A 72,089-nucleotide genomic window follows, 5' to 3' on the forward strand; every position below is an offset into this window, starting at 1 on the left:
TGGAGGCTGATTTTTTTATAGAACTAGAATGATGCCGACTTTATAGTAATTTTTCACAGAATTTTGTATGGAGCACAGTGGTGTGCTCAAATTATTTATCTGAGCAACATATTGTTTTTCCATATTCTAGAAGGAATCTTTGGGGGAATCCTCAACATTCCTGAGGGTCCAGAATTTGACAGTGTCAAAAATGGGAAAAGTTTATAGTCATTTAACATGATTTTGTGCCATAAATTCAATAGTGTTGTTTGTTTTAGCAACTGAGCTTTGCATTTTTCAGCCATCCCCGAAAGTGGAGGTATATGATATAGTTATTGCGTGATTTCCTTCTAATCTGTTGAGCTTATGTTTCTAGTTTTTGAGATCCCTCATGACCATTATGTTGAGGGATACTTGCGTGCCACGTCATGTGAGAATTGATTAGCTTGTCATGCTGATGGAACACCCATTTCGGTGACAGTTCCTATAGGGGGAACATCTCGTGCAGAGACATGCCACTCTAGTTGAGGGAATTTATCCTTGCAATTAAAAATAATTTATTATTTACTCATCATCATCTTGCAACATTTAATGAAGTAGCCTCCCTACTCTTGACACCAAGGCTTGGAGACGTAACACACATTGGTGAACTCCATAATTAATGTGTGTGTGTGCTTGATTTGATGGATATCATTATGTTTTCATCTTCTTTATAATATGCACATGTGGTTTTTCATACTCTTTTAGATGAAATTCTGTTAACGTCACAAAATTAAAAGATCTTGGTTAATCTGGTATCTGAAGAGATCTGGATCAATTACACTAGTGTCATACTTTAGGGAGGTTGTTATTTTGTCATTGCATTAGGGGGGTCATGATGTTGTTCTGTAACAAGTGTTAAATGTTGTCTCGTTTATTTTTTTCAGTGTGTGATGATGCGTAAGCCTTTTGTTGGTTTCACTTCTATCTCACTAGTCCCACACTTAGCCAAATTATGGAAATCTTCACGCTCAACCAACTCGACCTCACTCGACCTCCTTGAACTGCACATTGTGCAGTAGAAAGTCACGCATTGATCCATTTCCTCCTAGAACTGTGAAATGCATAGTTCCTGCCTCCAAGGACTTCATATTGCACAATTACAGTGCTTAAGGATAGTCTCTTGACAGACACAACTACACAATATTTCCCTCTAAGAAGTTTCCTTTGATGGATTGTGGAGTGGAAAGAAAGAAAAATTCGTCTTGTCTTCCTTAGCTACATAACTATGAAATCTACAACTCCTCTCTCTTTGCTGAACCATGTAGTACATAGTATTAAGGCTAAATCCTACCTCATTGAGCTCCACAACTATGCAGTATTCTTGCCTAGGCCTCTCGAAATGCGTATAGAAAAATATCAAGCTTTAACCCCTCACACTTGGCCTCTTTAACTATGCATTCCTCAAACCCTAAGTCTTTCTCTTAATACAACACTTAGTTCTAGTTCAATCAATAGTTTTTGTGAAAAAGTCTAGTTTAGGATGTTTATGGACTAATTGTGTCTTGTCATGAGTGGGTTTTAGTGGCAAGGATTGTATATTATCATGATTGGATGATGACCAAAGAGGAGGATAAGGAGACAATGGTAGAAGACACTTATGAAGCTATAAGAACATATTAATCCTTGAACAAAAGATGAAGGGAGACTAGATTGTGACAAAAGATAAAATATCAAGGTTGTTGTGAAGACTCCTCATATTAAAGCCTTATGGAGGAGGAAAAGAAAGAACATGAACCATGATCAATTCCATGTAATAAGTGTCAAGTCCTGTCTTGTCAAGGTGGCACTTCAAGTTTTCATATGAGTCATCATTTGGCACATCATTTTTGGATGCAATTATATAATTTTCTGTAATGTGAGAAATGTAATCTAAAAGTGGAATTCCAAGAGTCACCTATAGAATGTGGAAATTCATGTGGAATACCAAGAGTCTTATGAGAATTTAAAAAGGTAAAATGGAAGTTCAAGAGTCATGAGAGGAGTCCACGAGTCATCTCAATTGTCATATGTACACCCTCTTAGCTCAAGCAAAGGACTTTTTAGCTTGGCTTATCCAACTAGGCATTAGAGAGGAAGATAGTTCTTTTGGAGAGCAATTGGTTGCTCTAACGCTCCACTATTGGAGCTAGTGATGTTCATTGTATCTATGTATCTTGGAAATTTCACTTAATATTTGAAGCTAGTAAAGCCGAAACATTTTCATGCATATATCATAAATGTTGTAAAATTATTCCTTGAATGTTTGCGATGTACGTCGTCGTATTTTTGTACTAAATAAATTTAACTATTTCGATGGATTTGGTGCATATCTTATTAAATGTGTGTTGTAATTGTTTTGATGATCATTGCTTCTATGTGAACTATTTCTCTAGTTGTCTAACAATTCTTTCTTACATTGGCTCATGTGTCTTTATTAAATTACTACTACTACTCTTATCTTAAAGAGTCACTTTCTTTTCCCTTTTAGTTAAAGAACCTTGATACATTCTACAATTCAATATTTCACAAGGCATACTCATTTGTTCACTTAACACTACATGTGCATTTCTCTCTCGTGAAACCCACTAGAGCCAAGAAAAATATTTAATAATAATGGAAGTCGAACCTTAATTCTAGAACGGATCCTACAACAAATGGTGCGAAGTCTAATTGGAAATTTTCATCGGGGAGACCCCCCTGCTCGTTGGTAGGTTCTAGAACCATCAACATTCTGTCTCTAGAAGGATGGTAGCCACCATTTTTTGGATGATAACTCATCTTATCCTAACCATTCACCTATCGTGTAATGTAGTAATATTTTGGCTTCCACCCGAACTCCTATTCCTAAAGTAGGAGGGTCTTCTCAACCTCACTCTAGAATTAATTTATGAGGCTACTAATGACTAACTGTAGGAATTTGTTTCCATTACCCATATGTTTGAAAAAGCTATTGGCTTACTTCTCATCACTCATAGTCTCCCTCATCACCCTAGAAGCAAAGAAAGAACTTGTACTAGTATGTCGGTTACATCGGTGGAAGATATGGTTTTTTCCACTCTTGAGGGGAAACAATTCAGTAATTGGGACTTCCACCTATTAACGAAGGGCCCAAGGAATATTTTATTCTTTCCAATAAAGAGAAACTGAGATTTTATTTTCATTACAACGAAGACTTGAATGGTGAATAAGAAGGTTCATTAGATTCAGAAAAGGAGGAAGAAACGAAAGATAGATACATTATTGATCGGGACTTGGATTGGATGGCCCAAGGGCCACTCGCTCTCTTGGATAATCTTCATAGAATACCTAAAGACCTAGAGGAGTAATTATCAAAGTTTTATCTTGACAACAAGACTGAGGTTGAGGATCATATTGATGATTTATACATGCATTTACGAATGTCAGAGGTACGATATGTTGATTTTTCTTGTAGGATATTTAATTTCACTTTAGAAGGTAGAGAAGTAGTATGGTACCATAGTTTGCTTTTTAATTCAATCAATGGTTAGAAGGATTTAAAAAAAATGCTTTTGGAAAAAATTTTCGATGATAAAAATCCAGTTACGTTGTTAAAAGAACTTGGTAATAATAAGATGGGGGAAAAGGAGAAAGATAAATAATTTAATGAAAAAATAAACTGTATATTGAATAATTTCCCCAAAAAAATGCAGTCTCATGATTTTATCACTATAGATTATTACACAGATACCTTGGCTGCTAATATTTATGTTTTCGTTAGAATAGTTGCAAAGGAGACACTAGCATTGAAATTTGTAGAAGAAATTGTTGTAGAGAAAGACTTGTTGGAATGGATCAATTATTTGATTGGGATTGATGTCAACCTAGTAAAATTGGTGTTGTGATTAGGCATGATGTTGTGATGTAGTGTGGATGGTTGGCATTGATGTCAACTTGGGAATCTATTGTAGATGATTATGTTTGATGTGGTTACGTTGCTTGGTTTGTTAGTTGTAGGGTTTTTACCTTGGTATTGGCATTACATGTATTTGTATTACTATGGTATCATTACCTTGGTATTGATTTGTGTATGGTCTAGGTTGACACTTGGTATTGGCATGATGGTATTAGTATTACCATGGTATTTACATGTGGTATTGACTTGGATATTACCATGGTATAGGGGTCCATGGTATTTCCATAACCATGGTATTTATCTATGGTATTGAATTGCAAATTACCATGGTACAAGGGTTCGTGGTATTGGCATAACAATGGTATTTACTTTTGGTATTGACTTAGAGATTACCATGGTATACGGTTCCATGGTATTGGAATAACCATGGTATTGACTTGTGGTATTTCACTAGAGTTTACCATGGTATGGGTGTCCTTGGTATCGATTTAACCATGGTATTTACCCGTGGTACTGATTTCGAGATTACCATGGTATTCACCCATGGTATTTCTTTGGGTATTGTTGAGGATATTTTGGTTTATATCTTTTTCAGAAGTATGATTATTATTATTTATTAATGGATGGTAGTGTGAGCTTGGAGAGTGTGAGTAAGTTGAGAGTGCCTTGTGCGTACTATGTAGGAATATATGCAAAATATTAGTAGATCATAGTGATAGAAGATGGTAACAGAATTATGTTTCAGCCAAATACCTTATGAAGTAATATGGTAAAAGAGTAGAAAGGATTGTAGATAATTTTCTTCATGCTTCCTTATCATGTTTTGATCATATTATATTTTATGTTTGTTGCATGTATTTATAATGGATTCTTGCAGTGATTGAGTGGGTGAGTTATGCATATTTGTTTTGGTGAGATTATTATAATGTTTTGAGCCTATATTGATAGAGGTTGTTTTGTTCTTATAGTTGAACAATTGAGATTGAATTCAGTTTGAAATATTGTGAAATGTGGTTCAGTAGAAGAGTGTAATGAGTGCTCTAGAAAATTCGGTATCTAGGACATATTTCTTCATAAGTCTAATGGGTGTTGTGCAAGGCTTACTGATAAGATGGGTGTTTGTGGAGTCATAGACGAGGATAATAGTTCTTTCTCATAGTAGCCATATATATATTCTATGTAATTGAATTGCTTGACAATTAATATAATTATTTGAGCAACACAACAACAACAAGGGGATTTTTTGACCCAAGGGGAGGGTTTTCCACCAGAAAAAAAGTGTCTTCTTGTGAATGATTCTTTAATTATTTCACAAGGGTTCTGATATGATTTGTTATATGTTTTAATATACTAATGGGTAAATAAATATTGTGTTGTAGTAATTGAAAATAAATTTTAAACTTAATAAACAATGTCACTTTTGATTCAGCCCCCTCTTAGTAGCGAATACATTTCCAACAATACTTGCATGCTATTGGAGCCATTAATGATGTTGAGTATTCTAAGGACTCTAAGGAGACTGGTAAGAATGCTCAAGCCGTTTCCAAAGCTAAATAGAAAGATTCACTTGATATGGAAGGTTTGGCCAAGTCTTTGAAGACACTCACCAATGATGTATCAGAACTCAAGAGGAGGTAAAGCAAGGTATCTACCAGTAACAAGCCTTTCAAGATGTTTCTCTTGAAAATTAATAACCACTCTCAACCAAAAAATTGTGCCCTTTTGTTTGAGATTTATCAATTGGCAAAAAAAGTGTTACTTTTTGTATCCTCATAATGTGCTATCATTTCATCCGTAAAAATTGCCCAAGTGACAATTTGTTTACGTGAGAAAAGCCATTGATACCATACAAACCGATTTGGTTCCAAATATAAATTTGCAATGCATACCTTTTGTGTGTTTTGCACATTATGGAGATCGAAATATTGCTCCATCTATAGTATCCATGTTACGGGATCCTTGCCATCAAACTTCCTCATATCGATGTTTGGAACATGGTGGGTCTTCGATCCAACATTAGAGTCTATGAAATCATGATTAACATTTATTTTGTTCTCATCATGAGTTTCCCTTACTACCCTTTCACCATTAGTAAGAATTTCTTGTAGTAACTTTGTCAAATCTGTCTTCAAATCTTCCATCATAAATTGCACGCCATCCATCTTAACTTCCATGTTATTCATCTTAGCTTCCATGTCATTCATCTTAGCTTATACACCTTTCTTTAAACCATCCATATTATGTCGTACATCTGATATTCTACGTCTTTCCTTAAACCATCCATCTGAGCTTCTGTTACTTTTTGTGAGAGTGGACTTTGTTGCACTTGGTCTTGTAATTGTATATATCATGTTGCATCTCTTCCTCTTCTTCATGAGTCATGTTAGATCTTTCACGTTGCTTACTAGGTGTTTCCATTTTATTTCTTCAGGGCATCAATTAATGATAGTAATGCTTCACTATTCCCTTTGAATTCCTTCAAAATAATTTTTCAAACCAAACTTATGCAAAAATTAAAAAAAAAATACACACCTTTTTTTCACTTTGTGGGAGCTCGATATTGAATCTGCTTTATCTTTGTAATTTCAGATCTCCAATATCTGAAATTTCTTCCAGAGGTTTCCCTTTGAGTCCTCTTTCTAACACCGCAAGTCTGATCAAGATTGGATTCTCCTAGGAAGAGTTATGTCAAATCTCCCACGATGACCTCATTATGGACTAGTTCAATAGAGCGAACTTGTACAAAAGACCATGTGTCATTGTTTCGACCTTAGGATCTGAAACTAATACACAAATAACTACATGCTTTCCTCCTTCTATAAATTCTTATGAAATTTAAATATGATGCTTAGAAAAATAGTTATGACGATTTTCCCCAGGTCACTTGTTTGAGATATAATTCAGGACCCTGCAAAAACCCTAATTTTCTTGGATCATATATCTGAAAATATAGTGAGAAAAAATTGGAAATTCAGACTCAAGGTTTAAAGAAATTTCTGCTCAAATGGGTTTTGTTTTAGATTCTAAAACATTGCAGACAAAATGTAATATCGAAAATTCCACAATGGCCTATTTGGAGCAGCGAAACCCTAGAATCCAAAGCTCTGATACCAAATGTTATGAAACTCACTTACAAAAAGATAGAAAAGATAGATCAATGACTTAGAAATCAGCCTCTTCAAGGGGACAACCTCCTTTACATTACAAAAATGAACAATTCTTGGATGATACGAATGACAAAACCTCCTTTATATATATATATATATATATAGGAGTCTAAAGGGTCACAATATAACCAAAGCCGACCTAACAATAATAATATAAGAGCACAAAAATAACAATAGTGGGCTTCTATGGGGCACAATAATAACAATATGGGGACAATAGGGGCACAACAATAACAATAAGGGCTACAATAACAATAGTAATGTGGGAATCACTAGTATTATAGGGACCTAACATAATTCAGCTCAGAATTTAGAAAAGAAGTCAGTTAGCACTCCACCTCACAAGCACACTTCCACCAGTAATGAGATAAATTCCACTAATCCTGAAGTTTCAAACAAATTTACACTACATGATTCATTGACACAACCTATTCAGATTGAAAATGTTGATAACAACATTGTTGAAGACATAAAAATCACTTGTGTTAACATCTCACTCTTTGAGCTTGCAAAGATAATGGGTTAGTGAGAACTGATTTTCCAATCAATCTCACCAAACTCATCAAAAGGTAACGAATTTTTTGCTTCTCAGGTAATGTCCAATAACTCTCGCAATTTAATCAAATCTATAGTAAATTCTATTAATTTAAATACTAATGCTCTCTATCCCCCAATTTTATTAACATTTTAAATATTTGATTATAATGTCCATAAATTTTTAGTTGATTCTCATGCATCTATGAATGCCATGCCATTGTATGTTGCTAAGAAAATTAATGCTAAATGGGATAAAATTGATGCATGGATCATATATTTGGAAAAATCGTTGGTCCAAGGCATTGGTGAAGTTAACAAAGTAATCATTCATTTTTCATCAGCGCATAAACTTTGTGACTGTGTATAATCCCGATGCATATGTGTTACTTTTGAGTAGATAATGGTCCCATAAGCTCCAAAGGTATTTCTCGACTGACTGGACACATTTATGACTTCCATATAAGGGTATAAATAACCAAATTTGAGTAGAAAGTGATCCATATATGAAACATATTGTGACACCACTTAAGGTTCATAATGAGATGGTAGGATTTGTAGTTGTTATTTTTAGAAATTATTTATGTAATTAGATCAAAAATGTTATCTTCCATGACCTTCACCTATCCCACCAGACACACAATTGGAACTATTTCCATGAAATCCAACTCTGAAAATGACTTATGTGCAGTAGATGCAAACAATGTTAGTGTAGGACATAGATCTAGTGTTGCTAATATTTGGACTTTGTATTTTGATGGTTCCAAGGCATGCAAGGAATATATAGTTGGTTTCATTTTAATAGGCCCATGACAAGAAAATATATATTGTCTCTTGCCTCTTGGAATTTGAGTGCACTAATAAAGTTACCAAATATGAAGCACTAATTCTAGGTTTAAAGAAAGATATCAACATGAAATTTGCAGTGTTATGTTGTGGCCACCAACAACCCCCCTCCTTATTTAGTATTAGCAATAACACTAGGTAAGTGGGGACCCTTAGTAAAAAATTCAAAAAATCAATTAAGGCTCATGTATTTTTACTCCTTAAGAAACATCACATCGCGCAAAGAATGATAGGACATTTCCTTATGAGTAAAAATGATAAACCCCGAGATTGCGACGCGAACTCCATCGCATCTCATGCATTAATAAAAACTCACATTGGAAAACCTTAAAAAATCACCGATATGCGATATCGCATATCGCATATCACAAAATTGCATGAAAAACACATAACGATTTAACGATTATAGCGATCTGCGATACTGCGATCCGCGATCTTGCGATAGCGTGATCAAGCAACATTTTGATAGCACAACACGATGAAATTGCGGTAATACGATACAACGAAATGCGACACTGTGATGTAGATCACAGAAACATTCCATCGCACATTTTCCTGGCTCAATATTCATGAAAATGTTTCCATAAACCAAGAACTGGATACGCGCTTTAATGATAATTAATGAATTATACGCCAGTTGTTAATGAAAGATGGTTTTGTGTTGTTCGAAGAGCCAGTTTATGTCAGGTGGCATGTTTTTGCATATCCATAGCATTTAAAGCTTTCCTATCGATTTTTATTATCATTACACTCTCCTCACTTGTGAACTGCAGGAACGAAAAATAAAAAGTTACACAAAGCAATGTGCAGGAAGCCATGAGGAAAAAGGGTAAAAATCCAATGTTCAAAGACAGAGAAAAGATGCCCACATGCAACAAAGCCGCAGATTCACATAACGCTGTTGAGCCATCCATTACAGATCTTTCATTTACAACCATGGTTGAATGAGTATTGAACGGTGCTGATATCAACAGGCAGTTTAACGCTCAAGGTCAAGAGCTCACGAAAGCATTATTTTTACAAATTTTGAAGCCTTATATCCGGTAAAGCAAAAGGCACTAAAGGAGAAAAATGCATCAGAGAAGCCTGGATCAAAGAATGGAGGCAATTTCCGATGCACAATTAGTGCATCGCTGAGAAAATTGCTCAAAAAGCAAAGCCTCTAATTTCTCAGTCACTTGTAAGCCTGAAAAATGCAAGAAAGCAATGGTAAAGAACAAACTGGAAACATAATGCTAAAGAAAAGACAGAAGCGATTCAAGGGTTAACCAAGTTGAACTTGGATTATTATTGAGCATACGCGGTGAAGCCACATAGTCAGAAGATGACTCTCGAGTATATCATTGATTTTGCTGAAAAGATGGTGCCAGCTCTTACCATTTCTATTTGTTTGGCTCAACCAAAAGCGGAAGACAGTCAGCCGACTCTACCCAGGCAAATACTGAATGCTTGCAACATTAAGGAGAAAATGCAGAAATAGTTAGATATTAGATTTAATTTTTAGAAATAGTTTTGCTTAGAAAAAGGGTGGTCATTTAAATCGTATCCTGAATCTGTGTAATTAAGTTATTTAGTTAGTAGTATTTAAACCCTTCTCATGCATTTAGAGAAGGGTCCAGAAATTTATCAAAAACTTGTCCTCAGAACATGCACTTTTGCACCCTCAGAGGAGGTTTTGGTGAATGAATGGATCAAGATTTGTTGATGTTTGCATTTGATATCTGCTATTGATTTTGCACTTCTGTATTCTTAGTGGATGTTAGAGCAAGGGGAGATAAATCATTGTCGCTTGAAGCTTATGAGTAGGACTAGTCATAAATGGTACTTTTATCTCTTGACCATTTCTGCTTATGTATTAAGGTGATATATAGTGTTTAGTTGTTTATGTATTATTGCATGAATGCCTGAGTTATCATTTGGCACTTTTGTACAGTCATAGCTATTTATTTATGCTTAATGTATGAATAGCTCATTATGTGATATGTTTTTCACAACTGTTTCGTCTAAATTTTTATGCGAAGTGGGTCATATTTATTGATTTCCTTTCTTATAATTGCTGAATGATCTTTATTACCAGTTGTTATTTGAAATCTCTTTAGATTTCATAATAGAAGAATTACATCCTGGGTTAGTATAGACTTAGATGTGTTATTTATTAGAATACAATAGCATAGAATTAGATTAAAGTTTGAATTAGTCTATCTTAAATAGGAACTGTTAGATCAACAACATCAAATTGTACACACACACACTCATAGATTGGGAAACTAGTCCCATTATCCCCAGTTGGACCCGCTATACCAAACGGGTAAGGAGCTGCCAACCAAGGTCAGGACGGGGCGGGTATCCCCCTTGTTGTCGACCTGATTTTCGGGGCTTCAACATATCTGGATCTAGAAGGAGGGCTTGAACTATGAATGGAAAGTAAATCCAAATCTGAATACCATTCTGAGAGTAAATTGCCCTCACCATCTCCCCCGACTTCTCCATTACACTTAAATCTAGAGTTAGAAGTCGCTCGAGTATCAACCGCTGCTACACACCCTGACATTTCAAAACAATCTACCGTTGATCTTCTTGAAGTTGAATCTCTGATTCACAAACTTTAGGGATTTTCCATTTCTCCTCAAAGGTCTGATAAATCTCAAGGCAGCGTGACTTCACAGTACAATCCTGCTCATCCCCTGACCAAGCTAAAGAGTGAAAAGTTTGGCGTTCAGCCAACTGAATTACCTCTTCCCACCAGGAAAAGAGTGAGGAAATCACCTAAAGAGTCGGACAGTGAGACTCTTTTGTCAACATTGTCCATCTCAACTTCTTCACCGTGAAGTCAACCATCCACGCCACCACTCCAGATCATCATCCATCCGTCCACTGGAACTCCCACAACTCCTCTTAAATCATCTACAATCATAGTATCCTCATCCTCCCAGCCGCAGGGATCATCTTCTGCACTTTCCTTTGTTAGCAGTTCAACAATGGACCAGTCTCCATGGAATAACCCTGGGGCAGTCTTAGTGCCTACACCCTTGAGTCAAATACCGGCCCATCCTGAGAAATGGTTGCCTAAATTTAATCCCGAGGCAAGCATGCTAGCAGAAGAGCACATAAACAACTTCATGCTATCCATTAATCTCAATGGGGTTACTAATGAAGATGCTGTTGTTTGGCTTTTCCTTATACTCTGCAAGGAACAGCCGGGTCATGGTATTTTTCATTACCCTCCGGATCCATCACTAGTTGGGACATCTTCCAGGAGCAATTCCTAACCAAGTTTGGTGATGACAGGTCTACGAAAACGTTAATCAATGACCTATCCAACCTTAGAGCCGAAACTAGAGAGCCTATCAAGGATTTCAATTTACGTTTCAATAAAATTTTCAACAAAATTCCTACTGCTTCCTAGCCCAGCGAAGAAGTACAATGTGAGTGGTATATCACCGCTCTACCATCGAACATAGCAATCTTCATGGACAGGGCCAATAAAACAACCTTAGCCGATAACATGAAAGAAGCAATAGCAGTAGAGAAACGAATAATAGCTCTAGAAAAGAAATCCGCGATAGAGGAACGTAAATCCAAAAAAGTCACCTTCAAGGAAGACTCCAAGAAGAAACAAGCAAAAGATCCATTCGATTTGGAAGGATTGCAGAAAGTTCTAAAGACCATGTCCAATGACATGGTCGACATAAAAAAGCAAGTAGCAGAAACTTCTTCAAAAAATCCCTAGAGAGCTTTTAAAAGAGGTCCTTCAACGGATTCAAAGCCACCCAATGCTATTTCAAATGCTGAATCCGAGGAAGAGAAAGAGGAAATCGCCACTGAAGGGCAGACTGATGAAGAAGTTGTGGAATTACAAGGAATGTGGGATTTCATCCTCCCACAAGAAGAAGATCAAGAAGTATTTCCAGTTAACAAACGAAGCAAAAATCAGCTTGATCCTCCCCAAACTATCCCTAAGCCGAAGAGCGCAAGCTCTACAATAAAGGATAAAGTCGCAACAAAGAAAACGACATCTAAAGCGACTCAAACCAGCCCAGTCCAAACAGATGAAACAAATCCATCTAAAACACTAATTGTGTCGGATGAAATGGAGTAAAATATTATAGAAGACATGAAGAAGACTAGGGCTAACATCACCCTTTACGAACTGAGCAAGTTAAAGCATCAACAGAAGATAATGATGAAAGAATTACATGCTGTGCTAGTTGCACCTTTGCCTGCCGCTGTACTTTCTCAAGCTTCCCATAACATGGGAAGACCTCCAACTAACACGATCAATAAGATTGATCCGAACGACATCGCTCCAATTGGGGGAAGATCAAGATCTCACACTCCCCCGTTTCTCCTTAATTATGAAATCTTCAATAAAAATGTGCACAATTGTTTGGTAGATTCTTGTGCTTCATCGAATATTTTACCCAAATCCATATGTGCCAAGTTAAACGTTCAACCACAGAAATCCACTGTGCGCATAATTCAGCTAGATCAATCTCAAGACGAAGTGATTGGCGAACAAAATCAAGTAACCATAAGGTTGTCATCCAACCCAAAGGTATGTAAATTTATTGAAATTTTAGTTGCTGACATTCCTGAATTATATGGCTTAATCCTTAGCAGGGATTGGTCAGAAAAACTTCATGGATACTTCGCAACTGACTGGTCACACATGTGGCTACCCTACAACGGTAAACTGAATCAAATAAAAGTTGAACGAGAGATACATCAGAAGTACACAGTAATGGAGCTAGAGGTGGAAAATGAACCAGTAGCATATACCAATAGCATGATTGGCAATTACTCGGTAGATTCTTTCCTTGGAAACTTCAATGCTCATGCGTCACTCTATTTAGAACACTATGTTTTGTCCCGAGTCGAAAATTTTTCTCGAACTGATAGTTCGAAATGTATCAATTTTTTAGATAAACCTGTGAATAAATCTTTGTTTTGGAAATTATTTTTTGATGGTTCTAGATCTAACCAAGGAGCAGGATCAGGATGCGTTTTGATTAGTCCAGAAGGAGATAAAATCATGCTCACATGCAGACTTGAATTTGATTGCACCAACAATACAGTAGAATATGAGGCTTTGGTCCAAGGCTTGTACAAAGCAATCGAGTTAGACGTCAAGTATCTTCAAGTTTTTGGAGACTCTGAGATTGTGGTTAAACAGGTACGTAACACTATATATTTCTTATCAGATCATTTAAAACATTATCAATCCTTAGTTCAAGATTTGACTGAGCATTTCATAGCATTTAATATCTCTTCAATCCCCAGACTCCAAAACGCAAGTGCAGACCTTTTGGCTAACGTAGCTTCTAAGCTTCCTTCAGAAGATTTTAGTCCAGATAGATTCTCAATAGAATTAATATTTAGACCATGCATTCCTGATAACATCACAAATTGGAGAGTATTCAATGACGATCCCAATATTGTAAATTTCCTCACATCTCAAGGATCCTACTCCAATCAAATAATTGATGAAGACCAACATGATCAACAATTGCAACAAGATAGCACTAATAATGCTATACCTAAGTCGATGGTCAAGTTAGAAGACTTGTACGATTTGAAAGATCGGTTTAAGAGGTATACCAATTCAAAACTCCAAAGTTCAACCTCGAACTATGAATTAGTAAACCTAGGAACTGATGCCAAACCACAAAACATTAATCTAGGTCTCGGCCTAACCCCTGAAGAAAAACTTGTGTATATTCGTCTTTTGAGACAATATAAAAATGTTTTTGCCTGGAATTATGATGAGTTGAAAAAATACGACACTTCCATCATCCAACATACTATTCCCATGATCGATAATGAAAAACCTGTCCAACAAAAGCTAAGAAAGCTCCACCCCAATTTAGAAAACCAGATAAAAACTAAGCTCAATAAGTTATTGAAAGCCAGAATAATCTTTCCCGTCAGACATTCTAAATGGGTCTCCAATATGGTACCTGTTAGAAAGAAAAACGGAGATATTGGGATCTGCATTGACTTTCAAAACCTTAACAAAACCTGTCAAAAAAGATAATTTTCCTTTACCACCTATGGAACAGATACTGCAGGCAGTGGCGGGCTGAGAATTAATGTCTTTCTTGGATGGATTTTCAAGATACAATCAAGTGTTGGTACATCTTGACGATGAATTGAAAACCACATTTAGAACTAAATGGGGCACGTATGCATATCGAAAGATGCCATTTGGTTTGATTAATGCTGGTGCCACATTTCAGATAGCCATGGACATCGCATTCAAAGGTTTAGTCAATAAATCTGTAGTAATTTATTTGGATGATATAACAGTGTATTCGAAGAAGCGAAGTGACCATCTCAAAGACTTGAAACAATTCTTTCAACGGTGTTTAAGGTATGGAATTTCACTTAACCCAAAGAAATTTTTTTTCTCATTAAGTGAAGTGAAACTTCTAGGATTCATAGTGTCAAAATCCGTATTCACATCGATTCCGACAGAATCAAAGAAATTTCTGAAATATCCCTACCTCACAACAAAAAAGCCATGCAATCTTTCCTTGGTCAGATCAACTTTGTAAAGAGATTCGTTCCAGATTTTTCACGAATTGTGTCACCTTTGTAAACCATGATTAAAAAGAACTCAAATTTTAAATGGGGCCAAGATGAACATGAAGCATTCAACCTGATCAAACAAGCTATTATTAATGCTCCATCTTTAGCAACTTTGAATTTTTCAGAGCCTTTTATTTTATACACATTTTCCTCATATAAGTCATATGCTGCGATACTAACTCAAGCAAATCAAGAAAAATCAGAAGCCCCAGTTGCGTTTTTTAGTTCAAATTTACAAGGTGCTGAAATAAATTATTCAGACATGGAGAAACAGGCTTATGCTGTTTTCAAAGCGGTCAAATACTTCAAACCTTTCTTACTTAAAACCCATACTAAGATTATAGTACTGTTTCCAGCAGTAAGGAACCTTCTAGTACAAAAGGATGTGGCTGATAAAAGGGCCAATTGGGTTACTTCCTTACAGGAATATGATATTGAGATTAAACTAGAAAACATTGTAAGAGGTCAAGGCTTCTGCAAAATGCTGGCTGGAGCATCGCAAATTTCTGAAATTCCATCTGAAGAGGTACAAATGTGCGAGGTAAGCCTAAACTATGCAGAGTCATTATACGCTAATATCATTTATTATCTTAAGAATGGGTATGCTCCTTCACACCTCGATCATACTAAGAAAAAGGCTCTAAGGTTGAAAGCCAAACAATATCAGCTCATAAATGATATTCTCTTTAGAATAAATTATGATTCTGTTCTCCTTAGGTGTCTTGAGAAATCTGAAGCTGAAAAAGTTTTGCAGGAACTCCACGATGGGCCAGCAGGCAGACACTATGCTGGAGATGCTACTGCACATAAAATCTTAGGCGCAGGATATTACTGGCCCATGTTATTTAAAGACTCGCACAGTTACGTGAGGAGATGTCAAGTCTGCCAAACTACTGCTGGAAGACAAAAGAAGCCATCCTTGCCACTACAACCAGTAAACATCGAGCAACCTTTCAGTCAGTGGGGATTGGACATAATAGGTGAGATCATTCCTCACTCTTCTAAGCAGCATAGATACATCCTCACAGCAATAGATTATTTTACTAAGTGGGTAGAAGCAGTTCCACTCAAGACGACTAATGCTGAAAATATCATTGAGTTCATAGATCAATTTATAATCACTAGGTTTAGATTTCCATCCGCTTTAATGTTTGATAATGCATCATACTTTTCTGGAAATGCAATGACTGAATTCGCACTTAAAAGAGGATTCAAACTTAAATATTCGGCCAATTACTACCCACAAGGCAATGGGTTAGCTGAGTCAACAAATAAAAACCTAATCAGGATTATTAAAAGAATAGTTGACCAAAATCATAAAAATTGGCACAAGGCTTTGATATATGCTTTATGAGCAGACCGAATAATGCAAAAAGCTTATATCGGCACTTCTCCCTTTAATTTAGTTTATGGGAAAGAAGTGGTTCTTCCGAATCACTTAGCAATTCCCTCTTTGTCTTTAGTTCAATATGTTGATGAAGTACCCACTTCCTCCTTACAGCTGAGAAAAATGGAAATAATTAAATTAGAAGAACAATGAGAACGGGCTAGGAAAACGCATGCTCATCATCAAGCACTAGTAAAATCCTCTTTTGATTCAAGCATAATGACCAGAAAAGATTTTCAGATGGGAGATTTAGTTTTAAAGTGGGACAAGGCTCATGAAGAAAAAGGGGAAACATACAAAATTTCAAAGAATGTGGCTTGGTCCTTTTCAAATTGTAGAAGTCATGGGTCCATCAACGTTTGTGTTATAGGATTTAGCAGGTAAGAGGGATCCTTTGCCTGTTAATGGACAAATTCTCAAGAAATATTTTCCATAGAAGATTATTCTTCTATTTTTGTAGAGTAGTTGTTTTTTTTTCATAATAAAACCAGTTGTGAGTGGTTAAATTAGGCATTTACGAAAAAGACACCAATTCTCTTTCATATTTTGAACTTTTCGCTTGTATAAATAGCAAATCTTTTGGAAGACTAATCTTTATTATTGATAGATACAATTAAAGACTCTAGCCTAGATATGATACTAGTTTCAACTTTAAAAATTTTGATGAAAACAACCTTTAGTGAAGAAATTGTTTTATCTCAGTACAATGAAAGGTATCAATAACAAAATAAAGATTCTCTGTAGAACAACTGTTTCCAAAAACTCTATTATTGTCGTCCAGAGCTATCTTAAGGAAACAATGACTTCCTCCCTGCTAAGGAAATCACAACTTTCAGAGGAACAACCCAAGGATACACTTTATCTCGAATAATAAGAGGTCTCATCACGAGCCGGCTTATCATAATCACAGATATTATAACTTGCTGACTTTGCCAATACTGTACACCACAACAGGGCAATGACTCAAGATTGTTGCAATCAAAAGACAAGGGGTCTCATCACGAACTAACTTGTTCAGCAAAGTTATAAATCAAGTGAATGATTGTGTCATAATTTGGCTACCAAACCAAGACATTGTTCTTTAAGAATAAAAAAGAAAAAATCAAAGCAATAAGTGTGGATATGGATTTTTCTTTGAAAGTTGTAGGCTGCCTTAAGTAGGATACAGGATCATTGTTGGGTAACAAGTAACCCTGTCGAGGCTATAAACGCCTGCTGGCAGTAGAGGCTCTACCTACGATAAATGAGCATATTTAAAACTGGTTTACAAAGGAGACTTTGTTTTATCTTTACAAGACCAAGTAATGACTTATGTAAATACAAGGACTAGCCTGAGGAAGCAAATAATCAAAGTGGAAAATGGTTGAAACAAAATATCATTGACAGTTTAGAGCATAATGTACTTTATCTTTCCATAATAAAGTTTAATTTTCTAAAAAAAATTCTGTTTTGGAAGTTTAGAAAATTCAATAGAAAAACAGAGATAATTGGTTCTTCCAAGTGAATCGCCAATTGTTGTGGCCACCAACAACCCCCCTCCTTATTTAGTATTAGCAATAACACTAGGTAAGTGGGGACCCTTAGTAAAAAATTCAAAAAATCAATTAAGGCTCATGTATTTTTACTCCTTAAGAAACATCGCATCGCGCAAAGAATGATAGGACATTTCCTTATGAGTAAAAATGATAAACTACGAGATTGCGACGCGAACTCCATCGCATCGCATGCATTAATAAAAACTCACATTGGAAAACCTTAAAAAATCACCGATATGCGATATCGCATATCGCATATCACAAAATTGCATGAAAAACACATAATGATTTAACGATTATAGCGATCTGCAATACTGCGATCCGTGATCTTGCGATAGCGCGATCAAGCAACCTTGGGATAGCACAACACGATGAAATTGCGGTAATGCAATACAGTGAAATGCGACACTGCGATGTAGATCGCAGAAACATTCCATCGCAAATTTTCCTGGCTCAATATTCAAGAAACGTTTTCCATAAACCAAGAACTGGATATGCGCTTTAATGATTATTAATGAATTATACGCCAGTTGTTAATGAAAGATGGTTTTGTGTTGTTCGAAGAGCCAGTTTACGTCAGGTGGCATGTTTTTTCATATCCGTAGCATTTAAAGCTTTCCTGTCGATTTTTATTACCATTACTCTCCTCACTTGTGAACTGCAGGAACGAAAAGCAAAAATTTACACAAAGCAATGTGCAGGAAGCCATGAGGAAAAAGGGTAAAACTCCAATGTTCAAAGATAGAGAAAAGACGCCCGCATGCAATAGAGCCACAGATTCACAGAATGCTGCTGAGCCATCCATTACAGATCTTTCATTTACATCCATGGTTGAATGAGTATTGAATGGTGCTAATATCAACAGGCAGTTTAACGCTCAAGGTCAAGAGCTCACGAAAGAATTATTTTTACAAACTTTGAAGCTTTATACATGGTAAAGCAAAAGGCGCCAAAGGAGAAAAATGAATTAGAGAAGCCCGGATCAAAGAACAGAGGTAGTTTCCAATGCGCGATTAGCGCTTAGCGCTAATCACTGAGAAAATTTCTCAAAAATCAAGGTCTCTAACTGCTTAGTCACTTGTAAGCCCAAAAAATGCAAGAAAGCAATGGTAAAGAACAAACTGGAAACATAAAGCTAAAGAAAAGGCAGAAGCGATTCAAGGGTTAACCAAGTTGAACTTGGATTATTACTGAGCATACGCGGTGAAGCCACATAGTCAGAAGATGACTCTCGAGTATATCATCAATTTTGCTGAAAATATGGTGCCAGCTCTTACCATTTCTATTTTCTTAGCTCAACCAAAAGCGGAAGACAGTCAGCCGACTCTACCCAGGCAAATACTGAATGCTTGCAACATTAAGGAGCAAATGCAGAAATAGTTAGATATTAGATTTAATTTTTAGAAATAGTTTTTCTTAGAAAAAGGGCGGTCATTTAAACCGTATCCTGAATTTGTGTAATTAAGTTATTTAGTTAGTAGTATTTAAACCCTCCTCATGAATTTAGAGAAGGGTCCAGAAATTTATCAAAAACTTGTCCTCAGAACATGCACTTTTGGACCCTCAGAGGAGGTTTTGGTGAATGAATGGATCAAGATTTGTTGATGTTTGCATTTGATATCTGCTACTGATGTTGCACTTCTGTACACTTAGTGGATGTTAGAGCAAGGAGAGATAAATCATTGTCGCTTGAAGCTTATGAGTAGGACTAGTCATAAATGGTACTTTTATCTCTTGACCATTTCTGCTTATGTGTTAAGGTGATATACAGTTTTTAGTTGTTTATGTATTATTGCATGAATGCCTGAGTTATCATTTGGCACTTTTGTACGATGATAGCTATTTATTTATGCTTAATGTATGAATAGCTCATTATGCGATATGTTTTTCACAACTGTTTCGTCTAACGTTTTATGCGAAGTGGTTCATCTTTATTGATTTCCTTTCTTATAATCGATGAATGATCTTTATTACCAGTTGTTATTTGAAATCTCTTTAGATCGCATAATAGAAGAATTACATACTGGGTTAGTATAGACTTAGATGTGCTGCTTATTAGAATACAATAGCATAGAATTAGATTAAAGTTTGAATTAGAATATCTTAAATAGGAACTGTTAGATCAACAACATCAAATTCTACACACACACACTCATAGATTGGGAAACTGGTCCCATTATCCCCAGTCGGACCCACTATACCAAACGGATAAGGAGCTGCCAACCAAGGTCCGGACCGGGCGGGTATCCCCCTTGTCATCGACCCGATTTTCGGGGCTTCAACATGCTAAAAGAAATTAGCGACTCTGACATTATCACATGGCAAGTACGAAATAAAGTACACTGTGTGTCACCTAATCTTAGAAATTATCTACAAGAGGTATGCCATTTAATTTAAGAATTCCAATCTTTTAATATTATTTTTGGTCCTCGAATTTGTAATGTCATTGTTGATGCATTAACAAATGTTGCTAATAGGTTGTCACTTTTAAAGGACATATTTTTAATTGAACTCATTTATAAGCCATTTATGGCAGATAATATTACTAGTTTTCATTTTTTCAAGCATGACCAATGGATACTCGATTTAATGGTGAATGTTGATGTATTCAAAGATGCACAGATCAATGAAAATGAGCATGAAAAGGTATTGCAAGGTTCAAATCAAGCAAGTAATGGAAACCCCATGCCCAAGGGTGTGGTATCATTAGAGAAGTTAGATGAATTTCAAAATTTGTTTAAGGCATTAGTTAATTCAAAGAATCATAGCTCTGCACTCTCACATGAACAAGTCAATCTCAAAACAAAGAAGATACAACGTTTTTAAATATCAGTACTTATTGTATGCCTCAAGAGAGGCAAGTGTTTATCTAACTTTTCAAATAGTATCAATATGTCTTCACGTGGATGTATGAAAATTTGAAAACTTACGATATGTGAATAATCAAACATATGATTCCTATTAAGGAAGGGGTCAAACCTTTTCAACGGAACCTAAAATAAGTTCACCCTATGCTTGAGACCCTCAATTAGAACTAGTTAAGAAAGTTGTTGGATTCTCATATCATATTTCAAGTTTGTCATTCAACATGGGTCTCAAATCTAGTTCTCGTGAGGAAGAAGTCTATGTAAATTTGCCTATGCATGGATTTTCGCAATTTGAAGTGAGCCTTCGGAAAGGATAATTACGCTATGCCATCAATGGAATGGATTCTGCAAATAGTATTAGGGTTAGAAATGTTTTGGTTGCTGGACAATTTTTCTGGATATAAGGAGATTCTGGTGATGGAACTCGATAGACATAAGACTACCATTAGAAAAAAAAATGGGGTACCTTTTATTTTAAAAGAATTCATTTTGGGCTCATCAATGTAGGAGATACCTTCCAACATGTGATGGACATCACTTTTTGTAGTTTGACTGGTCAAAATGTTTTGGTTTACTTAGACGACATGGAATTGGGTGTTTTTCAGTTGTGGCAACTGATTTAGTGTGAGAACGAAAAGGGAAAACATAGAAGCTAAGGATAGATTATAGGATAAGTATCAATATTTTATTCCAGTTTTATTATACATGTGATCTATGACTCTGGTTTATGATAGTTACATGTGATCTATGATTTTGTTTGTGGTGGTTGAATTTTTAGCTAACGAGATGTGATATGTTTATACATGATGATTTGATCCAACAAAAATTTTGACTTGTTGTGAAAGGAATTTAACATAATTATAAGGTGTACCTCATTTTAGATCTACAGATAAGGTATGACGTGAATTTATTTCAACTTATTTTGAATCGAATGGAAATTCTATACTTAGTATAATAAATCATGGGAATACTTGGTTTGGGTGATTGGAATTTGTTATCAAAGAATGTTAGTAGTAGTAGAGAAATGAATTAGAGTAGGAAGTAGTATGTTGGTAAAGAACTTCAGAAGCAGGACGATTGTGGGACATTGGTACCCAATAGTGTCCATTGATTTTCAAGAGCATGCTATGACTGGTAATATTATTTTGAGGCAGGGATATGCCTTGGCTTTTGGACCTTTCGATGTGAGGAAATATTTCCAAGGGAGGGGTCGCCAGAGGGACTGTGTAGTAGAGAAGGGGATGCCCGTGGAACTTGGAAGGTGTGTAACTACATGAAAATGGGTGAAGGGATTTCTTGAGGGATTGTGTGTTAGAGAAGGGAATCAGATGCACATTGGGAGTGTGCCCTAGAATAATGAGACGATAATTATTCACTAATAGGGCAAGTGACATGGAGATTGTAGCGTTGGACATTGGATGCAGCTTTAACTTTGACAGTGTATTCTAGACATCTTTGGAGGGAGGTGAATCCTAGTATTACTTTAAGGGTGGAGGTGTGAGCCTCTAGATTCCATTATTTCTGATACATGCATTGTATCCTTTTATTTGCTAGTTGTGAAAATGTGCATATATATATATATATATATATATATATATATATATATATATATATATATATATATATATATATATATATATATATTATAAATGATGTAATGATATGGATTTATAAAGCTCCATATAAAGTATGATTATTTGCTAGTTGAAGAAAATGTGTATATGTAGTTATTATTGTAAATACCATAATTAGTTGTTTTATAAATCTTTAGTAAATGGTATGATTATCATATCTTCAGCAATGGTGACTATAAATATTGCAACGAGGGTTCTGTAATAACCCCTGGTTGAAAATTAATGTAAAAAACTATAAGACCAAGGCCATGGGACACGTATTCCAAGTTGAATGGCGGTAAAAACATACTAGTGGGTGTTCATTTGATTTATTAATGGATATGGAAATTGGCAAAGGCAACGGAAAAGGATTTGGAAAGGAAAGAGGAATTATTTGGAATTTATTTATGAAATGATGGGAAATAGGGGAAAATGAAGGAGAAAAGGAGGATGAAAGTCTTGAACCCTATCTCATCCTACCTTGGATATTTCACCCCTTATCCCTTGAGTTCCTCCTCCCATTAAGAGTGGATATCAAGCCTATATTGGTAAATGGATAAGAATTCCTAACCTATCATCCTCTTCTATATATTCACTTCCATCCACAAGCTAGAGATTGGCTTTTGGAGATAGATTCTACCCTCATGTTGTTTTTGTGAGAATCATTATTCCAAGTATTAGAGTGACATAGAGACTTCCTTTTGTGACAAGGAAGGACAAGTCAACTTGGAGGAGATTTTCTACAAGATCAACTCCTATATTTGGTTGTAACTCCCTCCATTTCTTTTAATACAAAGAGTTCATTATTTTCCTATCTGTGATGTTATGATTTCATGTATTTGAATACCATGTTGATCTATTGAATAAATTGATTGGATGATGCTACATAGATATTGGGCATCGAATCCCCCCAAGGCATGTTTTAGGGCTCAAAGCCCAAAGTTTTGACCGAATTTTGTTGTAAAGCTCTGTGAATTGCGGGCATGAGGCGTGAAAAGCATGATAGAGTCACAGGCTTGTCCATCCTAGTTTTGTAATGTAATTTTGGCTGAATAGACCTACCCATAGTTCGTGAACCATGGGATTGTATAAATAGAGCGAGGCTCTAAGTGTAGGAAAAATGAGAGAGATAGGATTGACAAGTCTAAGTGATTGAGTCACAAGTGTAAAGTGTGTCTTTGGTTCATAGAGTAGGAGAAGGCTCTATAGCTGAGTGCGTAGAGGCCTTGTAGTCTGCGGCTGAGTGCGCAAACCCCTACAGCTAAGTGCACAGGGAGAAGTCGAGTTTGTAACCAAAGAAGGAATTAATAAAGAGAAGTATAACTGAAAGCATGCAAGTAGGCTAAAATAATCAACTAACATTGGAATACCAGTAAGGACCTGGGTAATAACGTAGAGCGTGACGCTTAACCCCTGAGTAGGGCTGCATGAAGGCATTATAGTAGGATCGAGGTACGGGAAAGTGCGTGAAGTGACTTGTGTGCAGGGTCAAACCACGGACCACTTGAACTCATAAGACATCTCCAGGGTGTAGAAACATGGTTATAGCACCCTCCCATACTACTTTGAGTGAGACCTTAGTCCGCGCTCTACGGACTGTTGCCAAAAGGGCTAGTAGTACTAGGATTTGTTTGGCTAACTTAACTTTGAACTTACTTCAGGCCCCAATAAGCCAACAAATTGTTCCATTTCCGGGACCGGGATCTACATAAGATATGTCTGATGTTGTATCACTGGAATCTGACAAAAAAAGGAACTGAAGGGTGGTTGTACAGAAAGATTCACGAGTTCGCGATGCAAGAAAACGAGAATCCACGGTTATCAAAGGAAGAGTGGTTAGATTGCTACTTATATAAGGAAATCCACGAAATATTCTTTGCATCCTTCCCCTCTCAGTTGTAAGAGTGGATTGCGAAGCTAACAGAAAGTCAAGGAAGGTGTAGGCTCGATAAACCTATTTTGTGGACTCCAGAGTTGGTGCGCAGACTTGAAGCATTGAAAGATAAGATCGCGTGCGCTGTGGACCATTGGCTCAATCGACTTATAGGAGGGTTTATCATTGAGGTCATGGTAGATACTTCAGTCAGCTATAGCGAGACAGAACAACGTTTCGTCAAAGGACCACAAGGTAAGTATGTTAAATCTTTGAACTCTTGGATTAAAATGCTATTGTGTGAAAAGCGGGTTATGCGAATAAATTGATGTTTGGGGCTATGAGAAGTGGGAGGATATACATGAACAAAGGTAGCATGGAACTAGAAACTAGCCCTTTCATTTCACCTCCGTGAGAAAGTGAGGAAGAGCTCGTGGAGGTCTCACCAAGAAGTGCGATTACTTTGATAAAGCAGCGAATTCTGTGCATACCACCCCACCTACACCACCACTAGTTTCACCATCTTCACTCCCGTCTTTGCCCACACCACCTCTGCGACCACCATAGTTTAATATGGCCAGTGCGATAAAGTTGTTAGTGTTTAAAGGAGTGGGGAATGAAGATCCGGACCAGTTTTGGTTCATGGTAAAGGCTATATGGGAAGCGCGGGGAGTCACAGATGACAATATAAAGAAAGAAATGTTGGTCAGATCTTTGCAGGATCGCTCACTAATGTGGTACATTAAGGATTCCAATGACAATCCAAATGTAGGGATCGCAAATATCCAAGTTGCACAAAACAAGGAATTTAGTAGGCTAAAATCAAGGACACAGTCGATTATTGGATTTAAGGAAATCACAATACTTCTAGGCGAGACCCCTTGGGAGCTAGATCAGAGATTGGAGTGTATGATTCATGAAGCCAACATGACCTTGATGGATGGGCAACATCGCAAATGGTTTCTAGCATTGCTAACGCTGCATCTACGGAATGTGTTGTCACAACGGAAGCTATCCACTCAAGCCGAGGCCTTGGAAATCGCAATGAGACTACATGAGACCCTGATACAAGATCCTAACCTGGGAGTCCAACAGATCCACACGTAGTTGAAAAATTGTGTCTTGAGATGTAGAGTTTGAAACAAGACAGGATGGCTCGCCTAGAAGCGTGCAAGGAGGTATGGTGCGTAAAATGAAAAGGCTAGGGACATAACATTGACCATTGTCCAGTATTCACGAACTACCTGGTGAGAGGAGGACCAATGTTAGTGAGACCAGAGGCACAAGCAGGAGCAAGCACAACACCTACATTATGGTACGCGATTTATCAGATAGGAGGGAAACATGCTATAGATAACTGCCATCTATTACATAAGTATACACAGACCTCCTAGTAGTTTTTCTGTAATTTCTGCAGGTAGTAGGCCATGACGAGCGTACCTGTAGAAGTTATGAACTTATGATGAATCAGACTCCTATCTACAAAGTTAAAACCAAAATGTGAGCCCTCAATCAAAATGCAGGGATGGTGCGCACTGGTTTTAAGGGGTGTGGACGAGGTTGAGGTGGAATGGGACTAGGAAGAGGTCACATACAACTGATGTGCTACAATTGCGAAGCATCGAGGCATTATACCCACGATTATACAAATCTAACAAGACCATCATGATTATATTGTACCTAGTTTGATCATGAGACGGAGGACTGCCCCATGCTGATAGTGAGGTTGTGCGATAAAGGAACACTCCAACCTCCCCCGACTCAAAACCTACAAACGATGAGGTTTGAGCCGTGCGAGGAAGACCCGAATGTAAATATTGTGCTCTGAAGCGGCATTACGACAGGGGATGAAAAAGGCAAGCAACTCGAAGAGAGTGCCTAGGTTCATAAGGCTCCAACAAAGGGACCATAATTTGATTTGGAGCGCGCTAAGGAGACATTCATGGAAGCTAAGAAGAGCTTCGTGGAGGCCTCCACTTCAGGTAGTAAAGAAAAAATGGAACAGGAAATGGACCCATCAATGCTCACTACCTTTTTGAAGATATGCATGAAGCTGCTGCAAGAACTCATAACTAGATGTGCTGGGACTGTGTCAGGAGAACTGCGTGTTGTCTGAAAGCTCGGGAAGCAGACTAAGCGAACAAGAATATAAATGAGATTGATCACGCATATCGGGGAATATAAAATGGATCAAGTGATTTTGGATATAGGATCAGACGCGAATGTCCTGGTAAAGTAGACATTGGAGCACATGGGTAGGCTTGCGCTATAATGGCCTCCAATTCAATTGCGAATAACGAATCAACAAAATATCCTACCTATGGGAAGATTGCAGGGAATAAAGGTAGATATCGGAGGTGTGAGCGTGCTTGCAAATTTTGAAGTGATAGAGATTTTTGATGACAACAATCCATATCCCATGCTACTGGGTATATATTGGGCCACTAACATGAATGGAGTGATAAATTTGAGGAAGTGAAAGATGATTTTTAGGAAAACGTCACTATGCATAGTGGTGCCTTTAGACCCTGTGGAAGGATCGCACTACACGGAGCTGATGCGTGACTGCGAGAGAAACAAAAATCTAAATTGTATCTAGAAGCTAACCACATGGGAGCAACACTGGGTGAATCCAACAGCAGATGGCAAGATTTTGTGGGAGAGTGAATGCTCTTGCACTTCAAATTCGGACAAGGAGATAGAACGATGGCATAACTAGTTGCATGAAGTAACCACGCTAAATTGCAACATGATAACATGGTCACTACACTGTGTGGAAAGAGAGGTAAGAGATATTCCTATGTATGACGGATTGATTGAGGTGGATTATTTCCTAAACTAATTTGAAAGAGAAGTACTAGAACAACAATGTTTCGATGCTCTAAAATGGGTTACGCTTGCAAGATGGTGGCGTACGCATCAAAGAAGTTTTGAGGACTGGCACAATTGCAGAAGGATGATTCTCATGTGGTTTAGAAAGCCTTAGATGTGTATGAAATCCAGGTATGATAGAAAAAACAGCCTGCATGCTGACCTTTCTAAATGGGTATAGGTGTATGGTGTGCAACCTACATGAACGCACACCATCCACACGATATGAAACGTGATTGACAATCAAGAGTGGACAAGACGATGGTGCGAGTGACGACTAGGAAGTATGATAAGACCAAGCACGCTAAAGATTATCTGCCTGCAAGCCTTTGACAAAGTATGCGAAGTATTGAATGTGGTCCACCATGTGAAATGAACTGACTGGGACCTGTACGTATTAGTGGTTCTATGGACTTATAGGACCATGTGCAAAACCTTGACCACATTGGCACTTCTGAAGTTTAAGTATGTAGTAGATGTTGTAATCCCTATGGAGTATGCAAAGCCTAGTTTGCACATAGTAGCACCCGTAGATACGATAGTTCGCGAAGCCTAGAAAGGAGGGATCACACAGCAGCAAGGAACATAATTCATGGGACTTGGGGAAGAAATCCAACAGGGAAACCTTAAACTCCAAAACCTTAAAGAAGAAAGGGTATGGTTAAGGAATAAAGTGCTTTGATGGACGCGGAAGTCAAGAATATGGAGAACGAAATAAAGAAAGGTTTTCTCAGCAAAAAGACCAGAATGGTAAGGCAGGAGGCATGTAATCATGATGACGGGGTTAAAACCTATTTCCACGAATTGATAAATTTGATGCCTTGGCTTGGACTGCATATTGCTAAGCATAGTGACCAGGGTAACATGTTGCAAATAGTGAAGTGCGCGATGCCGACCGTAACAATACAAGGTCTAGATTCTCCAAGAACCTGGAGGGAGGATTGGATGGAACTCTACATGGGTGGTGCGACCACCTAACCAGCCAAGGGAAGGACAGTCTTAGCACTCCAGGTATTTGGAAAGGAGCACGTGACGATAAACTATTCTACCTGGGAGTTGTGTGATATTGGAGATACGCGTAGAAGAAGAGAGTCACAAGGTTCGCGACCACGCACGGGGGGTTTTGCTACCGCACGGGTTGGCCAGAAAGTGACCGTTGAAGTCACTATTCACAATGGGATTCTTGACTTGAGGCCAAATGGAGCAGGCGACAAGCATTTAAGACATGAGTTATGGGCATGATTTGGGAAAATTTGCTACCAAGAAAGCATTAATGAACCAGAATTTGGGGGAATGGTTGAATTCAAATTCAAAAAGTGCTATAAAATACAAAGAGCTACTTGTTATAGACATATTTGGGCACTTCAACCCCAATATTATATGTCAATAAACTACAGCTCTTTAACCCCTAAAAGTGTTGTTTCATACCCTAAAAGATCATGGTCAACTGATTTCATCATTCCCCAAAAGTTCCACTTGAAAAACCATCCAGAACTAGCCTAAACTAGACCATACTGAAAGCTCCACTGTTAGGGTACGATGCATACTGACTTCTACACTAGCTAGGTGTGATGCATACTGAAGAGGCCTTCCGTGGGGTGCGATGAGAAAGAATGGACAAATGTCCAAGATAGTTTGCTAAATGGATGCTCATGGGATCTTCTAGAAACTTCTCCTATGACACTTGCCTCTCTGAATTCGCTCAGGGATGAGTAAGAGATCCAAGAAATCTCCAAGTGAGACCAAAAACAACAAGTGGAATGACACTAATCAAAAACCCAGAGATGACTCACACCCTTTCATACATCTATAAATGGATCCCTCATCTAAGAGATCTAAAGGATGAAATTTTGCAATTTGTAAGGAAGTGCTGATAGTTTGTATCTAAGAAAGGGCATTGTATTGTTGGGTGATCTTGCCTTTCATGAGGTGAAGAGGGCTTTGATGTTAGGAGGATGATGCTGGATCAGACAGCTGGGTTGTAATTCTCCCTTTTATTTAATAAAATTCTTTGCGTTTTCCTCCATACAATTGTGTATTTGTGAATGCTGTTATTTGTGAATGCCATTGTATGTTCATTGTATTTTTTATTCTGCAATGCTTATGATATAATAGATCAAGATGCTTTGATGGTGTTTTGTTACTTTGTTTCTATAGGTATTCTCTAAGTGGGATAAGTAGGAGAGGAGGTGAAAGCTCTGTCAAGGGGGAGAGATATCAAGAAAGGAGTTAAGCAGAAGATCCAGGTTGGTTCCTTTGCCTCTCTCTTGCCTATCATACATAGAGGAAATCACAAATTTCTTTGAACTGTTTGTTTCTAGGGTAGCTGCCAATCCTCGAGGACTAGTCAATTGAAAAGACACTAGTTTTCCCAAAAACAAAATGGCGACTCCACTAGGGATCGAATAGATGTTTTTTTGTTATTGTTGTTTTCTTTATAAACTATGGACAAAGCCTGATGTTAGCCAGATAGCCTTCGAATTCCTCTCACTCTGCAATTGCATAGTAGATGAATGTTGCTTCAATCAATGTTTGGTTTAGTTTATGAACTGAATATTTGACTTACAAGCATTCTAGATGCCCTTTTGGTAGTTCAGTAACTTCTCAAGATCATACCTCTATACTTTGCTCTTTATTTTTCATCATAGCTCAGCTTAACTCATTGAAATCAACTACAAATTTGAGCCAAAACCCATCTTAGTTGTGTTCCCTGGCCCATCACATTGTTTGTCACTGTCAACTAGTATGCATTGCACCTCCCAAGCTTGAAAAGTATGATGCACCCTTGTTTTTTTGAAGCCTAAGTGCGATGACTGACTGAGCCTATTTCCTTTCTTGAAATTTGGGGGCTTTTTCCTCGTTTCCAGCTCTGTTTAGTTGTTTTGCTGCTTATGAACAGTATCTCATTACCAAAGCCTCCTTCCATCAGATAGATTAGCCTCCATTGATTAGGATTAGTAAATGCTTTTATGTATTTGTCCATCATTTACAATCCTTTGTCGCAAAGTTTCTTAAATCAATTTGTCATTTTGGTACAAAAAGTGTCATAACTGTCATTTTATGTCAAAAAGAGAAGTGTCGTTGAGTCTTCCTTCCTTGGATAGTTGATTGAACTTTTTGTCATTTTTTTGATTTGATTTGTTTATATTTGAAGTGTCGAAAGAATTTTCTATTCGAAATCGAAAAGTGTCGTTTTGTCTTCCTTTCTATTTTGAAAAATAAATTGTCAAAATGTCTCTTTGAAAGAAATATTTCAAATCTTTGCTGCAATCTAGTTTTATTTTTGGCATTTTTGACATTAAGGGAAAAGAAAAACAAATACATGCATTTGCATTTGCATTTAGATTGTGTGCAAAAAATGATTTAGGAAAAGTGCATTTAGTGTGTGCTCTTTGCTCTTTGTTTGAAAGAAATCGTAATCTTCTTTCCCTAGTAGCTAGGATTTTCATTGATCAAAATAAACAACAATTGTTTATCATTGTAGACTGCATATTTAGGAATTTTAAATCTACATCATGCGGTGAACCATTGAAAGGCAAAATTTTAAACAAGATCAACTCTAAAATAAATTTCAATGAACTTAGCAATGCTTTGGAACCTAACGCAACACATATAGAGGTCTACGCTAGAGACGTGTTCCGGCGCCGTAAAAACTAGTAACTATCATTTTCGTCGAAGGTTGGGTGATTCCTCCTCTTTGATGCGACAAGTGCTAGCACAGACTTGTGCTCCCCGTATCGTCGATTATATATTGGGAGACCACAATAGGCTTATATCCTTCATCCATATGAAGCCATGTCTGCCGCCCTATCGATCGTAATGCATTGAACACAAACATTCAGGAAGATTGATTGATGTACATAAGTCCTTGGTAATTTCTCTTTAATTTATCACTGAGGTGTATTTTGTAGTTTTGCGATTCGTTTGGTAATCCCTCTGTCTAGATTTCCAGAGTAGTCACATTCGTTCCTTTTCGACTCTTTAAAAGAAAAGGTTCATATAAGCACTTGTCACTTCATGCTCATTAAAAATTGAAGGGGACTAGAGTCATCTTTAGCTTTTTCTAGACTCTTAAAAACTGAAAAAGAAAAATTGTGTCAAAGTGTCATTAAAATTTATTAAATTCAGAATAACATCCCTATTCCTTCATCGATCTTAACATGAGATAATGGAGTCCACCAATCAAGGAATCCCTCTCGACGGGAATCCTAGTCCTTTTGCTTCTTGGGGAAATATTGATGCTCCTCATATGGTCACTTTGTCCCTTCCAGGACTTACCATTGGCCTACCAGTATGGCTGTTCTCGACCTATGTGGTTCAAAATAACGTCATTCCTTAGCAATCAAATTAGCATCCAGTTGATACTAAATTTGACCCCTTGCCTTCTTCTTTGTTTGTTTCTCCCTCCCCTTCTTCCTCTTCACTTGGTGAAAGTTGTGATGCTAATAACCAGGTGGCTAAGAAGATGAAATGTAGGGAGAAGAAGAAGAAGTTGATTCAGCAAGGGGGCAACCAAGCAACCATAGATCATGCATCAGCTGGTGAAAATCCACACATTAAAGCTCCTAAACCCAGATCTCCATGCATAATTTGTAGAGGAGACCATTTTCATTGAGAATTTCCATGCATTCCTGGGATCTTGAGAGAATGGTCTGCCAGTTCGCACTGTCAGGTGTCATCAACCTTTGGTGATCATGCTGATAGCACACCATCAACTAGTGATAATGAAGTTCATGGACAGAAAGGAAAGGTCAAAGTTCCATGTAGGTTATGTGAAGGGGACCATACCCTTCCCAATTGTCCCTTTTTGGATGAAGCCAAAAGAGTCTTGCATAACCGTCTTGCTTCACTGTAGCGACTTCCACCTGGATACAGGAAAATCTCCCCAAGTCCTTTACTAGTTGAAAATATGACTGACTTAACTGAATCGCCGATCGAAACACCTATCACTAGAAGTGAATATTTTGAGTCCATACCGGACCAAAGTCAATAGGTCAAGATGGCAGTCGACCTAGTTTTACCTTCAGAAGATCATATCCTTCCCGAAGAGAGTGAGAACGATACCATTCAAATTCTTTTTTTTACTTTAGAGTCCAATGAACTTGGGGGAAATCTACCCATTCCTTCACAACAGGAAGAGAATCCCCTGGTTCCCACTACTCAAAGGGTTAATTCAACCGTTTATTGGGTACTCCCTCCAAGCAGTCTAGTCACTTCCTTTGATTGGAATCGACTAGAGAGATCTCGCCTTCCTTCGTATGTACCTTTCCGGATCATAGTACAAGTTTACAAAATGATCATGTCAGGCACTATCATAGATTAGGGTGCGTTAGTGAGTATCCTTTCCTCAACATCTTGGAAAGTGCTTGGTCTTCCATCGCTTATGCTTGTTACACAAAAATTTTCAGGCTTTAACAAATGAACCAGTCGACTGTTAGGGATCCTTCCTAAGTTACCGATAACTTTGGGAAGGAAAACCATTCACCTAAACGTGATGGTAGTCCAAGCACCATTAGATTACAATCTACTCCTTGGGCGTGACTATGTTTATAACATGGAGGCTATTGCTTCAACACTCTTTCGAGTGATGTGTTTCCCACATGAAGGCAAAATTGTCACCATTGACCAGCTTTCATTCCCCAGTTCAAGCATAGCTCCAAGTCGATCATCATCCCTAAATGGTCCATGTATATCAACAGTGTCTCTGCAACCTTCATTCCATCTACCTAATTACCACGAGTAGTCTGGTTAATGTAACAAAGCTTGGGGCATGCACCGTTGTCTATTTGTCGAATGAACCCAGCTGAAAAAATAGGTCTCCCTGTAGCTTATGTGATTGGTCTGAGACACCATTCACCTTCGTCTATTTGGCGGACGAAGCCGAGGAAGTATTTTGTCTAACCGCTAAAAAAATCCATCCTACTTAACCACAGTGATTTCCATATGGTTACTGGAGATTCTCTTTTTTATCATGCTGGGGGCATGCAAACCATTTTCTATCTTTTTAGTTTTTTTTTAACTCTTTAGCTTTTTAGCTTTTTAGTTTTTTTAGCTTTTTAACTCCTTAGGTTAGGTGATTGGCCCAACACACCATTCACCTTTGTCTACACTGCGAATGAAGAAAAGGAAGTATTTTCCTACATAACCTCAATAGTTCCTCAGCTTTTTAGTTTTTCTAGATTTTTAGTTTTGACTTTTCTAGTTTTTTGGTTTTGTCATTTCTAGTTCACATAAAAGGAAAAACTAAAACCTGAGCATAGTTTCCGCAAGGTTCAAGCTCATTAAAAAATGAACCTAGACCCACACTGAGCATAGTTTCCGCAAGGTTCAAGCTCGTTAAAAATGAACCCGCACCCACACCTAAGCATAGTTTCCGCAAGGTTCAAGCTCGTTAAAAAATGAACCCGCACCCACACTGAGCATAGTTTCCGCAAGATTCAAGCTCGTTAAAAAATGAACCCACACCCACAGAGAGCTTATGTTCCCCCAGAGTTCAAGCTCATTAAAAAATGAACCTACCTTTGGTGAATAACCTTTGTGATTACCATTACATCATCCTTTTGAGCCTTGGTTGTGTTCCTACCATCACCTCCATTCTTTTGGCCAATCATATGCTTCCACTTGATTGTTTACCTTTTTGAGGAACAGTTATGACGAGTGGTCCTATTAGCCACCCTCTTCACATCACCATGTTTTGATAAGTTCCAAACTTACTCGGAACTAGTTGCTACCCTAGACACCACTCGTTCCTAAGAAAAGTGTCCTCTTTAAACCCTTTTCAAACTCGTTAAATATGAAAAGATTGTCGAGCAATTGACATTTCTAGCTTGTTAAAGTGATGGGAAATGCCATCCCTCCTGTGTATTTTATTTTTTTCATACCTGAGGGATTATCTTATGAAAAAGTTTGAGCGCTTCTCTTTTTCGGCTCGCTAAGGTGATCGAAAAGTAATCCCTTTTGTATTATTTTAATCTTTTTCAGACTTAAGGGACTATGCTATGAAAAAGAATTGATGGAGTTTCCTTTTCATCCCTTTTCAAACTCTCTAAAGATGAAAAGGACTGAGTTATCCTTGTTTTTAAACTCGTTAAAACAATAGTGACAAACTTGTCCACCTAGATAAGAATGAGTTTCACTGTTGCTAGACTCACTAAGAACATAGTGACAGGTTTGCCCGAAGGGCAAATTATGGAACAAGCATATGTTATCCTCCTCAAGCTTGACAAAAATAAAGAGGTATGGATCAGTAATGACTGGGGAAAAAGGGAAGAAAACTTGAAGAATTTTATGGTAGCAGGTCGCTCTTGAACATGACACTTTCAGTCCATCACCATGATTGAGTCGGGTTGGGTTATTCCGTTCACCGGTCATTTCAACATTAGTCTTTCACACTATCCATTTTTGGGTTTAATGCTGCCAATCCATCTAATTATTGCTAATATGTTCAAGAGAATTCATTCAGTTGAGAATTCACCATCCAGTTAATGCCTCATCCACTGCAATACCTTCAACCTCCATTTTTCATGACCACCATTCCTGAACCTTGTGTCGTCGACCGTTTTCACCTCCAGAAAATGATTTGCTTCATTTTGTGTCGTAGATGTGGGATACATTAAGGCCCTCCTACAATGGGTCACTTCTTGTCGACATCAGCTCATTATCCAAGAAGTTGACTTAGAAACAACCCTTTCAGTACTTTGAATCTTCCATGCCTTACTCGCAAGTTTCTCACTTCCGGCGACAGGTTGACATCAATGGCCTTCAACCAAAATATTTTGCATGGTGTTCAACATCAGATCATATATTCACACCACGTGAATTGCACTGTAGTACCTTGAGGGTCATTATCATTATTGGTGATTCATCTCACTTCTGTTAACAGCTCACATTATTGGCTGGTAATCAGGTGATGTCTTTCCATGTTCGACTTCAAAAAATCTTTTCACATGGATCGACTTGTACATCGGGTGAATATTGCACAAGTTTTAAGACCCCGGATCTAGTTTCATCCATCCAAGCTGTGATATATTCAGGGATATAAAGACATCAAATGTACACAGAAGCTGCATAGATGGTCATCCAAGCCAGGGAGGATGACTCTACATATGAAGAATCACTAGTCTGCAACTATAGACGATTATCTGCTCTATGTACATGAAATGAATTTATAAAGCTAAGCATGGGAATGCTAGTTTTGAAACCTCGGATCCTCATGTTAAGGCATTTCACCCGACATCAAGATTTACGACTTCATGCTTTAGGGGGCAAATGTTACAGAAATATTTGGGCACTTAAACCCCAATATTATATGTCAATAAACTAGGGCTCTTTAACCCCTAAAAGTTTTGTTTCATACCCTAAAAGATCATCGTCAACTGATTACATCATTCCCCAAAAGTTCCACCTAAAAAACCATTGAAAACTGGCCTAAACTGGACCATACTGAAAGCTCCACTATTAGGGTGCGATGCATACTGAGTTCTACACTAGCCAGGTGTGATGCATACTAAAGAGGCCTTCTATGGACTGTGATGAGCGAGAATGGACAAATGTCTGAGACAGTTTTCTAAGTGGATCCTCATGGCATCTTCTAGAAACTTCTCCTATGTCACTTGCCTCTCTGAATTTGCCCAAGGATGAGTAAGAGATCCAATAAATCTCCAAGTGGAACCAAAAACAACAAGTGGAATGACACTAATAAGAAACCCAGAGATGACTCACACCCTTGCATACATCTATAAATGGATCCCTCATTTGAGAGATCTAAAGGCTAAAATTTTGTAATTTGTAAGGAAGTGCTGATAGTTTGTATCTAAGAAAGAGAATTGTATTCTTGGGTGATATTTCTTTTCATGAGGTTGTTGTAGCTCCAAATCTCACTCTTATGGTTTGTGATGCTGTACTCATGGCCTAGGGCAACCCCTCTTTCCAGACCTGGTCCTAAAATTTAAAAAACAGTGTTTTATCCCTTATACGCGACATTGCCCTGAGTTAAACGCGTGTATACGCGGGTATGTGTATAGCCAACCCACGTGTATGTATTAAAACACTTAAAAAATATACAACTCCTCATTTTCGGGCGGAGATCGCAGGTTTTACCTGCTGATCACCTGTTAGTGCCCGTGGCCCAACTGTTCCCAACCAACTCCTAACTAAAAAACTACTTTGGAGATGGTATAAAAAGACCTCAAAGGGAAGGCCTAAAGGAGGAGAGAATAGAGAGAAAGGTTATTATGCTGAGATTTTTCCCTTGACCAGGTCTGAAATCCCTTGTGCCTTCTGTACTTCCCCCATTTTGTACAGGAAACCTTTGTTTCCTTGTGTGTTGATGTTCATCCACCATTTATGACATCATGGAGAGAGGCATGGAAGGAGTTTTGTTAGAGGCTTGAGGCTGGAACGGATCCGGAAGGAAGCTTTTCTTGGAGCCTGCTGAAGGTGATTTAGGTGAACATATTCCTTTTTATGTGCTTTATTTGTCTATAATAAAAGAAACACATGCCTTGGTTCTCGAAATGAATCTTCTTTATGTTAATGATAGTCATGTTTAGAATTCATATGTAAATGGTTGTTTGGATTTCATAACTAACTACCTTTCTTTATAACATGAAGATGGTTTCTTTATAAGTTTTGTCCATGTACTGCTATGTTCTTTGAATTGGTTGTTTTGCAGGACAAAAGAGAAGAAGGGAACTCCAAGAAGGGTTTGGACCCTAAAGGCCTTCTCAAACGTAGGACCAAAGGTACGTACCCTTATCATAGAATTTGCTTACTATAGCATAATGGCTGTATGAATGTATGTTTCTTTGAATAGATAACTTTCAGTCTGCTAGGGTTTCAACCCAAAAAGCCCTAGGGGAGTAATTCCCTCTATCAGAATTGGCGACTCCACTGGGGACAACACTCTTGTTGTTCCTAGTTTGGGTATTTTTCAAGCCAATCAGGGCTCAGCTGCCTTGTCTGCTTGCTGTTACTATCTGGTCTGTTCTTGAACTTTAAGCTTTGCCAGTTTCTTCAGTTTGTTTTTTATTTTTCTTGAAGCTTTTCATACACACTGTTTTTCTTAGATACAGAGGCGTATATACGGTTTTTTCTTTGAGTGAACCCACGTATACGCAGGTTTCCTCAAACATAGTCGCGTATACATGCAATATGTACTTAAGTACAGTCGCGCATATATTGCAATTTTCGAGATTTATAAATCATTTTAGTCTCTGAAGGCTTGTCTAGTGGTTTGATTCAGTCTGAAGCAGTCATTTTCCAGTATCAGTTATTGGTTTTACAACAAGCATCTCGTTCTGAATTCTCTCTGATTATAAGGAGTATTGGTCTTGTTTTTTGTTGATTGCAAGTGTCATCGTTTTTGGCTAAAGCATGCAAGATTTCTTGATAGGAATCTTGGCTGCTCTGTTTCATCAGGGTAGGGAGATTCAATTCAATCTTTGTGTTAATCCTGCTTTTGGTGATTTTTTGTTTGCTTGACAAAACCGCTTTTTGTGACCATCCACTTCTTTGTTTCATGAAAGTTGTTGATTGACACTTTCTTGGAATTTGTCTTTTTGATCTTTTGGTTTTTTTTTTGCCAAAGCTTTCATTGTTGCTTTTGATTGTTAAGAGCGATTTCAAGCACATTTATTTTTGTTAAATTTTCATCCATTGAGTGGTGTTGATTCGCAAAAGTGTTTAATTGCCTATTCTTCGATCACAAGTTTCAGTGTTGTTGAGAGCATTTTTGAAAAGACTTTTTTGTTTGTTGCTTTAAAGAAAATCTTTTGAAAATCCTAGTTTTGCTTTCTTGAACTTGATTTTCATTTGGTTTCCTTTTAGTAAAGTGAAAGTGCTTTATGTTTGTCTTAGAACTTGTTTTTAGTGTTTAGACGAAATGAATGGTAACATCTCATATTCCATCTAGGCATTGTAAGTGGCAAGATAAATATTGATAAGCAAGCAACTTTCTTTTTTGGTTTTTAGAGTAGTTTTAGATCTTGCATCCACATATAGTTGTTGCATTAGGATAGATTTGCATCCCATTTTTAGGCATATATAGCTTTGTTAGCTTTTGTGAGTGTGAAGTGTGCATTAACGAAAAGAAAAGGAAAATTTGTTTTATTAGAAGTACCTCTGAACCCTATAGAAATTGCTCTTCATCGAAAAACGAAAAAGTGCATGTGCATGTAGTTAAGTTTTTATTAATTTCTTTTGTGTCAAAAAACACCACTAGTTTCACTTCCGTTACCTTGTGACTTAAAGAATAGCCTAATAAAATCAAGCGCTAACTAAAATTCACTATAACTTTTTGTTTTAGTCAGTTACACCAACAAGATTAGGAGTTTAGGGCCTTGGATTAGGCGAGTGGAGAGTTAACTCTCCAAGGCCATATCAACATCAAACATAGGAGTCTGAATAACGAGAGAAAATCCAATAGCGTTAGGAAGACCAGGAAAGCTTCGGATCTGGGAGTTAAGCACGAGGGTTTGTGAAGATAGGGAAGAGAGATACCCCCTCTCCTACTTGTCCGAACTTACCTCACGACTGTTCCGCCTGGCTTCTGCGACGAGTTGGTATCCATAGTTGCTACTCCTAGGGAACTACACAGGTGGCTGTGGAGGGGAATCCCGTGGCACCTGAGGTTGACGGTTCATCACTCTCGACAGTACTACTGGAGGGCACCCTTGTGAAGCTTGGGGGCTTGCACCGGCACAGGCTATTGTTAGGAGGTCAGCGTAACTTCCTCTAATACCTTCGCTGATAGGACTGGGCCCTCATCATCCCAGACTATCTTCGGAAGGCCCCTTATTTCACTTTCTCGTATTTTGGTGTCCGGTCTTAATCACCCGGAACGGAAATACTTGGAAGTTGTTTGACTGGTTGTATCTTTAGGGACTTTATAGTGTGTGCTCTATGCTCCTAGTTGGCCTAGCTTTCAATTTTTGTTAGATCATAACAAAAAATTCAAAGTGGCTGACCGATCTCCAAGACGGTCTCGAAGACTTCGTGGTCTCTCGCCACCAAGTTTAGAGCCTTCTCCTAGAAGGCGCAGAGGCAATACTACCGATGGGTTCCGTCCCACGCCGGTTGATGCATTGGGGATTGATCCTCCTCTCGGGGGCATTAGCGGCCAAGCAAGGCCTGGCACTTCTGAACAAGAGAGGGACACTCCAGTCCTTTCTCGAGTTCTCTTTCAAGCGGAGAATAACATAGAGGTAGAAGAACTTTCAGAGTCATTAGCGGCTCCAAATTCTCCACTACCATCTAGTCATCCAGATGTACTGCAATATGTTGGGACTCCGACGCATAGACCGTCAAGTCCAGGTTACGCTACGCGCTTACCATCAATGACCACTACTGGAAGCATGGCTTCTATGAGTGCTACGACTATGCAAACCCCAACATCGGTGCAAGGGGGAGGAACCATTTCCATCTCCTCTGCTTCCTTGTTCAGATCATTTGCTAGCACATATATAGTTGGGTCTACCTCCATTCCGTCCACGAGTGGAAATTTCCAAACCAATGCTTTTGATACTGGATTCTTCCCATTTGGCACCCATTCACAGGGTATTCCATCGGTTCCTTTTAGTGCCGCTATGTCCATGATGGGTGGATTGGCTTCATTCCAGGGTTTTCCGTTTGGAAGTGGTCATATACCACATTCCAACCCGACGGTAGGATCCATGCCTTTTTCTTCTGTGGGACAAAGTAGCAATCCTTTCCAAGGTTGAAATAACCCTGGGGTTAGTAGCATGGGAACTGGGAATCCATTTATCGGCCAACAAGGGAATAGGCCGTACTCCACGGTTAGTATGTTTCAAAGTATTCCTCCCCTTGCTTCGGCTTGGAATCCCTATCAGGGGTTGTCAACTCCCTACAATCCTTTAGGAGGAAAATTTGCTGGTTATGGAGGTTATACGGCCGGACTTGGTCAAATTCTGAATTTTGCTGGACCACAAGGCTTGCCTTTTGGTTCAGCTGGTTCTACTGGTTACTTTGGGCAGCCTGGTGCCTCCCAAATTCCAGGACAATCTTTTCAGAGTTTTGGGAGTTCTGCCCAGTTTGGGTGGAATCCCCAAGGTCCTCCTAGGCTTCCGTTTCTAGCAACGTTGAACTTGCCAGATCTCACTAAGTTAACAAATGACCCAATCAAGTACAATCCGGCCTGGCCTTCGGTCCCAACCAAACTCCCTTCAGACATTCCAAAATTCGAAGGGAAGAGTGGCGAAGACCCAGGCGAACATGTAACCACATTCCATTTGTGGTGCTCATCTAACTCCCTTATCGATGACTCGATTAGGTTGAGACTCTTTCAGCGCACCTTGACTGGTAACGCGGCCAAATGGTATATAGAGTTGCCAGGGGGCAGCTTTACATCGTTCGCTGACTTAGCCAATATTTTCTTAAATCACTTCCAGTTGCCTGTCCGCTATGATGCCGGAATTAAACTTCTGGCCACCTTTCGTCAGGATAAGGCAACCCACATTTCTGACCATATTCAGGAATGGAGACGGAGAAAGAGGCTCATTAAAGCTGAAATCCCTCTAGAGTACCGTCTCGAGTGGTTTTTGAAGTCTTTACAACCTGAGATCTCCAAGGATGTCTCAATGTCTGGGGTCTATTCTGTGGAGCAAGCCATTTTTAGGGCCCAGCAATTAGAATTGATCTACTCTCAGTCTAGGATATTACAAAAGTACTTGCCAGATTCTCCTGGATCTAAGGTTGATGTAGCTAAGTCGAAGCCAGGTCCACACGCGGATGGTATCGTCGGGTCAGTAGACACAACTACCGTGAACTTGTTGAATCAATTGCAGCGGTTGTCCTTGCAAACTGCTTCTAACAACCAAGTCACATCGTCTAATCCCCCCGCTTCCCAAACTTCTTCAATAAATGTCGTCCAATCTGATAACCCCAAAGGAAATCAAAATTCCAATGGGAAAAAGAAAGGATGAGGTAAGAGAAAGAACCAGGATGGGAAGCCTGATGCAAATAAATCCGGCAACAACGCCGATGGTGGTAGAAATGAGTCGAGAAAGAAAGTCAAGTTTCCCTGCAAATTGTGCAGTGGAGACCATCTAACTCATCTCTGCCCTAAGATTGAAGACGCTCAGCGCTTGTTAGGACAACAAGGAACTTCTAGTTCTTAGGATGTGTTAACCAACAGTTTTCCCCAAGGGCGGCAACTTCTTGCTGGCGCGAGTTCAAACTCTAGAACCTCCGCAGGGGGCAACCAGGAAGGGGACAAGTCATTAAACATTTTCATGATGGGTGCTCACGCTAATGTGACCACACGGTCACGCGATTATGGTGAAGGTGAAACTTCCAAGGGTAAATCAGTTCCCGAAACTAACAACCCACTTCATATTGAGCGACCTTCTGTTGAGACTATACCTCGGGTGCCAAAAGGTTCCGCTAAACGCGCGACTATCAACCCTAATATTAGGGCAACCTAGAATTACTCCATTGTTGAGGATCTGGCCCAGAGTCCATGTGCTATGTCCGCGTTAGAGGTTCTCCAGTCGGGTCCTGCTCAACGAAGTGCCTTGCTATCGGCAATGGGGGCAGTAGATCCAAGTAATTCCTTAGCTCTCACTTTTGATATGAGTAATGTCAAAAAGAGACTTCCTCATCACATGGCTTTCCAGATAAAGTCTACATACCAAAAAATAAATATTTTTCGGATGGTTGTAGATGAGGGAGCTTCCACGTGTGTCATGTCTATGTCATGTTGGAAGGCCATTGGATCACTGTCGGTTGTTCCTTCACCCACCTTATTGACAGCATTTGATGGTCATTCTCATAGGCCATACGGGATTATCCCGGCCTTTCCTGTATGTGTTGGAGGGAAGGTCGTTAATATTGAAGTAGAAGTCATAGACGCTAACCTAGACTATAATCTCCTCTTAGGAAGGAACTGGGTATACGAGATGGAAGCCGTTGTTCTGACTCTGTTTCGTGTCATTTTCTTTCCTCATGAGGGGAAATCGTTAAGGTTGATCAGTTGGACTATTGCCCAGTTGATCCTCAAGCAAACTCTGACTCTACTATTCCTTTAGTGGGTAACCCTCGTCTGCCTACTGAGAGTCTAGGAGTCGGGATGTACTCTTCATTGATGGTTACGTTTAATCTTCCCCCTCCTACAGCTGGTATAGATACAATTTCATCCTCCAGGGATCCTTTATGGAGAGAGTTTGTCCAAACTCCTGATTCTTCGAATTCTGGAACCTTAGCTTCATCTGTGACCACATCAGCTGACGACAAGGTGGGTGGAATAGAATCTCTTATATCTACAGTAGAGCCTAGATGTGAATCTATCGATAACTCTGTAGATAAACATTCTACTCCTTCCTCTGGGAAGGAAATAGATGGTGATGTGGCTCATTTTTGGACCCTTGATTCCACCTCTGCATCGGATTGCTCGGATATTGTTTTTCCATCGGACGAAGCGATATTCGAAGCAATGACGGTTGTAGATCGACCGTTGGAAGATTTACATCGTCGGTTACACTTTCGTTCCCCTGTGCATGAAGTCAAATCTCGGTCCTCTAGTTCGACTAGTGATGTTTGTACGGTCCCTTTGGCTCCAACACATTCATTTTTCGAAGAGAGTATATTGATTGGTTCGATCGTCGTACCTATAAACATCCCTAGGAGTAAGTTGGCTCCAAAACATTCATTTTCCATAGGGTCGATCCCATCATGTTATGGTTCGTCAGCCATCTTCACTCGCCGATTCTTTAAATCATGACACGATGGTAGAGCCATCCTTTACATGGGCATCCTAGTTAGCACCTCACTGACATTTGTTGCCCATGCTACTCCGTTTTGAGTAGGCTCGGGAGTCCTCTGTAGTCCCGCCATGACTTATGCGATGAAGACTCATTCCTCTTAGCTTCTCCGCTTTGTTCTGGCCATATACCCTAGAGGCTCCTTTGTGTTGAGTTGTACTACTGCATTGCATGTTGACCACTTGCACCTTTTGGCCTAGAGCCGGCTTCACTTGGAATCGTGTTTAAGCCAACTTTTGACCATGACATCTGCAAAATCAACCTTGCACACCCTTGACTTCTGCAACTTGACACACCTTGACCCGTGGAAGGAACATACCTTTGAGTGTCACTGACTAGTTTTCACCTCCCTGCATTGAGCATAGGAATGTTCCTTTCCCAGGAGCTAGATCATCTGTTTCACTGACGCTCGTTCTTTCCACTGTACCGTAGCATTCTTTTATTCTTTTTCCGGCTTAATAGAAAAATACAAAAAAATTAAATATTCCAAAAAGAGCGGGAACGGGACATTATTTCCATTTATTGTTGGCAGCTAGAGTCAGCCGTGTCGCCCTTGAACAAAGCACTCAAAGCAAAGTCTCCTCCCCATGGGTGGGATTTAGTTTGACTTAGGTACGCCATAACCTTGTTGTTGAGTCAGTTCTCCACCGATTGGTTATCTCTTCCAATCATATGGAGGGTTCGTTCGTGCCTCCTGCATGGCGAACTTATACAGAGTCATCATATGCTGCCACATAGTCACATTGAGTCGTGCTTTTGTTCAAGGGAAGCTAGCCTGAGTTGGCCTCTTTGTGCTGTCTCTTGACTCATTTTTCAGTCGGCCATCCCCGGTTGTCAGTGTCATGTCTATCATCACAGCAATTATATTGGTCCTTTACTCGTGCCGGTTTGAGAAGGTCCCCATTGACTTCTTGCTGGCGGGTGTTGTCCTTATCGACGACGACATCTTGCTCTGAGGACAGGCCTAGAGCTGCACCCTAGCCCTATTTTCATTATTGATAGGTTACCTTGTGCTCAGCATCGATCAGTATCATGGGTCTTTGACTGAGTGGTTTCCCTTGTGTTCGACATCAGCATACATTATCACACATTGGGATTCGTGAAGTACCTTGGTTTCCATTTGACCCTATTGGTGGATACCTCACCTCTATGTCAGCTTTCATTATTGGTTGGTTCAGAGGGTTTCTGCCGTGCGCTAGCCACATCTTGTGTATGTCGGAAACGCACTTCAGTTAGGTTACTACATCTTTTTTCATCCGATTCCTTCCACATTATTGGCCTACGGGTTACACTCGCGCTAGATTGATGAAGGATGTCTTAATGCCTTCCTTCTAGCAGATCTTTCCCTATCGACTCTGACTCATTGCTCTGGGGCAAAGATCTAGAGTCCATTCTGCAGTACCTTGGGGTTTGCAGTCATTAGTGGCAGATCCTTCGCTATCGACAGTGGGAAACCATCATTGTCTCCTGATCGATAGATTCTTACAGGTGTTCGACTCCAGCTCATCTATTCACACTTTGTTGGATTGTACTGGGTACCTTGACGCTCATTATCATTATCGGTGAGTAGTCTCGCGTTTGTTAACGGTATACATTAATGACCTGTAATCAAAAGATTTCTCACATGGTCAACTTCAGATCATTTATTCCCATGCTGTAGAAATGTACCACGACGGTCGGTGAAGACCTCAGGTTGTATCAGCATTCATTGGTTCACTTGACAGTTGCTCCTGTTGCTGTTAGTTGATACCACTCCATTTTATATGTTGTAGTCAGTCATGGCGACATTCTATACGCTGGCACCTGAGTTTGCAGTGTAGTACCATCCTATTCCATCATGTTCAGTTGGTACCTTTTTGGGATCAGTCTTTGATATCAGTGATCTGTTGCATCTTTTAGCATCATTGACAGTCTTATATGTGATATTCAGACATGTACTTGTTCATTATGATCAGATGATCCATTATGTATCTTTCAGTTATTTATACTTGTATACTTAGTGGATCCGCTTGTACTTGATATGCGGACATGCTTCACTTTTTTCTGAGCATGGGTATGCCCACCTCAGACAGTGTTTCTTTCTGATCTCCTTTGGTGGTGTTAGCTACCTATACCAATAGGTTTCATATTTCATGATTGGCAATGAAAAGGTCCAAATATGCTCTGCTTTGATGATGCAAAGATCACATATTTCCAAGAGAATACCATCTGTGCTTATAGCTTGATGTGGACTCAATTTTTGATGGATGGTCCAACAGCCTAATCTGGATCATGCCATGTTTTAAATTTTCAATTGTAGAATAGAGAAAGAAGTCTGTCCAAACTGTTTAATCTTGGCAGACAAGTAGTTTAGGTAGAGAAGAAAGGCTCCCAACAGCTTAATCTGGGACCTTGGAAGAAATAAGGGTAGAAGTAGATAGACCATCAAAAGAAAAAATCCAAAGAAAAGAAAAGGCAGGTAAGGGTCTGCAAGCCTAAGTGCACCCTCCAAGAAGAAATAAAAAATGCTAGGCAAGTAAATGGGTAGGTAGATGGGGTTGCAGAAGTATCATTCCTTATAATTGAAGGTATGCTAAACTATTTCACAAAAGCAGAATCAATGGATTGAAAGGTCCTTCTTCTCTATCAGGTTGCAGCAAAGTAAAGAAGCATGTCTAACTTCCCACTTATCCCCTTTCCATTCATTACTAATATCCCCTCATCAGTTGTGATTCATGGAAGAATCGATGGTTTTATGGTGGTTCTTAGTCCCTTAAAAGCCACATTTCTTGTCTAAAACTCTTTTCATTTTGCTCTATTCCCTAAGCTAAGTTATTTTCAAACAAACTTAGTGGTATCTCCCCTCATCCACTCCTTTCATCCATATTAACCCTAACTCTATTATATAGTTCCCCTATATTACCTTGTCCCTAGTATTATAACACCATGGTGTATAAACCCCAAACATTGTATAAATATCCCTCCCCTTGGCATTATAGCCATATGTTCTCTGTCAGGGATCAAAACGACATCTGGTCACTTTGATAAACCTAAGTCTAATCCCCCTCCTCTCTTCTGAATCCATTTGGCCCATTAAAACCTTCATTTGCTAAGAAAACATTGGAAAAAACCCTTTACCCATAACCCGCTTTGTATTATGAAATAACACAAAAACCCACTTTTTGCCATTTATCCAAAGTCTCCGCCCACATTATTTCATTCCAAAAAAATACATTGAAAAACATTACAAAACACCATATCCCTAAGTTTTTCCGCCGGGCGCAAACTCCAAAAAAAATATGTTATTTTAATCCTTCCCCCGCATCTGTATCATCCGATCAAATCATCAACCCGTCAACCGTCCGATCGGGCACTTTTGATCGGACAACTATTATGAATATCGGGTTGGGCCCGAGGTCCGACGTTTAGCACCCGAGAAACTGTCAGAGGGTGACATCAGGCCTCTGCCACGCGTCGCCCTCACAGCTTCTTGGGTCGGCCTCTGACAAAACCGTCGCCGTATTGTAAGCGGTCTGAGAAAACCATTACCGCTGTTCCGCTTACCACCTGTTTTGCCGGGCTTGCGTCATCCCCACGTCAGAGCCACGTCACTGCCACCTCGCCGTCGCATCAACTCCTTCGTCAGCCCCCGCGCTGATATGGCCGCCACCTCACTATCCCCGTGGACCAATCGTAGCCTGCCACATCACCCGGTGACGTCATCCGACTCCGACCCCACCCGATGACGTCATGTTGACGTCATCCCAAAAACGCGCCAATATTGCCAAAAATCCATATTTAGGCCAAAATGTCATGTTTTTCCACTTTTGGCAAAAGAAACTCTAGCTATTTCTGCATGTTGCTCACGTTCAAACCAGCGCCAACCTGCTAAAGCTGATTCCAAGACCGCCGACGCCTCCATTGCACCTGCATTTGCAACTCTTACCGGCGAAATTACCAGGTATTCCTCAAAATCATTCCATGAGCCTGGTTTTATCCGTATTTCCTCAAGCAAACTGTTAAGAGACTGTAAAACACTGTTTTCACCATCAAATACACGGTGACTTGCACCCATTTTCAACCAGTGAAGCCATAAACCTCCTGCAGAGCCGCATTTGACAAATTAAGTTGAATTCATAGCTAGTTCGCGCAGTCGTGAACTAGAGATTTCAATTGACCAGATTCACCACAGAAAATACTCCTGGTCAGTCCTGCTACTGTTTTATCAATCCTTTAGACAATATTTCAACTGTTGTTTAATCAATTTGCCTTCTGTTTCTTACAATTCACTTCCATTGCAAGAAAATATTCCTCTCTGTTGTTCTGCTCGATTGAAACCGGTTCACCTACAGTTCAAAAGCTTCAGTAGCCATGGAGACACCAATAGCCCTGAATGTCCAGCCTCTGAATGCCCCTCATAGGGAGATAGCATGGAAAGCCCTGGGAGATGTAGACTATCAGATGTTAGATTGGTTTCCAATGGGTTCTAAGTTTAATATCCACATGCTAAATCAATTGAAAGCTCAACACCTTAATGGAGCTGACATTTTAGGGATTTGGGACTCAAATTTGCCCATTTACAACCTCCCTCAAGTCAATGCCCTTCCAGACTTGATCCATAAGTGCCAGGAATGCTATGATCCTTGCCAGAGAGCTGTTCTCAGTCCTACAGGCTCAGTTTTGTTCTTTATCACCCCAGAAATCATAAATGAGATGCTGCATTTCCATACTGCAAGGCCATTAACCCCTCTTTCCATGTTGGACTTAATAAAGAAGCGGAGGAATCTGTCAAGTGCCCAGATTACCAAAATTAACCAATTATTTGTACAGCCAAGCTCTGAAACTATAAGGACTCCTCCTATTGGATATCACTACCTGAATGACCTGGGCAGAATGCTAGTGGATTTGATCAGCTATGTCCTGGGCTTTAAAGGAATTGAAGATGTTGATGAGACTATAATGGCAATGTTGTCCATGTTTTCTCCTGGAAAGTCTCCAGCTGTACACTATGACTATGCCACTTATATTGCAGAGAAGATCCATGAACAGCTAATGAATCTACCAAGGGAAAGGGTGTTCAGATACACCTCATACATCTACCACCTGTTCTTGTTTTATCAGCCAGACAGTTTCTCCATTCCCCTCAAGAAACTTAATGCCCAGGGGAATCCAAGGTCAGTTGTGTTCTGGACTCCAGTTTTCCATCATGTTTCTCAATCGCCATACACATATTGTGAATTTATAGACCTGTTCATTCACCTAGCTATGACTTTTCTGTATGGTGTCCCTCCTCCAAGGTTGACCGATGAAATGCAGAGAGTTCTCCATCTCTCCAAATCCTACAGCATTGGTGATTGGTATTTTTACCAACATCACACAGTAATCAGAGTATATGGCTGTGAGTTGGACCCTTTCAGGCTTCCAAGGTATGTCCCCATGAGACTTTTTGCCTTAGAATATTTCAGGCAGTTTGGATATGCTGACTACTTCCATTTCCAAAGCAAAAACAAGAAGGTACAACTAAAGGTAAGGAGCCAGCTAGGCCCTTTTTTGTACAACAAAAGAGAGGAGGGATGGAAGGAGGCAGATATGATCCTAGCAAGCCTCAAACTACAAACCAGTTTCAAATGGTCACCTTATGACCGTAATCATTTTATTTCCCTCAGGAGGATAAAACACAAATTGGGTACCTATTCACATATTAAGCTGCCTCATATTGAAAAGTATGCAAATTCTTTAGGCTGGAAAGAGGGCACTCTAGAAGAGCCAATCTCTAGAGAGCAGATACTAGAGAGAGAGGCTAGGAATCTTCAAAAAGAAGCTGACTTGGAAACTTGTGGACAGGTTTCCTTATCATATCAAAGGCAACTTGGAGCAGCTGCCTCTTCTTCAACGACACATCAGCAAACTGCCATGGACACTCAACAGACAGGCAGCAAAGGCAAAGAAAAACAGGTGGAGAAGGAACATCCACCTCCCATAACTGAAGGGCAAGCAGAAAAAGAGATGGAGCAACAAGAAGAAGTGCAGCAGTAGGGAGAGCAACAACAACAACAGGAATCACAGCAAAGAGAAGGGTAGCATGACAGAGAGCAGCCCACACAGCAAGAAGGGGCAGTTGAGGCCCCAATTCTCACTGAGAAGCAGGCTCAAAACATAGTACCTCCTAGGCAAGAGGCTGTTAATGAAACCTCAGTCCTCCAAACTCCTCAAAACGAGGATGTAAGCAGGAAAAAGGATAGAGAGACTCCCTTGACTACATCAACAAGTCATGGTGAGAAGAGTTACAGGATGAATCCCCTTTCAGAGGAAGAGATGCCTATAGGGCAATCTTTGGGTATGGGCCCGCCCAATTTGGAGGCATCTGCAAGTTCCTTCCAACAGGAACAAGAGAGGACAGTGGGAGGATAAGTCAGCTCCTCTAGCCAGCAGAGAGGGGGTGAACTAAGCATTAAACAACAGTTCATCGAAATAAAGAAAAGGAATGAGCCCATAAAAATACAGTTGTATAACCATCTGTTAAATATGGCTCCCACCAACCAGCAGCGTCTAATGTCTGCATATGATGTCCAGGAGGGCAAGATGATCATGAGTCACTTCATGCCAACTACTTTGCAGCCAAAGTCCCCTTCAGATTACCTAAGGACCAATCTTGAGGTCCTGGCCAAGGACATCCACCCAATGGATAAAATTGAGTTGCATAAACAAACAGGTGAGATGGTCTATGCTTCCTTGGCAGACAAGACATTAGATAACTACAGGCTAGAAAATAGCCTTAATAATACAGCTGCCCAACTTGAGTTGGAAAGGGCATCATCACAAGCAAAGGACAATAGAATAAGGTCCTTAGAAGACATAATTATTGAGATTGGGCATGATCCCAAAGATATCAAGGGCATACAAGAAATATTAAAGTTGAGGGATGCAGATATGGCAGCTTTGAGGAGAAAGATCAAACTCCCAGCCACAATTCACCCTCAAACAGATGAAGTAGCTCAACAAAGGCATGATCAAGATGCCACAGCTTTGCTGGTGTCTCTCTACAAGCAGCTTATCCAGACACAAGAAAAGCTGGGAGAATCAGAGGTTGCACAGGCAGCGTTACAAGCAACTCTGAAACAAAGAGAAGAAGGTTAGACCTCCCAGCCTCCTCCTCAAATCATTAACCTTGAGGAAACTGCTCCAACTACTGTTCCTCCTCCTCAACAGACTGAACAAGCAGCACCATCTACTTCAGCACCACCAATAACAGAGCAGGCCCCTAGCTTGGATATGCAAAAGCTAAGGAATGAGATTCAGGCCCTGGAAGCTCAAATGACAGAACTGAATGAGACCAGGGAGAAGTTGGCCAAAGTAAATGATAGATATGACAAGTCCAAGCACTCTGTGGCAGAAAAGGGCAGGGAGATAAAAGCCCTCAAAGACAGGATCAAAGAGCTAGAGAATGAGCTCAAATTAGATAAGGTTGTGGCTGAGCTTAAAATAGTGTTGTGGGCTAATATTGGCCAATCTATTAATGACCAATGGCAATAAATTGAAACAATCCATGAGCAGTTAGAGCTCATTCCAAAAGAACAGAATGAAATTCAGAGATCAAGAGCTGCTCTAAGCAATATGCCTGAAGTGGCCACCAGGATGATTAATGTGCTTAACAATAGAACAAGTACTCAGTTGGCTGCCATGGGAATTTCAAACATAATTGAGCACATTCAGTTAATCAAGAGGGTTCTTACACTGAGAAACTTGGTGCAAACATTAGAGAGAAGAACCCAGGACATGCAGACTGAGGTAAACAGGTTTATGGAGAAGTTTCAGGTATTAGAAAACAGAGGGCGCCCTAGCTTACTGAATAGTGCAGGGAGACTGTTCACTCATGAGCAGTATGCCAAAAGGGTTAATGCATTTTCCACAAGTCAGATCAATGAGAAGCCGAGCACCTCAGAGGAAACAGGGCCTGCCACAGGACAGACTCTCTACAAAAGAGTAGAAAGTCTATTTTTTATAATGAATGAAATTAAACACCTGTTTGAGGCGCCTCCCAATTTTTACAAATATACAGAGGCAGAGGAGACTATGGATGCAATTCTCAGGCATCAACTACCTACACTAGAATGGTGGACTAAGGCCAGACAGATGATTTTATAAACAGGAAGCCATTCAATAAATTTTGTTCGTGGAAAATGCAAATTGTCATACACAGGACAGTTTAAAAGAATCAGCATGCATTAAAGATTAAAGCTGAGCCAACTCAGCAGAGGTTGCGGCCAACAAAGTAAGATGAGAAGCTACAGGTGTCCAGGCCGAAAAACTACAGCAGAGCAGCTCCAAAAGCGCATTTCTCAGCATTAATGCAGATCACTACAACCGACTCGTTGGCTTCCAAAAGCCAAAATATCTTCTGACAGATAGAAAGATGCATTTATGTTGTATTAAAGGCAGCAATAACTTCTTATCTGCTGTTCTGAACAAAGCTGTTGAAATATTTATTTCTCAGATGACTCAACGCTTGAGCTATTTTGTAATACTGTTTGTATATATTTGCCCCTCGCACAAGCTTGCAGGGGTTGTTGTTGATTTCTCTTGAAGAAGTTCTTATGCTGTAATCCTTTTAGAGCTTAATAAAGAAAGTGATGGAATTTCTCGGAGTTCTGAAGTGTTGAATGCGTTCTGGTGTTTGTTGAAAACTGCAGGATTCCTGTGTACCTCACAATACAATAAGTTTCTGTAACTCTCTTTGTTATGTGTTTCGATCTTTTACAATCCATACATGTTTGTAGTTTCTAAGTATTTAGCAACAAAGAAAAAGAATAACCTTCAGGATTTATTCATGCAATACCCTGAGCTCAATCTATGTTGTTAATAAATGTTTTCTTCAGCTATAATCTTGATAAGTGTAATTCTTAATTGCTGCACTTTCAGAACATATCTTTCACAGTGACCTTTGTTTCAGGAATTCAAGTTTGCTCCTGTGCAACATGTTTCACTATCACATCACCAGCTTAATAGAGAATTCTTAATTGCTTTCTGTTGGCTGGCCATACATCACCACTTAAGTTTAAATTTTGTTTGTTGAGATACTCAATAGGCCCTGCAGTCTGAACATCATCTCTCCAGCATTTCAAAACACTTCACAGCTCTAGACTCCATTGCCCAATGATATACTACTCTCTGAGAACTACATCTTAATGCACTGAAAGAAGTCCTTCAACCAAAACATAAACCAAAAACCTGAGCATAATAGCTAGCCTAAAAACACTATCAAAACAGAGACAAATTATAAAGAGAGAGCCCTCTCTGGTTACAGTTTGGCTAGAAACTGTGATCCAAAGATTGGTTAGTGGTTAGCCCGGCCGTATTCCCTTGGGAGTCATAGGGAACAACCTGGGTGTTAAAAATATTGGCGACTCCACTGGGGAGTTCCTCAAGATTTTCTAATTTCTGTTTATCTCTTGAAAGCTACTCATTCCTTTTGCTGCTAGCTTTGGAAAATATACAGTAAGTTCAAAATCTTGTCTAGCCTCCGTAGACACAAAAATATCCTGAAAAATACCAAAAAGAAGTTTAGAAACTGGCTCCTAAAAGGAAAACCATACATACTAGGTCAAATCCTGACCCAGAACCACCAGCTGTTTTTGAAAATCCTAATATAATCCCTAGGATCATCAGGAAGCAGCAGGGACAGCAAACTCTTGCTGACTCAACTCCTGAAACAGGTTATCCAAACCTTGTTCCAACCCCAATCAAGGTTTTGTTTCGATCTACCCTTGATTCCCCCAGTTCCCCTTCTACATCTCACAGCCCTCCTATCACACCCACATCTACTGCACATACTCCCTTAACCAACATTCTAGTTTCTACCCCTCCCATTAACCCTGCTATACCAGTCACCCCAGTCCCATTCATCCCTGTCAACCCCTTAAACCCTGTGAATATGGCTAACCGGTATGCACCCTTGCAAATACCAGCTAATGTTGCAGCTCTACCCCAAGACTACCAAACCAAAATCTCATATTTTGACTCCACTGGTCATCTCACAGCTACTCAGCATGCCAAAAGGATGCAAGACCATTTTGAGACCTATGAAATAGATGATGACAGTGTGAGAATGAGGATGTTTGTTCAAAGTCTGACTGGGGATGTAAGAACTTGGTTTAGATCCCTGAATGCAAATTCCATCACAACTCCTGATGAGCTTTATCAAGCCTTTACTAGTAGATGGGAGAAAAAGAAGGATCCCCTGCACATACTTGGGGAATATGACACTATCAAAAGAGGTCCCCAAGAGACTGTTTTGGAGTATTGTGCAAGATTTAACAATGTATATAACGCAATCCCAAAAAATTTAAGACCCCCTCCCGATCTAGCTTTGTACAAATTCCCTGATGGTTTTGACCCTGACATGGCCTATCAGTTAAAGGAAAGAGACCCTCAAACCCTTGCAGAGGCCCAAAGGGTTGCTGTCACAGTGGAAGCTAACCTGATTGGCAAAAGAAATAGAGCTAGGTTGGAAAAGAGGTCTGTTTTCAAAGAGGAACCCTCTGCTTTTGATCAAAAGCTGGATGCAATACTCAATGGAATGAAAAGATTGGGTGATAGAGTGGAATCGGTTGAGAGAAAATCATCATGGGAAGCACCACAGAACAACCCTCCTAGGAATCCAAATTTTAGGAGAACTCAAAACCCAGGCATTGGCAAGCCCAGTGCTGACCAAGACATAAGACCCCCTGTCCAAGAAAATTATGCAGAGACTTCCACATCAACTGAACCCAATGAAGATCCTCAGATTAACTTAATGGGTCTAGATGGTGAAAGTCAAGTTTTCTTAACACAAGAAGATCATGAGGATGATGAAATCAAACTGTTCCAAACTAAATCAGGTGAATCCTTTGACTTTAAACAAGGCTATGACACTGCTGTTTATGAAGTCCATAAACAATACAAGCTAAGGAGCAGAACTGTGAATGTAAATCAGCCTGATAAGATAAAGGATAATCAACAGCCTAAAAGAGCCATAGTCACAGAGCCTAATGACAAAACAAATTCACCTACAGAAGAAGTAATCATTGAAGAGATCACTGAACCATTGTCCTTAGAACAACAGCCTATGGCTACTTCATCCTCTCACCCTAATTTAAATATTACTCCTCAAGAGATGGGTAAAAAGGACAACTTCCACAAACAAGATAAGAATCAACAAGAAGATTTAGTGAACAAGGAAAGGACTGTTATCCACAACCCCAAGACCCAATCTGAAAAACCCTTTGACTTAGAAACTAAAATTGGCAAACTAAAGATAGCAATTCCTCTCTCAGAACTAGCCAAGCATGACATCTATAAACAACAGATCAAGCACTCCCTTCAACTCACTAGCAACAAAGATGATGTTAATGTGTTGGATGACACCCCAGAATTACTGTTTGGCCAAGAAGTAGATGGAAAAACAGTAGTCACAGGGGTATTACCTTTTTATGTCAGCTTACATATTCATGATAAAATATTACATAATGCAATGTTTGACTCAGGTGCCTCTCATAATCTCATGCCGAAAGCAGTCATGGAGAGATTGAATCTAGATATAACAAGACCATACAAGGACCTTTTTTCCTTTGACTCTAGCCAAGTCAAGTGTTTAGGTCTCATAAAAGATTTATGTGTGTCTCTAGTTCAATACCCAAACAAAACAATTCTTATGGATGTTGTAGTTGCTGATATCCCACCTAAGTATGGGATGTTGTTATCAAGATCTTGGGGAGCTAAACTCCAAGGTTCCCTACAATTAGACATGTCATATTCCACCATCTCTGTTTTTGGGCAACCAAAAAGACTATACAGAGAAACACTCATGAAATACATGGTCAGCAGTGAAGAAAAGCCTCAAAAATTTCCCATATATGTTGTCCATTCAGACATAGACTCATACATTCTCTTCAATGACAGCACAACTCTCTCAGAAAATGATGTTGAAACCGAGACACTCATACAAGAGGAAGACTCTAATGAAACAATTACCACCCATGAAACAACAGTCAATCAATCCCTAGACACTGCTGCTGCTCTAGTTGTCAAGCATATTCAATTAAATGATGAAACCGTCCTAGAAGACAAGCCAGATGAAAAACCAGTACTTCAACTTATATTGCCAGCACATGAACAGATCATTAAATCTCCTTCACAACAAGATATTCTATGGTTCCTTGAATTTGATGGCTCAGTCAACAAATTAGGGGCAGGAGCTAGAGTTTGGGTACACAATAAAGAAAACAGTCATGCAGAAGGCAGAGCCTATAGATTAAACTTCAGATGTACTAATAACATGGCAGAATATGAAGCTCTTTTACTAGCCCTCAAGTTAGTAAAGTTCTTGCAAGCTGCCAGGGTTTCAATCATGGGTGATTCAGATTTAGTTATCCAACAAGTGAAGGGAAATTTTGTCACCAATGACAAAAGACTAAGGTCTTATAGGTCTGCTGTTGCTGAGGTACTAAACTTTTTCTCTGAATTCCAAATCACTAAAATTCCTAGAACCCATAATCTACATGCTCATAGTTTGGCCACATTTGCTAGTACTTGCAAATTACCATTGGAACCTAACAACTGTTTCATAGCTGAGATAAAACACAGACCCTCCATTCCAAACAATGTTAAAGATTGGCAAGTATTTGAGGATGATATGCAAATAAACAATTTTTTAACGCTGCAACAAGAGTTTGCAGGATTAAATATTGACACTGACAAAGCAAGTCAATCACAAATACTTGACAAAGCAAGTCAATCACAAATACTTGAAGGAGCAAGTCCATCAAAAATACAGTTTCAACAGATTACTCACCCAATATCACCTAGAACAGCAAAACAAATGCTAAATCCAACTATTTTCAACAAGGAAAACATTCAGCAAATTCAACCAATCAGTTGTGAAGAAGTGGCCAATGCTGAAGCTGAAATCATAGAACTGAAGGACAATTTTCTTCCAACAGGCCTAACTCCACTAGAGGACATCTTTGATTCAAATGATATTCCCAGAAAACCAAAAATGCAGCCCTTAAATGCAGCCATTGAAGAATGCAACATTGGGACTGCTGCACAACCCAAAATAATAAAATTGTCTGCTTCCTTACCTCCTGACCAAAAGCCTAAATACATTGACCTCTTTAAAGAGTTCCAGGATGTTTTTGCATGGAGTTATGAGGACCTAAAGTCCTATGATACCTCTGTAATCCAACACACTATCCCTCTCAAGCCTGATAAAAAACCCTTTAAACAAAAACTAAGGAGAATCAATCCTATGCTCCTCCCAGCAATGGAACAAGAGGTACAGAAAATGTTCAAGGCAGGCATCATAGCACCTATCAGATTCTCTGAGTGGATTTCAAACTTAGTCCCTAAAAGAAAGAAAACTGGTGAAATAAGGCTGTGTGTGGACCTAAGAAATCTGAACCAAGTATCCCTCAAAGACAACTATCCCTTACCCAAGATGGATCACATTCTCCAAAGAGTGGTAGGGGCCTCAAGGATCTCATTACTTGATGGATTCTCAGGATTTAATCAAATCCTAGTACACCCTGATGATCAAGACAAAACTGCATTCACAACCCCATGGGGAACTTTCAAATATGTAAAAATGCCTTTTGGATTGAAAAATGCAGGGGCAACTTTTCAAAGAGCAATGGATATTGCTTTTTCCAAAGAGATTCATGACTTCCTTGTCATTTACTTAGATGACCTTACACATTTCTCAAAATCAGATCAAGAACATTTAAAACACTTAAGGCAGATTTTCTTAACATGTAGGAAATATGGAATTTCCTTGAATCCCAAGAAATCCCTGTTTGGTTTAGAGGAAGGTAAACTATTGGGCCACATCATTTCTAAAGATGGAATTAGAATTGACCCAGATAGGATACCGGCTATCTTACAAATGCCCCACCCAAGAAATATCAAAGAGTTGCAAGGATTCTTGGGAAAAATCAATTTCTTGAGAAGGTTTATCCCCAACTTAGCAGAGTTGATCAGATTGCTAAATAACATGCTAAAGAAGGATTCAAAAGTAAAATGGACTGTTGAAGCCAATCAAGCCTTTGAAGGTATAAAGTTGGCCCTTACCCAAACCCCAGTCTTGACCAATCCTCAATTTGACAGAGAATTTATCATTTTCTCTTTTGCCTCCCAGCATACTATTGCTGCTGTTTTGTTACAGAAAGATGACCAAGGAAATGAGAAGCCAATTGCTTTCTTTAGCAGAGCTCTTAGAGATGCACCTCTAAAATATCAAATCATGGAAAAGCAAGCTTATGCTTTGGTCAAAGCCATTAACGACTTTAGGATTTATATCCTCTATTCACATGTTATAGCTTACGTACCAAGTCCTATTGTCAAAGACATTCTCACCCAAGAAAATTTAGAGGGCAGAAGAGGAAAGTGGATTGCCAACATTTTGGAATTTGATATTGAGATAAAACCTATAAAACTAATAAAAGGGCAAGGTTTGGCCAAACTAATGACAGAAGCAAATTTCCAAGCCTTAGACATCAACCAGCTGGACAGTGAACCAGAGCTGGCGACTCCAAAGATCAATGTAGCCTTTGAACAATCCCCTTGGTACTCTGATATATGTTATGTATTGCAAAACCTGTGTGCTCCCCCAGGATTGTCTAGAACTAAATGTAGGTTCTTAAAAATGAAAGCTTCTAAATTCTGTGTTATGGATAGGAATTTATTTTGGAAAAACCATGAAGGGATATTGCTAAACTGCCTAATTGAGAATGAAACTGACAATATCATAAAAGAATTTCATGCAGGTGACTGTGGTGGACACTTGTACTGGAAGTCCACTGTGGATAAAATACTAAGGGCTGGTTACTACTGGCCCACCATGTTTTCTGATGTCAAGAAATTCACCACCTCATGTCATAAATGTCAAGTGTTTGAGGGAAAGAGACAGTTGCTGCCACTTCCCTTGAGGCCTATTGCAACAGAGAGGCCTTTTCAACAATGGGGCTTGGATTTCATTGGGGAAATTCATCCCTCATCTTCAGGCCAACATAGATGGATCTTAACAGCCACAGACTACTTCACCAAGTGGATTGAAGCTGTTCCATGCAGACAAGCAAATGATTCCACTATCATTCAGTTCTTGGAGAACAACATATTGGCTAGATTTGGCTGCCCTGAAAAAATAATAACAGACAATGCTGCTGCTTTCAGATCCAAGAAAATGGTGAATTTTTGCCACAAATTTCACATTACCTTAGGCCATTCTACTGCATACTATCCCCAAGGTAATGGCCTTGCTGAGTCATCAAACAAAAGCCTAGTAAACATTATAAAGAAAGTGCTAGAAGAGAACAAAAAGAATTGGCATAAGAAGCTTTTGAATGCTCTATGGGCAGATAGACTAACAACCAAAATATCAATTGGGACCAGCCCATATGGGTTGGTTTATGGATTAGAAGCCAAGTTTCCTTCATCACTAGGGGTACCTGTTATGAAACTTCTTCAAGAAAGCCAAGCTGAACCAAATGATATCCAAAGAAGAATCAATCAAATCATATGTTTACAGCAAACTAGAGACCAAGTTTTCAGCAGAGTTCAAGTTCTACAAGAAAAATTAAAGAAGGCCTTTGACAGAAGAACTAAGGCAGAAGATTTCAACATTGGTGACAAAGTCCTCAAGTGGGATTCAAGAAGAGAGGATAAGGGAAAACATGGAAAATTTGATTCCCTCTGGAGAGGACCATTTGCTGTCCAAGCAGTACAAGGAAACAACACTTATTTCCTTAAAAGTCTTAATGAAACTGATTTGGATGAAGGTCCTGTGAATGGCAGGATGCTGAAACACTATTTTGACTACCACCCATAAGTGCAGCCTGAGTTTTCCCTTGTACATATCTAGATGTATATATTATTTTCTGTTAAGATGTAAAAATGCAATTTCTCAAAGTTTTCTCAACTACCAGCAAAAGGTAAATAGGATCAAGAGGTCTACCAAGAAGGGAAGTACACAATTTTGGCATTTCAAAGCAGCAAACTTCAAAATTTTGATAAAAGAAGTCAAGGGCCAAGGCAATCTAACCTGCTGTTCTTGGTCTTTCAAAAGAAAAACCATCCCCATGTGGAGCCACTGTTAGCTACCTATACCAATAGGTTTCATATTTCATGATTGGCAATGAAAAGGTCCAAATATGCTCTGCTTTGATGATGCAAAGATCACATATTTCCAAGAGAATACCATCTGTGCTTATAGCTTGATGTGGACTCAATTTTTGATGGATGGTCCAATAGCCTAATCTGGATCATGCCATGTTTTAAATTTTCAGTTGCAGAATAGAGAAAGAAGTTTGTCCAAACTGTTTAATCTTGGCAGACAAGTAGTTTAGGTAGAGAAGAAAGGCTCCCAACAGCTTAATCTGGGACCTTGGAAGAAATAAGGGTAGAAGTAGATAGACCATCAAAAGAAAAAAGCCAAAGAAAAGAAAAGGCAGGTAAGGGTCTGCAAGCCTAAGTGCACCCTCCAAGAAGAAATAAAAAATGCTAGGCAAGTAAATGGGTAGGCAGATGGGGTTGCAGAAGTATCATTCCTTATAATTGAAGGTATGCTAAACTATTTCACAAAAGCAGAATCAATGGATTGAAAGGTCCTTCTTCTCTATCAGGTTGCAGCAAAGTAAAGAAGCATGTCTAACTTCCCACTTATCCGCTTTCCATTCATTACTAATATCCCCTCATCAGTTGTGATTCATGGAAGAATCGATGGTTTTATGGTGGTTTTTAGTCCCTTAAAAGCCACATTTCTTGTCTAAAACTCTTTTCATTTTGCTCTATTCCCTAAGCTAAGTTATTTTCAAACAAACTTAGTGGTATCTCCCCTCATCCACTCCTTTCATCCATATTAACCCTAACTCTATTATATAGTTCCCCTATGTTATAGCTCCAAATCTCACTCTTATGGTTTGTGATGCTGCACTTATGGCCTAGGGCAACCCCTCCTTCCAGACCTGGTCCAAAAATTAAAAAAAACAGTGTTTTATTCCCTATACGCGACTTTGCCCTGTGTTAAACGCGTGTACACGCGGGTCTGTCATACCCAACCCGCGTGTATCTATTAAAACACTTAAAAAAATATAATTTCCTCTTTTTCGGGCGGTGATCGCGGGTTTACCTGCTGGATCACCTGTTAGTGCCCGTGGCCCAAATGTTCCCAACCAACTCCTAACTAAAAAAATACTTTGGAGAGGGTATAAAAAGACATCAAAGGGAAGGCCAAGGGGAGAGAGAAAGGAGAGTAAGATTATTATGCTGAGATTTTTCCCCTTTGACCAGGTCTGAAGTCCTTGGTGCTTTCTGCACTTCCCCCATCTTGCATAGGAAACCCTTGTTTCCATGTGTATTGGTGATCATTCATCCTTGATATCATCATTGAGTAAGACTTGGAAGGAGCTCTTGTCGGAGGCTTGAGGCTGGAATGAATCCGGGAGGAAGCTTGCTTGGAGCCTGCTGAAGGTGTTCAGGTGATATCTTTCCGATATATGTACTTTATTTGCCTTTATATATAAAGAAACTCGTCTTTGTTCCCGAATAATCTTTCTTTATGCTTATGAGTTTCTTGTGTTGAATTCTCATGAAAGTGGTTACTTAAAGATTTTTTTTTTATAACTAACTTCATAGCATGAAGATGATTTATATATAAGTTTCTATACATGTACTGTTGTGTTCTTTGATTTGTTTGTCTTGCAGGTCAAAGAAAGAAGAAGGGAACTCCAAGAAGGGTTTGCACCCTAACGGTCTTCTCGAACGTAGGACCTTAGGTATGTACCCTAAAACATTAGAATTTGCTTAAAAGTAAAAAAAGATGGCTGTGTGTGTGTGTTTCTTTGAATAAGCAATTTTCAGTCTGGTAGAGTCTTAGCCCAAAGGACCCTAGGGGTACTTTCCCTTCAACCAGAATTGGCGACTCCGCTGGGGACAACACTCTTGTTGTTCCTAGTTTGGGTAGTCCTCAAGCCAATCAAGGCTCAGTCCCTCTGTTTGTTGGTTCTGACTGTCTGATATTTTCTTGAACTCCAAGCTTTTCCAGTTTTTCAGTTTGTGTTTTTTTTATTTTTCTTGAAAGACTTCAGACACGCACTTTTTCTGGATTACAGAAGCGTATATACGCAAGTTGCACTAAGTAAACCCGCGTATACGCAGGTTTCCTTAGTTACAGTAGCGTATACACGCATTCTGCAAATAATTGCAGGCGCGTATATCACATAATTTTCAAGATTTATAATTTTTCTTTTGCTGAATGTCTGTCTGGTGGTTTGGGTCAGTTTAAAATAGTCAATTCCCAGTGACAGTTCTCTGTTTAACAGGGGGCATCTTGTTCTGAACTCTCTCTAGTTATAAGGAGTACTAGTCTTGTTTTTCGTTGATTGCAAGCGTCATTGATTTTTGACACACAAGATTTCTGTTTAAGAATCTTGATTGCTCTGTTTCGGCAAAGTAAGAAGATTGGGTTCAATCTTTGTGTCCATTTTGCTTTCATGACACTTTTGTTTGCTTAACGAAATCATTTTTGTGACCATTTGCTCCTTCGTTTCGGGAAAGTTGTTTGTTACCATTTTCTTGAAACTTGTCTTTTGATCTTTGGACTTTCATTGCTGTTTTTGATTGTCAAAAGCGATTTCAAACACATTTTATTTTTGTTGAGTTTTCATCAGTTGAAAGGTGTCAATTCACAAAAGTGTTTGGTTGCTTGTTTATCAATCATTGGTGTCAGTATTTTTGAGAGCTTTCCTTTGAAAAAGACTTTTTGGTTTGATTGAAAGAAAATCTTTTGAAAGTTTTGAGTTTCGCTTTCTTAAACTTGCTTTCCATTCGATTTCCTTTTTGCGAAGTGAAAGTGCTTTGTTTTTATCTTAAAACTTGTTTTTATTGTTTGGACGAAATGATTGGTAACACATCATCTTCTATCTAAGCATTTTAGTGGCAAGACAAAATTTGGTAAAGCAACAACTTTCCTTCTTTGTTTTTAGAGTAGTCTTTGAATCTTGCATCCACATATAGTTCTTGCATTAAGGTAAGATTTGCATCTCTTTTTATGCATACATAGTTTTGTTAGCTTTTGTGAGTGTGGAGTCTGAAAAGAAAGCAACCAACTTTGTTTAATTTGAAGTACCTCTGAACCTCATAGAAATTGCTCTTCATCGAAACGAAAAAGTGCATGTGCATGTAGTTAGGATAGTTTCTTTTTGCGTCCTAAAAACACCACAAGTTTCACTTCCGTTACCTTCTGACTTAAAGAACAGGCTAATAAAATCAAGCGCTTAATTAAAATCCACTAGAACTTTTTGTTTTAGTTATTACACCAACAAGTTTAGGATTTTAGGGCCTTGGATTAGGCGAGTGGAGAGTTAACTCTCCAAGGCCACACAAAACGTCAAACATAAGAGTCTGATTAACGAGAGTAAATCCAATAGCGTTAGGAAGACCAGGAAAGCTCCGGATCTGGGAGTTAAGCACGAGGGTCTGTGAAGACAGGGAAGAGAGATACCCCCTCTCCTACTTGTCCGAACTTACCTCACGACTGTTCCGCCTGGCTTCTGCGACGAGTTGGTATCCATAGTTGCTCTTCCTAGGGAACTACACAGGTGGCTGCGGAGGGGAATCCCGTGGCACCTGAGGTCGACGTTGTATCACTCTCAATAGTACTACTGGAGGGCACCCTTGCGAAGCTTGGGGGCTTGCACCGGCGCAGGCTGTTGTTAGGAGGTCAGCGTAACTTCCTCTGTTACCTTCGCTGATAGGACTGGGCCGTCATTATCCCAGACTATCTTCGGAAGGCCCCTGACTCCGCTTTCTTGTATTTTGGTGTCCGGTCCTCACCACCCGAAGCAGAAATACTCGGAAGTTGTTTGACTGGCTGTATCTTTAGGGACTTTATAGTGTGTGCTCTTTGCTCCTTGTATATAGTTGGCTTTAGGTATTTTTGTCTAGTCACCTTTGGACTTTGTAGTCTGAGTGACTGGCTTGCCACTCTACCGATCTTGAGAGGCTTTTGGTCGTTCTTTCGGAAGTTGTGGAGTTGCCTCCTCAAGGGCAAAGGTTTTGATTGCTTATCCATATTCTTTGAAGAGTTATTTCTATATTCCCGCAAGGGAAAGGGTCTTGGGATCAGTTAGATATGGCTAATATTCCTGTGGAAACCAACCAAGGTACCCTTCCAAAAGGGGATCCTTGTGCTTTTCCTTTCTTTGGAAACGTTGGTACTCCCTTGATGGCCACTTTGAATATTCCTGGGTTGAATGTTGGACTACCCATTTGGCTGTGGTCCACTCCGAATATTCCAAATGCTCTTGAAGCTTCTCAGATAAATGCTTTATTTCAGGGGCATCATATGGGTGCTAATAGTTCATCTTCTTTCAAAGAGAGATTTGGGATTCCTTCTTCTTCTCCTTCTTGTAATAAGAAATCTAAAAAGAGGAGAAAAAGGAAGTCAAAGAAGAAGAATAATTCTAGCCCTTCATCCTCAACCTTTGCGAGTCATGTTGGAGATGAGTCTTCAACCTCTACGAGTCATGTTGGAGATGAGCCTTCAGCCACTGCAAGTCATGCTGGGGGCACAAGTCTAGTCACTGCAAGTCATACTAGCACTTCATCTTCAACCTCTGCGAGTCATGTTGGAGATGAGTCTTCAGCCGCTGCGAGTCATGCTGGGGGCATGAGTCTAGTCACTGCGAGTCATACTAGCAAAGAGTCACCGACCTCTGCAAGTCATGTTCAGGACTCTCCGCAAACCACTGCTAGTCATGTTGGTGGAATAGAGGTTGATAAGAAACCTGGACGTAGAAGTTTTAAACCTAAGTTCCCTTGCAAGATATGCAAGGGAGACCATCTTACTCATTTATGCCCTGGTATTCCAGAGGTTCAAAGGATATGGTCCGAGTCTGAAAGTACTTCTACTCCTAGATCTGATGTGGTTTCTCATCAATCCCATCAACCATCGGTTGAAAATGTGGTAAAGCCAGTGCAATCGCTGGCCGATTACACTCCTCTTTTGGGGGGTGAAGCGCCTAACAAAAGAGTCTGTTTGATCTCTAGTACAGAATCTTCTAGTATAGGGGGCATTCCGGTTTCTTCGAATGTTCCCCCTCCAAGTTCTAAGAGTGTTTCCTTTGATTGGAATAGTCTTGTTGAGCCTCGTCTTCCTTCCGCTGCACCTTTCCAAATAAAGGTCAGGGTTAATTCCACAAATGTCTATCGATGTATGGTGGATGAAGGATCCTCTGCAAGTATTATATCCTCTTTGACTTGGAAAGCTTTGGGTTCCCCAAAGTTGTTGACAGCTCAGAGTCAGTTGTTAGCCTATGATAGAAGACCTGGTGAATCTATGGGTGTTCTTCCTCAAGTGCCTATCACTTTAGGTGGGAAGACTGTCTTAATCGATATGATGGTGGTTGATATCCCTTTAGACTTTAATATGCTACTTGGGCGTGATTATGTCTATGCTATGAATGCTGTGGTGTCTTCACTCTTTCGAGTAATGTGCTTTCCTCATAACGGGAATATTGTCACTATTGATCAGCTTGCATCTGATAATCACCACCCTAATTCGACTTTATTGCAGAATGCCCCTTGGTTTGTTCCAAGTGTTCAAGTAGACTCTACCCCGCCACGGGTCAATTATGTGGCATTGAATCCTCAATGTTCAATTGCTTCTAAGAAGGATCCTTTGACCTATTATTCTCCTTCTTGGGACTTGGTCCCGGCAGTTGACCGAGAGATTCTTCCCATAGGGACATGGGACCCTTTAATTCCCTCTTTTCATCCTTGTAGTTCTCATGATTTCTCAAATCTTGCTTTTCCTTCACAGGAGGAACTCTTTGAAGCCATGAGTTATGACTACCAAAGGAGCCCTTGGCCTGAGCCCTGCAAGGGGTTTGTTCAGCAGAACTATTATACGTAAGCCGCAAGGCTGCGTGGTTCAAGTTTTGTATCTTATAACACAAAGATTTTATATGGAGTTTATATGTGGGATGTATTAACTTCGTGTCCAGTGTTCCTATTTATGTTTACAGAACTTGGAAGATTTCTCCTTTGGAAGTTTATGGTTGGTCCGTTCTGACAGGTATTGGTTCTCGAAACTGGCATATAGGTTAGGTTCTTCCGCCTGCATTGTGCACTTATCAGTTTCCTTTCCCATTTGGCCATAGGATCGACCCCACCAAGTTATGGTGCGGAACCTTCTCATTGCTTAGAAGTATCATGACTTGTGTGGTAGAGCCTACCTTATCATGGGTGCCCTAGTTAGTACCTTTTTGTCGCTTGGCACTCATGCTGATTTTTCATCCCTAGGCTCGGGAGTCCTCTGTAGTCCCGCCATGACTTATGCGTTGAAGACTCATTCCTCTGTGCTTCTTCGATTCGTTCTGGCCTTATACCCTAGAGGCTCCTATGTGTGTTGAGTTGTACTTCTGCATTGCATGTTGACCATTTGCACCTTTTGGCCTATAGCCGGCTTCATTTGGACTCGTGTTTAAGCCAACTTTTGACCATGACGTCTGCAAAATCAACCTTGCATGCCCTTGACTTCTGCATCTTGACATACCCAGATCCGTGGAAGGAACTTACCTCTGAGTGTCACTGACTAGTTTTTCACCTCCCTGCATTGAGCATAGGAACGTTCCTTTCCCAGGAACTAGATCATCTGTTTCACCGACACTCGTTCTTTCCACTGTACCATAGCATTCTTTTATTCTTTTTCCGGCTTATCAGAAAAAGACAAAAAAATTAAATATTCCAAAAAGAGCGGGAACGGGGACGTTATTTCCATTTATTGTTGGCAGCTGGAGTCAGTCGTGTCGCCCTTGAACAAAGCACTCAAAGCAAAGTCTCCTCCACATGGGTGGGATTTAGTTTGACTTAGGTACGCCATAACCTTGTTATCGAGTCAGTTCTCCCCCGATTGGTTATCTCTTCCAATCATATGGAGGGTTCGTTCATGCCTCCTGCATGACGGATTTATACAGATTCATTTTATGCTGCCACATAGTCATATTGAGTCGTGCTTTTGTTCAAGGGAAGTTAGCCTGAGTCGGCCTTTCTGCGGTGTCTCTTGACTCATTTTTCAGTCGGCCATCCCTGGTTGTCAGTGTCATGTCTATCATCACATCAGTTATATTGGTCCTTCACTCGTGCCGGTTTGAGAAGGTCCCCATTGACTTCTTGCTGGCGGGTCTTGTCCTTATCGACGACGACACATTGCTCTGAGGGCAGACCTAGAGACCGCACCCTGGCCCTATTTTCATTATTGATAGGTCACCTTGTGCTCAACATCGATCAGTATCATGGGTCTTTGACTGAGTGGTTTCCTTTGTGTTCGACATCAGCATACATTATCACACATTGGGATTCGTGTAGTACCTTGGTTTCCATTTGACCCTATTGGTGGATACCTCGCCTTTGTGTCAGCTTTCATTATTGGTTGGTTCAGAGGGTTTCTGCCGTGCGCTAGCCACATCTTGTGTACGTCGAAAACGTACTTCGGTTGGGTTACTACATCTTTTTCGTCCGATTCCTTCCACATTATTGGGCTACGGGTTACACTCGCGCTAGATTGATGGAGGATGCCTTAATGCCTTCCTTTTAGCGGATCTTTCCCTATCGACTCCGACTCATTGCTCTGGGGCAAAGATCTAGAGTCCATTTGGCAGTACCTTGGGGTTTGCAGTCATTAGTGGCAGATTCCTCGCTATCGACAGTGGGAAACCATCATTGTCTCCTGATTGATAGATTCTTACAGGTGTTCGACTTCAGCTCATCTATTCACACTTGTTAGATTGTACTGGGTACCTTGACGCTCATTATCATTATCGGTGAGTAGTCTCGCGTTTGTTAACGGTATACATCAATGACCGTAATCAAACGATTTCTCACATGGTCGACTTCAGATCATTTATTCCCATGGTGTAGAAATGTACCACGGCGGTCGGTGAAGACCTCAGGTTGTATCAGCATTCATTGGTTCACTTGACAGTTGCTCCTGTTGCTGCTAGTTGATACCACTCCACCTTATATGTTGCAGTCAGTCATGGCGACATTCTATATGCTGGCACCTGAGTTTGCAGTGTAGTACCATCCTATTCCATCATGTTCAGTTGGTACCTTATGGGATCAGTCTTTGATTTCAGTGATCCGTTGCATCTTTCAGCATCATTGACAGTTTTATATGTGATATTCAGACATGTACTTACTCATTATGATCAGATGATCCATTATGTATTTTACAGTCATTTATACTTGTATACTTAGTGGATCCGCTTGTACTTGATATGCGGACATGCTTTACTTTTCCTGAGCATGGGTATGCCCGCCTCAGACAGTGTTTCTTTCTGATCTCCTTTCGGTGGCTTGGCAGGCTGAATTCTGGTGAAGTCCTCCTCGGTTTTTCGGCAGAGTTCCTTTCCTTGTACTTACTTAATATATTTCGGCCATCATGTTCCCCTTCTGACCTCATACATTAGGGGGCATCTGTTATAGCTCCAAATCTCACTCTTATGGTTTGTGATGCTGCACTTATGGCCTAGGGCAACCCCTCCTTCCAGACCTGGTCCAAAAATTTAAAAAAATAGTGTTTTATTCCCTATACGCGACTTTGCCCTGTGTTAAACGCGTGTACACGCGGGTCTGTCATACCCAAACCGCGTGTATCTATTAAAACACTTAAAAAAATATAATTTCCTCTTTTTCGGGCGGTGATCGCGGGTTTACCTGCTGGATCACCTGTTAGTGCCCGTGGCCCAACTGTTCCCAACCAACTCCTAACTAAAAAAATACTTTGGAGAGGGTATAAAAAGACATCAAAGGGAAGGCCAAGGGGAGAGAGAAAGGAGAGCAAGATTATTATGCTGAGATTTTTCCCCTTTGACCAGGTCTGGAGTCCTTGGTGCTTTCTGCACTTCCCCCATCTTGCATAGGAAACCCTTGTTTCCATGTGTATTGGTGATCATTCATCCTTGATATCATCATTGAGTAAGACTTGGAAGGAGCTCTTGTCGGAGGCTTGAGGCTGGAACGAATCCGGAAGGAAGCTTGCTTGGAGCCTGCTGAAGGTGTTCAGGTGATATCTTTCCGATATATGTACTTTATTTGCCTTTATATATAAAGAAAGTCGTCTTTGTTCCCGAATAATCTTTCTTTATGCTTATGAGTTTCTTGTGTTGAATTCTCATGAAAGTGGTTACTTAAAGATTTTTTTTTTATAACTAACTTCATAGCATGAAGATGATTTATATATAAGTTTCTATACATGTACTGTTGTGTTCTTTGATTTGTTTGTCTTGCAGGTCAAAGAAAGAAGAAGGGAACTCCAAGAAGGGTTTGCACCCTAACGGTCTTCTCGAACGTAGGACCTTAGGTATGTACCCTAAAACATTAGAATTTGCTTAAAAGTAAAAAAAGATGGCTGTGTGTGTGTGTTTCTTTGAATAAGCAATTTTCAGTCTGGTAGAGTCTTAGCCCAAAGGACCCTAGGGGTACTTTCCCTTCAACCACCCTATATTACCCTGTCCCTAGTATTATAACACCATGGTGTATAAACCCCAAACATTGTATAAATATCCCTCCCCTTGGCATTATAGCCATATGTTCTCTGTTAGGGATCAAAACGACATCTGGTCACTTTGATAAACCTAAGTCTAACCCCCCTCCTCTCTTCAGAATCCATTTGGCCCATTAAAACCTTCATTTGCTAAGAAAACCTTGGAAAAAACCCTTTACCCATAACCCGCTTTGTATTATGAAATAACACAAAAACCCACTTTTTGCCATTTATCCAAAGTCTCCGCCCGCATTATTTCATTCCGAAAAAATACATTGAAAAACATTACAAAACACCATATCCCTAAGTCTTTCCGCCGGGCGCAAACTCCAAAAAAAATATGTTATTTTAATCCTTCCCCCGCGTCCGTATCATCCGATCAAATCATCAACCCGTCAACCGTTCGATTGGGCACTTTTGATCGGATGGCTATTATGAATATCGGGTTGGGCCTGAGGTCCGACGTTTAGCACCTGAGAAACTGTCAGAGGGTGATGTCAGGCCTCTGCCACGCGTCGCCCTCACAGCTTCTCGGGTCGGCCTCTGACAAAACCGTCGCCGTATTGTAAGCGGTCCGAGAAAACCATTACCGCTGTTCCGCTTACCACCTGTTTTGCCGGGCTTGCGTCATCCCCACGTCACTGCCACCTCGCCGTCGCATCAACTCCTTCATCCGCCCCCGCGCTGATATGGCCGCCACCTCACTATCCTCGTGGACCAATCGTAGCCTGCCACATCACCCGGTGACGTCATGCTGACGTCATCCGACTCCGACCCCACCCGATGACGTCATGCTGATGTCATCCCAAAAACATGCCAATATTTCCAAAAATCCATATTTAGGCCAAAATGTCATGTTTTTCCACTTTTGGCAAAAGAAACTCTAGCTATTTCTGCATGCTGCTCATGTTCAAACCAGCGCCAACCTGCTAAAGCTGATTCCAAGACCTCCGGCGCCTCCATTGCACCTGCATTTGCAACTCTTACCGACGAAATTACCAGGTATTCCTCAAAATCATTCCATGAGCTTGGTTTTATCCATATTTCCTCAAGCAAACTGTTAAGAGACTGTAAAACACTGTTTTCACCATCAAATACACGGTGACTTGCACCCATTTTCAACCAGTGAAGCCATAAACCTCCTGCAGAGCCGCATTTGACAAATTAAGCTGAATTCACAGCTAGTTCGCGCAGTCGTGAACTAGAGATTTCAATTGACCAGATTCACCACAGAAAATACTCCTGGTCAGTCCTGCTACTGTTTCATCAATCCTTTAGACAGTATTTCAACTGTTGTTTATTCAATTTGCCTTCTGTTTCTTACAATTCACTTCCATTGCAAGAAAACATTCCTCTCTGTTGTTCTGCTCGATTGAAACCGGTTCACCTACAGTTCAAAAGCTTCAGTAGCCATGGAGACACCAATAGCCCTGAATGTCCAGCCTCTGAATGCCCCTCATAGGGAGATAGCATGGAAAGCCCTGGGAGATGTAGACTATCATATGTTAGATTGGTTTCCAATGGGTTCTAGGTTCAATATCCACATGCTAAATGAATTGAAAGCTCAACACCTTAATGGAGCTGACATTTTAGGGATTTGGGACTCAAATTTGCCCATTTACAACCTCCCTCAAGTCAATGCCCTTCCAGACTTGATCCATAAGTGCCAGGAATGCTATGATCCTTGCCAGAGAGCTGTTCTCAGTCCTACAGGCTCAGTTTTGTTCTTTATCACCCCAGAAACCATAAATGAGATGCTGCATTTCCATACTGCAAGGCCATTAACCCCTCTTTCCATGTTGGACTTAATAAAGAAGGGGAGGAATCTTTCAAGTGCCCAGATTACCAAAATTAACCAATTATTTGTACAGCCAAGCTCTGAAACTATAAGGACTCCTCCTATTGGATATCACTACCTGAATGACCTGGGCAGAATGCTAGTGGATTTGATCAGCTATGTCCTGGGCTTTAAAGGAATTGAAGATGTTGATGAGACTATAATGGCAATTCTGTCCATGTTTTCTCCTCGAAAGTCTCTAGCTGTACACTATGACTATGCCACTTATATTGTAGAGAAGATCCATGAACAGCTAATGAATCTACCAAGGGAAAGGGTGTGCAGATACACCTCATACATCTACCACCTGTTCTTGTTTTATCAGCCAGAGAGTTTCTCCATTCCCCTCAAGAAACTTAATACCCAGGGGAATCCAAGGTCAGTTGTGTTCTCGACTCCAGTTTTCCATCATGTTTCTCAATCGCCATACACATATTGTGAATTTATAGACCTGTTCATTCACCCAGCTATGAATTTGCTGTATGGTGTCCCTCCTCCAAGGTTGACCGATGAAATGCAGAGAGTTCTCCATCTCTCCAAATCCTACAGCATTGGTGATTGGTATTTTTACCAACATCACACAGTAATCAGAGTATATGGCTATGAGTTGGACCCTTTCAGGCTTCCAAGGTATGTCCCCATGAGACTTTTTGCCTTAGAATATTTCAGGCAGTTTGGATATGCTGACTACTTCCATTTCCAAAGCAAAAACAAGAAGGTACAACTAAAGGTAAGGAGCCAGCTAGGCCCTTTTTTGTACAACAAAAGAGAGGAGGGATGGAAGGAGGCAGATATGATCCTAGCAAGCCTCAAACTGCAAACCAGTTTCAAATGGTCACCTTATGACCGTAATCATTTTATTTCCCTCAGGAGGATAAAACACAAATTGGGTACCTATTCACATATTAAGCTGCTTCATATTGAAAAGTATGCAAATTCTTTAGGCTGGAAAGAGGGCACTCTAGAAGAGCCAATCTCTAGAGAGCAGATACTAGAGAGAGAGGCTAGGAATCTTCAAAAAGAAGCTGACTTGGAAACTTGTGGACAGGTTTCCTTATCATATCAAAGGCAACTTGGAGCAGCTGCCTCTTCTTCAACAACACATCAGCAAACTGCCATGGACACTCAACAGATAGGCAGCAAAGGCAAAGAAAAACAGGTGGAGAAGGAACAACCACCTCCCATAACTGAAGGGCAAGCTGAAAAAGAGATGGAGCAACAAGAAGAAGTGCAGCAGCAGGGAGAGCAACAGCAACAACAGGAATCACAGCAAAGAGAAGGGCAGCATGACAGAGAGCATCCCACACAACAAGAAGGGGCAGTTGAGGCCCCAATTCTCACTGAGAAGCAGGCTCAAAACATAGTACCTCCTAGGCAAGAGGCTGTTAATGAAACCTCAGTCCTCCAAACTCCTCAAAAGGAGGATGTAAGCAGGAAAAGGGATAGAGAGACTCCCTTGACTACATCAACAAGTCATGGTGAGAAGAGGCACAGGATGAATCCCCTTTCAGAGGAAGAGATGCCTATAGGGCAATCTTTGGGTATGGGCCCGCCCAGTTTGGAGGCATCTGCAAGTTCCTTCCAACATGAACAAGAGAGGACAGTGGGAGGAGAAGTCAGCTCCTCTAGCCAGCAGAGAGGGGGTGAGCTAAGCATTAAACAGCAGTTCATCGAAATAAAGAAAAGGAATGAGCCCATAAAAATACAGTTGTATAACCATCTGTTAAATATGGCTCCCACCAACCAGCAGCATCTAATGTCTGCAT

This window comes from Pinus tabuliformis, chromosome 3_1, assembly GCF_031772625.1.
Source record: "Pinus tabuliformis cultivar Carrire ecotype Pingquan chromosome 3_1, CPIR1, whole genome shotgun sequence".
NCBI classification, from domain to species: domain Eukaryota; kingdom Viridiplantae; phylum Streptophyta; class Pinopsida; order Pinales; family Pinaceae; genus Pinus; species Pinus tabuliformis.